Source organism: Rosa rugosa, chromosome 1 (assembly GCF_958449725.1).
Source record: "Rosa rugosa chromosome 1, drRosRugo1.1, whole genome shotgun sequence".
NCBI lineage: Eukaryota > Viridiplantae > Streptophyta > Magnoliopsida > Rosales > Rosaceae > Rosa > Rosa rugosa.
Genome location: NC_084820.1, coordinates 44,330,316 through 44,402,060, shown reverse-complemented (window position 1 = coordinate 44,402,060; position 71,745 = coordinate 44,330,316). Strand labels below are relative to the sequence as shown.

The window sequence follows — 71,745 nt, the reverse complement described above, 5'->3', positions numbered from 1 at the left end:
AAACTTAAAACAAAGTTAACGAAATTATTATTATTATTATTATTATTATTATTATTATTATTATTATTATTATTATTTTTTTTTTTTTTTTTAGGCTAAATGGGCTTAGTATTGTATAGTGTTGCCCCCCTAGTGTTGCTAGGCATAGTGAAGAAATGATTATGGGCCTCAAAAACAGGCATTCATGAATGGGCTTTACAAGTGTAGGAACACTAGAATTGTCCCCCATGTCTTATGCGAATAAACTGTCTACGACTCCTCCGAGTCCCAGACATTAGGAAAGTATTTCTTCAAGTATCTCCCATTGATAGGGTTGTGATGGACATCTCCATCCAGGTCCTTGAGATGAAAAGCTCCTTTCTCTAAGATTTTATAGATGATGTACGGGCCTTCCCATCTTGGAGTCCATTTGCCGCGACCATCTAATTTTTCGCCAAGCGGAAGAACTGCTTTCCAAACCAACTCTCCTTCGCTGTAACTCCTTCCCCGCGTCCGCTTGTCATAGGTGCGAGCGACTCGTTGCTTTTCCATGACCAAATTATCTAAAGCCTCCAAGCGCTTGTCGCTAAGGTCTTCATGTTCCTGCCACATAGCCTGAACGTAGTCTTCTCCAATGAGATGATGTTGCTCTTGAACTCGTAATGATTGGACGTTGACTTCCAACGGCAGAACCGCATCATGGCCAAACATCAAAGCATAAGGTGTTGTCGCGGTGGGATTCCGCTTAGAGGTGCGGTAGGCCCAAAGAGTTTCATAAAGTGTCTCATGCCACTGTCGTGGATTAACTTCCAACATTTTCTTCAGCAAATTGATAATGATCTTGTTGCTGGCCTCTGCTTGACCGTTAGACTGAGCATAATATGGACTGGAATGGATGAACTGTATTCCCCATTCTCTTGCCAGTTTATCAACTTCACCACCCATGAAAGCTGCCCCCCGGTCCGAAACAAAAACTTCTGGGATCCCAAATCTGCAGATGATGTTTCTGAATAGGAATTGTCGCAACGTGCCACCAGATGCTTCCTTCAAAGGTTCTGCTTCAACCCACTTTGTAAAGAAATCAGTCGCGACGATGATGAACTTGTGTTGAAGTGATGAATGTGGGTGAATCATCCCAATTAAATCCAGCGCCCATCCTCTTGCGGGCCAAGGCTGTATAATGGGCTGCATTGGAATATTAGGAACATGCTGGACCGGCCCATGAGCTTGGCAGTCCAAACAACCTTTAGCGAACGCGATACAATCCTTCAAGATACTGGGCCAAAAATATCCATGTCGTCTGAGCAACCATCGCATCTTTGGACCTGCTTGGTGGGCGCCACAAATGCCAGAATGAACTTCGCGCATGAGTTGTTTCGCTTCGTGGCCATAAACACATCTGAAATCCACGCTATCTTCTCCTCGTCTGCGAAGTTCATCACCTCTGAGGAAGTAGTTGAGGGCAAGATAGCGAATCCTTCTATCCGTGGCCTGATCAGGATGCTTGAGATAATTGATCAAAGGGATGCGCCAATCCACGTCAATGGGTTCCAAGGTCGCGACTGAGGTACGATCTGGAGGATCTCTTCTCGTCACCCATGAAGGAAGCGTGCGACGCTCGACTTTAAGGATTCTCTCCCGCACGCCATATCTCAATGTTACCCCTGTTGCCAGCTGGGCCAACTCGTTCGCTGCAAAATTTCGCTCGCGAGGAATGTGCTCAAGATGTATGTTATCAAACTGGTCCAACAGGTCTAATGCCCTGTTCCAATAAGGAACCAACGTGAAGCTATTGCATCTGAACTCGTTACACAACTGATTGATAACCAAGAGAGAATCGCCAAGTATTTGTACATCTTCGATTCCCATTTCCAGTAGTACTTCTAGGCCTATAATGAGGGCCTCATACTCTGCTTGGTTATTGGTACACTGGAACTCCAACTGGAAAGAGTAGGAAAATCGATCGCCGGCCGGGTTTTCCAAGACAACCCCTGCTCCTGCTAGCGTATCTGTTCTTGACCCGTCAAAATATAACACCCAGGGCTGGAGTGAGACTGTGTCTTGATGCAGTATAGCGTACTCTGGTACGCACGCCAAATCTGGGCGATCTAAAGTTGTGGCACCGACCTCTAAATCTCTAACCGCGGGGACATCCAGCATAGGGTGATGTGCCAGAAAGTCCGCGATGGCTTGCCCCTTTACTGCTTTCTGTGGGACATACTGTAGTGAGAATTCTGATAAGGCGAGCACCCACTTGCCAATACGGCCTCTCAAGATAGGTCGCGATAGCATATATTTGACTAGATCGGTTTGAGCAATGATGCAAGTAGTAAAGGACAACATGTAATGCCGCAACTTGCATGCTGAGAAGTATAATGTAAGACACAGCTTTTCCATTGGAGTGTACCTTGTTTCGCAATCTGTGAGTGTCCTACTGAGGTAAAAGATGGCATGTTCAACACCATTTGCATCATCCTGAGCGAGGAGGCTGCCAATAGAAGCCTCAGCTGCTGAAACATACAACTTTAATGGAAATCCCGCTCTAGGAGGAACAAGCACTGGCGGGCTCACCAGATAGGCCTTGATTTTGTCGAAAGCCTCTTGATGTTTAGGTTCCCACACAAACTCATTCTGTCCTTGCAACTTCAATAGTGGTGAAAACGGATGGATTTTGCCTGAAGAGTTAGAAATGAATCGTCGCAAAAAGTTGATCCTACCTAGTAGTCGCTGTAACTCTTTCTTCGTTCGCGGGGGAGATGCATTGATGACCGCGTTTGCTTTATCCTCAGGGACCTCAATGCCTCTGTGATGGACAATGAATCCCAGGAAATCTCCTGCCTGAACTCCAAAAACGCACTTGGCGGGATTCATCTTGAGCTTGTGTAGCTGCATGCGCTTGAAAACTTTTCTGAGATCTGTGAAGTGATCTCCACTTTTCTTAGACTTCACGACAACGTCATCAATGTAAACCTCTAAGATCTTCCCAAGTATGTCGTGGAAGATCAGGTTCATGGCTCTCTGATATGTTGCTCCCGCATTCTTCAGTCCAAAAGGCATGACCACATATTCAAAAACTCCTGTAAACCCAGGGCAGCGGAATGCGGTCTTGTGTCTATCTTCTTCCGTGACCGGAATCTGGTGATATCCCGCTGTACCATCCATGAAAGACAACAGTTCATGCCCTGCAACTGCATCTACCAACATGTCCGCAACAGGCATGGGGTAGACGTCTTTAGGTGTAGCCAAATTAAGGTCTCTGTAATCTACGCAGATCCTCATCTTGCCATTCTTCTTGCGAACAGGCACTATATTGGACAGCCACTTATTGTACTTAGCTACCCTGATAATGCCCGACTTGTACATCTTTTCGACTTCCTCTTTGACCAGAACTTGGGTCTCCGAGTTCATTCTTCGCGGCTCTTGCTTCACAGGCCTCTTATCAGGCAGTGTTGGTAGTTGGTGGCATACCAAGTCTGGTGATAGGCCTGGCATGTCCTCGTATTTTTCCGCGAAGCAGTCCTTGAATTCCAGCAATAATTCGACGAGCCTCTGTTTTTCGCTAGGCTCTAAGTAAGTGCTGATAGCCACTTCTATAGGCTCATCAGTTGTTCCCAGATTGACCTTTTCAGTAGGGTCCCTAACCTTCGGAGGTGTGTCATCCAATGCCGCTGGAGCAAGCTGAATCTCTTCTTCCTCCTCTTCTTGGTCCGTGAACTCTTCATTAACAATTTCTAAAGTCGCGACTCGATCATAGGCCTCTTTTTCCAACAAGTATGAGGATAGCCTCTCATACAAGGAATGAACGGCCTCCACCTCTTCCTCCATGAGTTCGTGATCCATTAATTAGCACTTGGAGATGGCACCGCATATCCAGGCCTTTCGAGGTCGTTTTGTGCGACCGCGAGCCCCCATTGTGCCAATTCAGAGGTCGTCACCCCTGTGGGGCGGCCCTTATCATCAATACCAACGACTTGTAAAGGAGAGATTGGTTCTAGGTAATACCTTGCGTCCAAGTAGTTGGCGGATACCGAAAAAGGTCGCGGGTCTGCTTTAACAATTTCTGCCTTGTCCGCGACTCTGTCCCATATGATCAGCTCCTGATGAAGGGTAGATGGGACACAATAACTCCTGTGGATCCAGTCGCGGCCCATAATTGCGCTATATGCCGCATAGCAATCTGTAACAAAGAAAGCGTAAACCCCTTCTGCTGGACCCACCTTGACTCGTAGGAAAATCAAACCCAATGTTTTGGTCACAGTCCCCGCGAAGTTCTTTAGCGTAAGGGAAGTGGATTGGATCTTCTCTTTCTTGATCCCTAGTAGATGCATGGTTCTGGTAGTAATGACATTCACAGCCGCGCCGGTATCAACCATTATCTTACTGACCTTAGTCCCATTCATTTCTGCTGTGATATACAAAGGTCGCATGTGTTGTACCATGGCGGGTGTGGGTCTTGTGAAGCTCATGAAGAAACCCTTGCTGTTAGCATCTTCAGTCTCAAGGAACACTGCTTCTTTCAACTGCGTTGTTGCGGCTGAAGTGATCTGCAACTGTTGTTCTCCAATCGCGTCAGCTTCTACGCATTCCTGTGCAGCAACTGGTAAGGCATACTTAGCAGGGAGCACATAAACCATATTGCAATAGGTATCCACCATTTCTGTTTCGTCCATGTCATCATCAAGATTGAGCTTGGGTTCATCTGCTGGGATTTCGGTGTTGAACAGTTTAGCTATGAAAGCATCCCATGATTCCTCTGCGGGGATTACCGCCTTGGCTTGTTCGTGCTCCTGTACTATGGGAACCTGGTTCAGCGACTCTGAAATTTGTTTCGCCGCTGGTACTTCCTTTGGGAGAGCTTGAACTTTCTTAGGCCTCCACTGCACAGTCGCGGACCGATTGTCTTTGCTCCCCAGCCTGTCAAATATTGAAGGCTCGCTATCTCTTCCTTCGAGAGATATTCTCCGCCAAACGCTAGGTTTGCGGGTTGGTGGTGATTCTCGCTTCGCGGGAGCTAGGGACTTCTCCTGACTTTCCTTCTGGCGAGCGCTGGTGTTTGAAGCTCGTTGCGACATCTTAGGAAGCCGCTGGAGAACCCGCGGGGCGATGAACCTTTTGGAGGTCAGTGCCTCCACCTGTCTCTGGTATTCTTCTGGAGATCTCAACAACTGCGATGGTTTAATCAACCCCTGATCCAGCGCTTCCAAGGTTCGCTTTGCTTCTCCAAACCTCCGCTGGAGTTTTCTCTTCCTTGAAGAGCTCATTTCCACTGCCTTGCCCTTCTTCTGGGTATACCATCTCCCTTCTTTGATAGTGGACGTCGGCACCGGAGGAATATACGGTCTGGTCATAACGTCTGACCGCTCGTTTGCTCTTTCTTCTTCCCTCCCAACCTTCAATTTCTTGAACAAATTAGAGTCCCTTGGAGAAGAAGTTCCTGACCCAGCGTGCATTCTCGGACTACCTGGTTGGAAGCTTCTAGAATGTGCTGGTAACTTTATTAGTGGTAAAGTACCAAAGCGAACGGTATGTCCTTCCTCTTCGTGCAACGCCTGGATATCACATTCCTCCTTGCACCTTGAACATAGCACGACAGGTGGAGCCGGCTTTGATCTCCGCTTCACGGACTGCTCCATCACCTTATCTAAGCCCCCAGTGGTACGATTTGGGCTCAGCCTCTGTTGATCCTTTATGTCCCAAACTACGTCAACCATGTTGATTCCAATGTCTGGGAAAGGATCCAAATCTACCAGCGCCGCAGCTGTTGCTGGCGCTTCTACCTGTAAGCTACCATTATTCAACCAGATCTGAATCTGATCTTTCAACCTGACACAGTCGGCTGTGTTGTGATTCCACAAATTGTGGAGCTTACAATATTTTTTCCCCCTTAATTGCTCCGGTTTGGGAAATGGTCCGAAGTCGGTCTTCACCATCTTCGCAGTGATCATCTCTTCTAAGATCTCATGAGCTTTATTCGCATCATAAGTGTAACTTGCGAATTCAGGTTTGGTGAAGACCACCGACTTGAGTTTCATTGGCTCTTTACACAGCTTCAGCTGCTTTAGCGTTGACGCCTTTTTCCCAGTGAGCTCAAGCGCTGCTACCTCGTCCTCTTCGGACTCTTCAGCTTCTGCCAGTCCGGATTCCTCACACCTATAGTAAGGATCAAAGGAACCTGAGTAGTGGTTCACTGCTGCCACAGTCCTCCATTTCCCCGGAATGTATGTCCCTTTGGAGGAGTTCTTCACAGCGTCCATTTCTCTAAGCAAATGCTCAAAGCTTCCTACTTCTGTGATCAGTTCCCCCATAGAATTGAACATGCTTCCATGCTGCTTCTTGCGTTGGCGAGGCTCTAAGCCTTTGATTGCCAACTTTACCAGCTCTTTCTCCGGAAGAATCACGTTCAGCTTCCCTTTTTGGATCTGGAAACGCTGAAGGTATGCAACAGCGGATTCAGTTGGCTGCTGAGCCATCTGAGTAAGTGAAGCCAGATCTACTTCCGGCTCGATAGTCCCGAAGGTTTCTTTAAACAACTTTTCCATCGCGGGCCAACTCGCGACAGATCCTGGTTGTAGCTTAGTGAACCAGGTGAAGGCAGACCTTGACAAAGAAGTGGCGAAGATATTACACTTCAGGTTGTCATCGTTCTGGTACTGGCCACACTGTACTCGAAACCTGACCAAATGGGCCGCGGCACTTTCGACTTCCTCTCCCGAGAAAGTAGAGAACGTGATGTTCTTATATCCCCTAGGATAAGGTGAGTTCATAATGTGCGGTGGGAAAGGCCCGTGATAGGCCTCCTCCAAGTTAGGCCTCTGGTTCGCGGCCCTAATCATCTCCTCTACCTCTTCTCGTCGCACATAACCTGGGCCAGGAGGAGGAGGTGCAGCCACTGTCTGATGGGCCGTTTGCACATGAGGCACCGCGTGGCTAGTAGTTGTTGTTCCATCTTCCAGGCGAACGACCCGGGGAATACTGGGCTGTTGAAGAGTAATCGCTGGTGCGGACACATCCTTGGCCAAAGCAGTGATTTTGATTGGAGTGCCCGTCTTATCAATCCCATAATAATTCCCTGGGAGCTCTTGGTAGACATTCTCTGCCCCATCACTATCATACTGAGCAAAAACAACAGGATCAGCCAGGGTACCGTCACCGAATTTTAGAGTTTTGCTCTTTTGCCCAGTCGATGGTGTTGCTTTGTCTTTGCCACCAATCAACAACGCTTTGTCCTTGGTTTTGGTAGACATTGCGGTGGCAGCTGCAGAGGGTGTGACAATACTGCTGCTAGCCTTCTCGCGGGCATTAGGCGGAATGTACTTGCCGGATGCAGAGAGTTGGCCAAGGGAACCGAGGATGGCGTTGGGATCTCCCAATGCTTTATTCAGAACCTCCTTGGCATGTCCCAATTCGGCTTGCTGCATGGCAACTTGGGTTGCGAGATTGGACCCCTCTTTGCGCACTGCCGCGATGTCAGCTGCAGTACCTTTGCTTTGTGTGTTAAAGGTGTTAACAGCACTCAGAAGCTCCTTATATGGCGTGAGATTTGTGTCAGCAATCTTATCTGCGTGAATCCTGGCTTCATTGGCAAGATTTTGTGCATGCTCCTCAGCCTTCTGGGCATTCTCGTTCATTCGTCGATCGAAATCGCGAAGCCGCTGCTCAGTCCTCGCAATCGACGTGGCCAGGTGCCTCCTATAGTTTTCGCTGTTGACCGTAAGGATGCGGAGTCGTTCATCGATGCTAGCATCCTCTGGGATGACGAGGGGGGTGAACTCATCGCTCTCAATTGTTTCGCTAACCGCAGCAACTACTGTGGTAACGGGGACATTGGCCATCTTGCTAGTAACAGGATTCTTGTCCTCAGTAGCGGGCGGCTGACTTCCTCCCTGCTCAGTTGACATGTCTGGTGATTGCAAGTTGAGAGAAAATCTTTGAGTTACTTGTTCTTCAGAAAGACCACGACAGTCTACACGAGAGTGCGGGCTGTAACTGGAGGTCTTGTGTTTCAGGCAGTTGACGTAAACCCTTTGGTAAGGGTTATCGTCTGACTTCCCAATGGTGAATATCTGGCCGTATGCTGTATCTGATGTCCCACTGGGCGTGCCAAAATGTTTGGCTCCAATTTTGTTGTAGCTGGTCAACAGTCTCTTTTCTGCGCGGGCGTGCCAGCACCGTTCGGGTGCGGTCGTTGGGGGTGTCCCTTGACCTGACTTCTTTTGAGCGACTGTAGACGAGGAGAGCACCAACCTCGTCGCAGGATTCTTTGTGCCTCGTGCTAGAGGACTTTGTCTTGTGTCACCAAGTCGATACTTAACGTTGTAGGTTAAGCAGAGCGAAATCACCGGGAAGTAGAGAGAAGTACTTGCTAAAGCATGACTTTAGCTTGGCTGGGTTGCTAGGGCGTTACCCTTGCTTGGCTAGTTCCGTAACCGTTGTGGTCACGGTACTACAGTCGGCTCCCGAGGAGACTAGGACCGAAGCACTTTGACAGAGGGTTTGGTGGCACTGATAGTCGGCTCCTGAGGAGACTAGGACTTAGAGTGTGATCACCTATAAGAGAAAGAGAAGGAAAGGAGTTGCTCTTAGAGAGGTTTGCTCTAGAGAGAACTTAGATCATCTTAGAGATGTTTTGATGTATGAATGAGTGAATTGTTCTATGTTGTAGCCTCTATTTATAGGCTACCAAGCAACACTATTTGGCATTTAAACAAATCATAATGGAGCACTTATGAGTTTATGGAGCACTTATGAGTTTATGGAATTGTTAGGTTTAAGCACTTAAACACTAATGGAATGTTAGGTTTAAGTCATTTTCTGCTCCCTTATCCCTCAATTTTTATCTCCACTAAGAACTCAGATTCAACCTTCGATTTCTTCATATGAAATGATACACCATGAATGTAGATTATTGTGGTAAAATTTCAGAATTTATTTCCATGTGGTTGGGCCAGAAATGCTGCTGGACCTCTTACAGGTCCAGTTTCCAAGTTTTGCTTCTGCAGAAAATTGGACTGTTTGTTTGAAGGTTTTCCACTCCGAACGAGCTTTGGCACTCTTCATAAGAAATGATCAATGGGATGTCTAGAATTAATCTGGAAAGTTTCAACTCATTTGGAGTTCGGATGGTTAGTCCGCCATCCCTCATTTCTTGTCTAGCTCGCATTCTCCTAGCCGAAGTAGGAAAATGTGCTAAAGTTGATTTTTCATTTCCATGTTTGGTAGGCCTTATTTAGCCTCTTAATAATATATTTTTGAACTTATCGAAAATATATATGTGAGCCACTGATATTGGCTCAATTTCTCCAAGACACGATTTGTCAAACCAAAATGCTCATTTTGGGTCCAAACAGAAAGATCGAAAAAAGTGAATTGCCAAGGACCGGTTAAGAGCATATTTGTTTTGTGTTATATTTAGGGTATTGAGTTGACCGGGTAGATCGAGGTCCAACCGAAGGCGGAAATTACTGAAATTTCTACCACTAACATATATTCATATGCAAACAACATCCAACGGTGAATTTTAAAAAATTCCATTTCGTCCCCCATTTTGCTCATGGAGGATAACAAGCCTAATAAACGAGTTATACTACATTAATAGGCATATAAGGATTATATGTGATCCAAAAATTCTGAAATGGAAATCGACCAATCTGAAAATTCTCATATGTTTATACAACATTGATAGGTATTGTGTAAAAAAATTAGGCCGATCTGCCGTGAATAAGGCGTCCAACGTAGCGGTCAACGCTTTGCACAAGCAAACTTCCCTAAGGGGAGCGGCATCATGCGCGGACAAACGTTGCGGAATTTTGACATCCGTAAGTAGACCCCCTACCCATGAGAGTGTGGGAGCTGAAAGATCGAAAAAAGTGAATTGCCAAGGACCGGTTAAGAGCATATTTGTTTATGTTCTATTTAGGGTATTGAGTTGATCGGGTAGATCGAGGTCCAAACGAAGGCGGAAATTGCTGAAATTTCTACCACTAACATATATTTATTTGCAAACAACATCCAGCGGTTCATTTTAAAAAATTCCATTTCGTCCCCATTTTGCTCATGGAGGGTAACAAGCCTAATAAACTAGTTATACTACATTACAAGGCATATAAGGATTATGTGCGATCCAAAAATTTTGAAATGAAAATCGATCAATCGGAAAATTCTTATATGTTTATACAACAGTGATAGGTATTGTGTAAAGAAATTAGGCCGATCCGCCGTGAATAAGGCACCTAACGGAGCGGTCAACACTTTGCACACGCAAACTTCCCTAAGGGGAGCGGCACCATGCGCGGACAAACGTTGCGGAATTTTTTGACATCCATAAGTAGACCCCCTACCCATGAGAGTGTGGGAGCTGAAAGATCAAAAAAAGTGAATTGCCAAGGACCGGTTAAGAGCATATTTGTTTTATGTTCTATTTAGGGTATTGAGTTGACCGGGTAGATCGAGGTCCAACCGAAGGCGGAAATTGCTGAAATTTCTACCACTAACATATATTCATATGCAAACAACATCCAACGGTGCATTTTAAAAAATTCAATTTCGTCCCCCATTTTGCTCATTAAGAAGTTAACATTACATTGGTAAAAAGGTTTCAACTCGACCACTTGATTATTTTTAGTTGTGTTGATTTATTTCAAAATTGGTATTACATGAATATATTGTCCAATTTGAAATAATAGCTTTGTAATTATTACAGTTAATTAGTTAACAGTAATTATTGGTAAATATTAAAATACCCTAGTTAACAGTAATTATTGGTAAATATTAAAATACCTATAAGATTATATTAAAACGGCGGGGTTTTTGCCAAATTAACGGTTAATTCTTAAAAAAAAAACATTATTTTTTTCTTCTCAAAATATGGCTTAATGGTATATATTGGTAATAAAAGACTCATTGTTTTTTATTGAACATATTTAATACACACATACACACTTGTAACTTATAACATTTATTAATATTAGTTAAGGTGGTTATATTCAATTAACTATCTATATAAATCTCCCAATATTAATTGTTGTGTAACAAAGAAAATAGAAATTAAAGAAAACAAAACTTATGAAATCAATTACAAAGAAAGAGTTAAATTGCATATTATAGAAAAAAGAGAAACATAATTAAAAAATAGAAAAAAAAAATAAAAATTTAGGGCTTATTCGGGCGGGCTTAAAGGGCCGGGCCGGGCTTGGCCCTAACGGGCTCAAACGGGCCGGGCCGGGCTTCATTTTCATGGCCCATACCCTACCCTATTTTAGAAAGGGTCGGGCCGGCCCGCCCTAATGTAAGGGCCGGGTAGGGCTTCGGCCCTACGGGCAGGGCGGGCTTAGGGCCGAAGGGCCAAATGATGACCCCTAATTGCGTTTACCCTTCTACTTTGTGCTCCCTTTTAAGAACCACACATCCTAGCTTCTCAAACTTTTCGGAGGCTTTAATATTCTGAAAGAGGAAGATGGAGTTCTGGAATTCATCTGAATTCAGTTTTTCTCTCACTCTCGATAATCTAAACTCTATCTCGCTCTCTCGCATTCGATCAAGCACCATCAAGAGCTTATCTGCAAATATAGAATTCATCATGTTTAGTTTGGTGACCTAGTGCAGCAATACAAAATGAAACAATTATTGACCCTAAAAAACTTTTCATAACCCTCAAAAAAATTATTGTCCAACAATTCTAAATAACCTATTCATTGAATCTGGGAAAAATTTCTTGGCTCTTAGGAAAAAAAGCTAAGGGCTCCAAATTTGTATTAACAAAAGTTTTTTGACCCTCAGAAAAAAGAACACAGAGGCTCCCAACTTGTACCAACAAAAAATTTTTAAGCATCAGGAAAAATTTCTTGATTATCAGAAAAAAATTTCTTAACCCTCTGAACAAAATTTTGACCCTCAGGTAAAAACACAAAGGTCCCAATTTGTACTAACAAAAACCAAAGTACGGATCAGAAACTTCAATGCTAAAACATATCATAAAAACAATAATTTGGCTGGTCTAAAATCAATGCAAGTCATCAGATATATGAAAGCCACCCAAGATGATTCATACGCAGCTACTATTTAAATTATTGGAACAAAATTGGTTCGTTGGACAATTGAATTACTAAAACCAGAAATCATGTGTAAACATTTATCCTTCATACAAATTAATCAGAATCGAACAGTAAACCACAAAAATACACCTAATTGAGCTAAAATTTTCATTTGAGCTCTTTGGTAAAATTTGTTTTCATCTTCTTCAAACACCATCAACAAACACAAATCACAGCTGAACCTTTATAAGTAACTTTTCACATATGAGACACAATGATTACTCACTGATTGAAGACCACATACATTCTAGCAAAACCTAAATTTTATAAGTACCCAAAAGTGTGAGATCAAATGAAAAATGAAAATTTTGATCATCAAAATCAACACTTTCTAACTAAAAAGATCAAGGTCAGCAACTTTGATCACATATTCAAATATCAGATACCATATGGCCGTTAAAGAAGAACTTACAGTTGCGGTAGAAGACAACGTGAACCATGGCTGCTCCACTTCGTCACGGCAGCGACTTTTGTGCCTCTCCGAGCAAATTATCGCCGTTGACGTCGTGAATAGTGATCACGTCGTAAAAGCCGCCGAGGTTGAGGACGAACAATCAAGGTTTGTAGCATATGACCCGAGCGAAGGTTGAATCCGGAAGCCGCACTAGTGGGGTTGCCGGAATTCAGCACGATCACCTCCGGAAATATTTCGACGTCGGTGTTTTGGCCAGATCAAGGAGTGGCGCCACGGCCTTTCTGAGAAGAACGGCGCCTTGGTTCAGTCGGAGCTCAAGTATGGTTGGAGAGAAAAGAATTCAAAGGGAAGGATTAAGGGTAAATGGTCAGAAAAATATAACAAAAAGGCTTGGGGCTCTATATATGGGAGCAAATATGGGTTTTAGCCTTTAGGGCATCTCCAACGTATAAAAAAGGAGTCAATTAATGACTCCATCGCTTATGGAATCTTAAAATTTTCTCAGCAGCCAAAGTTTTCTTATGGAGCAGCCAAAGTTTTCTTATGGAGATCATTGCATGATATTCTACCAACTGCTGCTAATCTACATCGGCGACATCTACTGCACTCCCCTATCTGCTCTAGATGTAAACCGGCTTCTGAAACAAGTCAAACAACTCTTCATGCTCTGCTCTAGATGTAAACCGGCTTCTGAAACAAGTCAAACAACTCTTCATGCTCTATGGACTTGCCCCAAAGCAAAAGCGGTTTGGGTCCTTACTTCTTATCGATTGATTGTGGGTAGTTGGCGCCAAGGGAGGTTTGTAGACTTGTTCAGAGCTGCTATCTTAGCGTTATCAAAGACGGAATTATCCTTTGCAGTGGTCTTATGTCGACGAATCTGGCAGGCTCGAAATGAAGAACTTTTTCAACAAAAATTTATCACTGCATAGTCTCAGATATCCCAGGTTCATTCTTTCTTATCTGACTTTCTTCTTGCTACTGCTGTAATCCCAATGTCTGGTGCTGCTCCAGTGCAATCTCATTGCTCCCAACCTTATCTTCCTTTCCTCAAATTAAATGTGGATGGTGCAAATGATGCTTTGACGGGAAGGAGAGGTTTAGGGGCAATTTTGAGGAATGAAAATGGTGAGCTAATGTTGGCTGTGTCTAAAGGCTTAATGGGAGGTTTTGGTGCCAAAGCAACAGAATTATATGCTGCAGCTCTTGGGCTTCAAACTATCTCTCAAGCTGGCTTCCAAAATTCACATATTATCTTGGAGATGGATGCTTTGTTGGCTGTTAATGACCTCAAAGAAGAGGAACCAAACTGGTCAATTGAAGGTGCTTTAATCGAGGAGGTGAAGGCTATGTTTCACCTCTTTCCTTTAGTAATGTGTACATATTGCCCTAGGAAATGTAATCAGGCAGCGCACACTTTTGTTTCCTGCATTTCATGTTTGGGTAGAGAATGGACCACAATGGCTATCCAATGTGCTCATTGCTGATGTAACTATCTAATTGTTTAATATATGCAATGTTTCATTTTCTCAAAAAAAAAAAAAAAAAAAAAATTAATGACTCCATCGTCAAAAGACGATCCAAAATGGTTTGGGCCTTTTAGGCCCCGCTTGTAACAAAAAACAAAAACAAAAAAACGATCCAAAATGACTACACTTCTAAGGACAAAAGCCAAATTTTTGTTGTGGGCTACGACGTGGGCCCATGCTTTTGGCTGAGAAAAAACTCATTTTACATGCGACGCGATTAGAGAGTGAAGCCCCACATTCATCAATTTTTTAATTAAAATTAAATTTTCTTCATTCAAATTTGTAGTTAAAATTAATTTTATTTCATTGGGATTGTTTCTAATGTTGCTCAAATCCAAGAACGTTTGTTCACCAATAGACACCAAGACCAATGGGTCATGTAATTGAATTGTTTCTTATTGGCTTCTAACTTATTTAATTATTTTAGTTTTGATCTTGTTTTTATTTTATTTTGTTTTGCTTAACATATTTATTCCAAAAAAATATATACGAATTCTTCTAGTTATTTCATCCATATATGTTTCAAAACTTATAATTTTTGTGTTTGTTCAATATTTTGACAAACTAGTAATATTTAATAATTTTTTTTTTGAAAAAATGTTAAAGTAATTAAAGGTTAAAAATCATAAATTTACAGAAATGACAAAAATGCTCTTAAATTTTAACAGTATTAATGATCAAGGGATCGAAATAATAACGGAAGAATTATGGAGATGTTCCACTACCCATAAATCATGAGGATGTTCTAATCCCCCGTCTGACACAACTACCTTCTTTCTATCAATATTCCAGACTCTAGCGCAAAGGAAGAAGCAAATTAGTCCTGACTGATTGTCAGTCGACCTCGAGAATATACACAAAACTACGGCAACTGACTTTAATTGCAAACATAGAACAACACTTTCAATTACCTGATTAAAAAGCCATCATCAAACAGTGACAAAATGATCAGCTCATATTCTGTAAGATTATATAACCTGATGGCAGTTGACACAAAAGATTGAAGATTGAAGAACTTAAAATCTGTTTAAAGTGTCAAACATTCATCCAAATCATTACATAAGAGCATCCATAAAGATTAAAGATTATCTAGCTACTCATCATGAATTTTTAACCCATACAACAACCATATCAATGCAGCTCCGTAGTAACCAGAGGATGTCAAAGTCTTGATGTCATCCTCCAAGAAATCATCGAAGTCTTCGTCATTGGAATGATTGTGGTTCTTGTAGTTCAACTCCAAGTAACCAAAACTTTCAAGGTTATTTTCGAGGTCGTTGATGCTTTTGACTTCACCTTCGTGACGCCCCTTGAGATGCTCAAGGAACTCAAATGAGGATGATGTTTTGTTGCGAGTTTCTTCCACAATTGCATAATAGAGGAGAGAAAAGTGGGTGAGAAGGAGGAGAGAGAGTGTAAAGAGAGAAATAAGACTAGATTTTGAAGCCATTATGGTTTAGGAAGGAATGTGTTGCAAAAGCCTCATATATGATTGCTATTTATAAAATAATTACAAAAGCGAGACCAAAAATAATAGATAATTACTAATAGGCAGAATACGTTGGGTTTTAATTTAACGTAGTTGTCACGCCCCGAATTTTGAATAACCAATTCAAATCCGAAACATGAATTACAACAACTCAACAAATATCATCCGAATTTTTTTCATAAACAACAACCACACGTCACACCACTCATTAATACATAACTGAATCCTCAAAGAGTTTATCATTACAACACACTCTCTCCAAATTTAAATGTAAGCTCAAATGAGCATAACACACCTCACAGAAGAAAATCAGATTAACATAAATGCAGCTATGCAACTCGATCACCTTCCTGATTCTCCTGACCTGTAGGATTACCCGCTACACCGTTTGAATAGTGTACCGGGATTGCAACAACACAAAACCCGGTAAGCTTTTTGCAAAGCTCGTATGAGTAAATAAGAATGAACGGTTGATTTATTAAATCATATTTCTTTTAACACAAGTCAACACCCAACAATTTCAACATCCACAAAGAACACCACAATCTCAATAATCGATCACCAAAATCATCAACTCCAAATCATTTGAAATCTCAACAAAAATCAAATGAATCACTCATCTCTCCTCTTAACAAGATGCATTCATCCCCACAATACATAATAATATTTCTCAACTTTCTACGAGTCTCACCCATCACTGCACTCCCCAATTAAACTAAATAAAAACATTAATCATGCATAGAAAATTAATTCAGGAAATAACCAAAATGCATACAATCAGAAATCATAGTAATCCCTGCATATAATTTAGTTCAGGAGATTACATTAAAATCAAACAATAAAAATTATAGTAATCCCTGCATATAGCTTAGTTCAGGAGATTACTTAAAAATCAACAATAGAAGTGAAAAAAAAAGAAAAGAAATAAAGAAACCAAACAATAGAAATGAAAAAGGAAATTAATTAAGGAAATCAACATCTCAAGCCAATGAACCCTTCCAAAACTCAACACCTTTTACCAAAAGGACAATTACAAGTCACCCCGTGACAAAATCATAAGAAATGTTAACCTAACAAATCAATATGAAATCCGGTCCAACCTAAACCGTTGGCAGACAGACTAGAGCTCTAACTGATCGTAACCACACACCTGGCCAAAGGCGTGATTCCCGATATATTGCCTGAGGTCACAACCTGCGACCCCTGATCCTTAGGTCAACCTGACCCTTAGATCAAAACATTTAAACGAGTCTCACTGGACCCAAAACGTTATTCAAATCACCAAAAGGACAAATCACAACCTGTGACTCCCACATCTTCAAACACTTTTCAAAACAATAGAAATACCATTTCCCACAACATATTGTTGGTCACAACCTGCGACCCCAGATCCTTAGGTCAACCTAACCCTTAGATCAAAACATTTGAAACGAGTCTCACTGGACCCAAAATGTTACTCAAATCATCAAAAGGAGAAATCACAACCTGTGACTCCCAAATCTTAGACACTTTTCAAAACAATAGAAATATCATTTCCCACGACATATTGTTTCCCGAAAAGTCATACCCAAAAACAATATATGAACTCACTCACAAATATTGTTTGCATCACAACAATTCTACCAATACATATATGTTTCCGACATATGTAAATGTTCAATTCAATAATCCACATACCACAATGCCACACCATCCAGATATATATTCCACATATATATATATATATATATATATATATATATATATATATATATATATACATAGTCGTCCTCTCAGGAATGATTACTAATACCAACTATAGTCCACACATAGTGAAAATCGAGAAATTCATTTTTATAGTTTAAATACATTTTACTTACCTATGGACCGTAGAAGATCAAGCCCATATATTTTAAAATAAATATTCATTTCCGTAAAACATTTTCAATCAATTACAATATAAGTAAAGTAATTTCGGTTCGTAATATGAACTATGTGAGATTTACTCACCTCGATATTCCTGCTGCGTCTCAATTTAACACAATTCACAACCGAACTTGCTCACCCAAGTAAGACCGTCAATCACCTAATCAAACACGACCTTAACTTAGCCAATAACTCAAAAACATACTTAAATGACAATCCAACGGTCGGATTCTAAGTTATACGAAAATCCGACGGATGGATTCTCACTAATCGCCTCCCAAATCACTGTTTTGCAATTATACGAAGATCCAACGGTCGGATCTTCGCCCATGACCACACAAAGCCACTGGGACAGTCATATGATCAACATATCCAAACTACAAGTCCATCGGACGGTCCTAACTTCACAGATCACAATCGAACTATCGAAATCGATCGAAACGTAAAAATTCATAACTAAATCATACGATAACCAAAAATTAAGTGTTGCATGTCGAAATAATCGTATCGACACGTAGAACACAAAAATGGGCAGAAACTGCCCTTGGGGTGGCCGGAGGTCGTCGGAAACCACCATCACAATGGCAGCGTCACCGCCCATCCAAAGTCAAACTTTGACAAAACTTCCAACACGAAAGTTCTTCAATTCGACTCTAATTTCAATTTTTATAACTACACCGAAGTTAGATTATAAGCCAAAAGATTGAATTTTACCTTGGAAGTCGACGGATCCGATGAACCCTAGTTTCGAAAACTTCAAAATTCGATCTCCACAGATCGAATCATTGCAAGAAGTTTTGAGGAGAGTATCTACGTCCTTTGGGCTAGAAAAGCCTCCAAGAATCACGAGCTAAGGTGGCCGGAGGAGTGAGAACGGAGTGGGCGACGGGGGGCGATTCGGGCTTCATCTCGGCCTCTTCTCGGCCTTGCAACTCGAGCTACGGCTCGATCCGAGCTCGGTTGCTTCCACATACCTCTAGACAAGAGCAAGGTGACCAAAATCCCTAAAGAAACTCGTCAAATGGTGGCCAGAAGGTGAAGAAATCGGCCGGCAAAGGTGGTGGCTGCGTGGGGGCTCGGGGAGGAAGAGAGAGAACTGAGGGTTTCGATTTTGGTTTTCCAAATTTTCTGTCCTTCCTTGCAATTTCAGAAAATAGAAATATATTTATACCAAAATGGAAATATCTTCAAAAAGTCATAACTAAATCATATGAACTCCGATTTTTGCGCTTCACATATACCCGAGTTCGTATTGACGAGCTCTATGACTTTCATGAAGGAGGTTTTCCCAATTTCTAAACGTATAAAAAGTCAATTTGTTGAGATCCCCTAAATAATGTTCGTTTTCGAAAATAAAATCGTTTGAACTAATTCCACAACCCCTCCAAGCTTCGCACTCGTGCCCACGACTACGAAATCATTTCTAAAAGTCAACGGAAAATAATTTGAATTTTTCGGGGTATTACAGTAGTAGTCATTCTAAGGGACTATTAATGTAGGAAGGCTAGTCTTGCATATGCGTATAGTTTGGGTGGCTAACTGCGTGAATGAGTTAATGAAGCCATTAAGGAGATTTAGATGTTGAAAGTTGTCAAAGTTTCTGTGTCCTACAGTGAAGACATGAAGAGTCATCAAATTTGGTTACTTTAGCTTTTTTATGTTGGGTCCATTTGCATTCCGATTTACTTTGTGTTAGTAAACGCATGGAAAGTAATGTATTAAGATCATTTATCTTATTCTTGTACCGTGCAACGGAGCTCTTCATGAACGGTAGCTACTTATTGGGAGCCTAACACTGATTAACTGGTCAAAGGATGAACTGGTAATTGGTTTCATTTTTACAACAGGAGAAAGGATTATCAAAATTGATTTGTATAATTTCAGTTTCTGTTTTTCTTGTTCAATTCAGAGTTCAAGACTACTCTCTCAAAATGCTCTGAAAGAAGCACATAGATACACCCCTATGTTCGTCTTCTATCAGTTAAGGAATGATATGAAAACCAAAAAATAAGAAGAAAAAAAGTGGTTAAAGCAGAATAAGAGAAATTTCACCTATTGGGTTAGGGTCACACTACTAAAAAAAACTTCAATTGCGACGGTAGTTTGCGATGGCAAATAGTAATTTTGCCATAGCAAATACTTTTCGCGACGGCAAATTGAGTATTTGCGACGGAAATGTTAGCGTTGCAATAGGTGGCGTCACAAGATCCAATTGCGACGGTAAATTTCCGTTGCAAAAGGTATTTGCGACGGAAACTACTGCCGTCGCAACTAAATGTTGCAAAGGCTAATTTAGTTGCGACGGGTACTTTGCCGTCGCAAAAAGATATTTCATTTTAAAAAAAAATAAAAAAAATTCTGATGTGAATTTCACACCAAAGCTAGTATTGTACTGCAAAAATTTTATTGAAAAATGTTTAAGATACCATATGAACTCATTTCAATTACAAACCAACAATCACAATTGTAACACCAACCAAAGGTTTCGCAAAATTACAAGCATCAAAATACCTAAAACTACTAATCTTCTTGTTGAACTTAAGAGTTACACACAAAGCTAGTGACCAAAACTTATGAACCATATGTATGGTAATAACTAACATCCTCCTTGCTTGTAACATTCCTCACAAAAAGACATGTTGAAAGACCTGCACATACAAAGACAAAACTCAATAGCTTTTCTGTATCCAGCAGTAAATATTTGCAGAAAAGGTGGAACAGCTAGCCTTGTTAACTCTGTATATGTTTCTCTTTCCGTCAAAGCCAGAGAGTACGTAAGAAAGAGTAATGAATTGTGTGCTATTTATATGGCATGGGCCTATTTCAGACCATAATGCAAATTAATAAGTAGCTCAAGGCAATAAAGCAGTGGGTAAATGTATATGATGCCAAAAGATTAATAATTAGTTATACCTCCATTGAGTCAAATGACCAGAGGCTTAGACAATGGATATTTAACAGCAGCCTCAGTCAGCCAGTAAAAGAGGGCTCTTCCAACCCTGTAATTTACAGTAACAACCTACATAACTTATTTTTTTCTATGAACTTTTGAAACAAGATGGTCGATAACCAACTTAGTGATGAAAGAACATGCAGCAAAATTTTTGTAATAATCATATGGTGATGATAGTATGCAGCAACATATTCTTTCTACCAAGTCTAATGGGAAAAGGTTAATAAATGCCTCATACCTCTTTCAAACGCCTCATGATCGTTTGTACAAGCCTTTCGTTGTGTTAATGTCTAAAAGTTCGGCGGTAGCTGAACCTTTGTTAACGCTGATCCGGTGGGCGGATCGATACTGGTGATGCTCTCAAAGCTTCCGCTACCTGTCAAGTAAAATACAAAGGGCGTCAAAGGGAGACCGCGCTGGGCGGTCTTCAACTCTCCGATGACTAAGTTAGTCAATGTATTTATGTTGACAAAGTAACAGTAGATAAGTATTGAATGCGTCCTTAATGAGGAGAGAGGAGAGAACCTTTTATAGGTGAGGAAGAGGAGGTTCTTCTCTTTGTTTTCGATGTGGGACTGAAGTGTTTCAGTTCCCAGCTCTGGGAGCTACTGATGTCATTTTGGCACGGCGCGTGGCGGCGCGTCGGCGGTGATCTGGGGGTGATCCGAGGCTGAGCTTGTAGCCCGCCTGGCGGTGTACCTGTATGTCATTCCTTTGGTTGGAATTAGTACCTTTAGCGGTACAATAAGCGTGGCCCATTATAGCTAATTATGCTTGCAAATGTACATGTATGTACAAGTCCCCCAAGTCCCCAGTCAAGGAGGGCAATCTTGGTTGGGGAGTTGTTCGGCGGTTTGAAGCGTTTTCTTCCGCTAGACTTGCAAGAGCATAATTAGCGTCAGTACGTTGTCAACCATGGATTTTAGTGAGCAAACGCTTTATACCCTTTCGGGTGGGCCCCTGCTAGGCCCCCCAGGGAGTCCCCCACTCCCCGGCCAAGGTAGACCTCCGGATGATCGGCGAATTGTTTGTTGAGGGGGAGCTGCACGGAGCAGAGGGTGTTGGGTAGAGAACCCAATCTTAGTACCCGAGTGACGGGGGTCAACGTGCCTGATCAGGGCCGTCGTAGACTGTTGACAAGTCCCCATGTCCCGTAGGGACCGTCTGACCGTAACGCCGCGTGGCAGTCGTTGTCAGAGTGAGGCGTGGCCTCGGGATCCGCCGCTGGCGGATATCCCCCCACTGACTGTAGCAGGAAGCAGTGTCCAGTAGACGTGCTTAGCGATATGTTATTGAGCGGTATTGCTCTGAACAATCGTATGTTGTTTGCAAGATGACCCGAAGGTTTCGCTAGAGGTTTTGTAGCGAAAGGTTCCCCGCTAGAAAGATGGCGAGGGAGAAGTTCCGCTGGCGGGGTTTCGCTCAGCGGAGACTTCGTCACTTGGAAGATGACAAGGGAGAAGTTCCGCTGGCGGGGTTTCGCTCAGCGGAGACTTCGTCACTTGGAAGATGACAAGGGAGAAGTTCCGCTGGCGGGGTTTCGCTCAGCGGAAACTTCGCCACTTGGCAGGTGACAAGGGAGAAGTTCCGCTGGCGGGGTTTCGCTCAGCGGAGACTTCGTCGCTTGGAAGATAACAAGGGAGAAGTTCCGCTGGCGGGGTTTCGCTCAGCGGAGACTTCGTCGCTTGGAAGATGACAAGGGAGAAGTTCCGCTGGCGGGGTTTCGCTCAACGGAGACTTCGTCACTTGGAAGATGACAAGGGAGAAGTTCCGCTGGCGAAGTTTCGCTCAGCGGAGACTTCGTCACTTGGAAGATGACAAGGGAGAAGTTCCGCTGGCGGGGTTTCGCTCAGCGGAGACTTCGTCACTTGGAATATGACAAGGGAGAAGTTCGGCTGGCGGGGTTTCGCTCAGCGGAGACTTCGTCACTTGGAAGATGACAAGGGAGAAGTTCCGCTGGCGGGGTTTCGCTCAGCGAAAACTTCGCCACTTGGCAGGTGACAAGGGAGAAGTTCCGCTGGCGGGGTTTCGCTCAGCGGAAACTTCGTTACTTGGAAGATGACAAGGGAGAAGTTCCGCTGGCGGGGTTTCGCTCAGCGGAGACTTCGTCACTTGGAAGATGACAAGGGAGAAGTTCCGCTGGCGGGGTTTCGCTCAGCGGAGACTTTGGACGATTGGTGAATTCATCCCAAGTGGTTACTTCCACTAGACGCTTTGTCTGGTGGTGGGTGATACGTGTCCAACCCGTAGAGGGTTAGCGTGCGGAGGCCTGTCTCCTCGCCATTAATGCTAGTAATTATGGGCTTCGTAACCGAGGCGACGCCTCGGTTAATCCGGAGAGCAAGTGGAGACTTGTGACACGTGTACGGCTGGTGTGTGATGTCGTTTTTGAGCGGACGGCTTAGAACACGTTGATGTTGAAATAAAAGGGCGGGAACTTTAGCGAGTTTTAACACTTTGTGAAAACTTCAAACCTGAGTCGTCGTCTTCAAGCTCTGTGCGATTTACGAAGAGAGTTCCGGGGGACGAAATCTGTTGTGTTATCGGATCTTGAGGACGAGGCCTCTACCGGTGAAGACAAGCGCCTTCAATCACACCAAAGATTTCACCTTTGAGGTTGGTCCCCTGAATCTCATCCCTGCTCCACTGAATTTCTGTGTGCTTGCTTCTGTCAGTTTTTTGGGTTTCTTGATTTTGGGGTGCTCTGTTCTTTTTTGGTGTGCTCTGAGTGTGTAAAGTGGGTTTTGGTGTTTTTGACACAGCTGGGATTTCGGGATTTACTAGATGGTCGAATCTGGGTTAAGTGTTTGGGGGTTGTTTGTTCTTGTTTTGGTGTTTTCTGGGTAAACTGTTGCTGATGTTCTTAGCTACAACTGATGTAAGAACAGGCTAGATTTGTGTTTGTGCTAACTGGTGTGGGTTTTAGGGTTTGGGATGGCTAACGTCATAGAGATTTCGAGCAGTGAGGATTCCGGGTCTGACGTGTCGTTCAGCGCGGCGGACAAAATATTTATTGACTCGTTGCGTCCGTCTGCCCATGCAGGAACCTCACTGCCAGAACCGCTAGAGGTTGAGCCGCTATAGACCATACCTTGGGAAGTAGCTATGGGTCGTGCTCCACGTCCAGAGAGCTCTAGGGCGGGTGAGGCCGCTGCTGCCAAAACTAGGCGCGACGAGCGGTTGGCAAGCAACAGTACTGCCAGCGGCTCCGCTGGGGGAGAAGAGACGGCGGGGGAGGACGCTGAGTCAGCGTGGTTCCTCGAGGATGGCACCGCCGTTGACGAGGCAGGAGGGAGGATGAATGTCGCCGCCGTCAATCGGATGAAGCGGATGTTCCGGTTGCCCGGTTCAGTGAAGCTGCGTCCGCCGCTTGCGGACGAGAAGGCATCCGTTCTTCCGGAGGGGTTTGCTGCGGTGCACGAGGCTATATTCCGCCAGGGAGTGACACTTCCGTTGGTGCCGAACCTTCAAATCCTGGTGTGCGAATTTGGGCTTGCCTTTGGTCAAATTTGCCCCAACATGTGGCGGTTGATGCTGGCGCTAAACTCTCTGTGGCGGTTGTCCGGATGTGGCGGAGGTACTTCACTTCTACGAGCTGGTCTATGTGAAGCGCCGGGGTTGCAGAGGGCAAGTGAACCTGAGCCGCCGCCAGGGAGCGCCCAAGCTGATCGAGAATCTAAGGGATTCTATGTCCTACTGGCGGGGGACCTTCTGCGTCGCCACGGAGGGTTGGGAGTATCAGGCTGGGTCGAACGAGGGAGGGCCGACGTTTAGGATTAAGTCGGAGTTCCAACATATCCGAGGTTGTTAACCGGTTTCCGCTAAACGTAGTTGGCGGCTTCTTGTATTTGCAGACTTGTATTTTTACTAACGACTATTGTGTTTGTGCAGCGGGACTGCGGTATAACCTAACGCGCGAAGAAGAGTGTCGCGTAGCACGGATCAGAGGTTGCTGGCGGAATCGCAACCTGCTGGACTTTCGACTTCTGACCGGTTGGGAGTTATTGGTCGACCAGCGGCTAACTCGCTCCGTTGGTAAGAAATCTCTGCTATACCGTTTTTTTTTTTTGTAATAAGTAACCCAGGCTGACTGGTTTTTTTTTTTTTAGAACATCCGCCGGGTAACAAAGCGAGTCGCGACGCTTTTGAAAAAGCAATGGACCGTGCGGAGGTGGACAACTTCCTGGAGACAATGTACGCCGAGGGGCTGGCGGCTCAGAAGACTGTAGTGAACCCCGAGACACTGGCGCTGAGCCAGTCCGAGGTTCCGGTGGTGCTGCCGATGTCGCACCAATCCCATCTTGGTGACTACGGCCTGCCTGTCGTTCAGGCGGGGGATTCCGTGACAGGCGGGAAAAAGGGGGCCGCAACGGCGGCTTCACACAAGGAGAGGGTACCCGCCAACAGGCGTGGTCCCCATAAAGAAAGAACGGTGCAGCCGGGGGAGACTGTCACCGCGCCAAGGGAGGAGCCGCCGGCGAAGGGAACGAGGGCCGCTGCCGGGAACCCAAGGGTGCTTGAGAGAAGGCGCCGGCAGATTGACTCCCCCGGCGAGGAAGAGGGGGAGGATGTGGAGACAATCGGGGCCCGCCAGCAGAAGAAGGCCCGTCAAGCTCCCCCGAAGGCTGCCGTGGTGGAGGAAGAAGCGCCAGCCACCAGTGACTTGGACTCGTTTGCCGCGTATGCGGAGTTTATGACGGATGGTGAGCGGGAGTTCCTCTTCCATCTCTGTGAACGGCTGGGGTTTGGCGGCCTAGCAGGGATCTCGCGCCCAACGGCTATTGACCAGTCGCCCTACAGCTCGGCGTTTGGTCAAATATCCGCCGGGCTGAACGACATGTTCCAGGCGGCATCAAAGCAGCGTCTGGTCGAAGGGGAGCTCATGGGGGAAATCTAAAGTCTCCAGAGGGAGCTGGCGGAGGCAAGGGAGAAGCTGGCGGGGGCGGAACGGTGTTTGGCAAAGGCAGATTGTGACGCCGCGGACGCCCGCGGCAAGCTGACGGTGGCCATCCAGCGGGACTTGGAGAGGAATGAACGCATCTCCAAGTTGGAGCAGGACATCGCCCTGCTGCAGGAGCGGGTAGCCGCTAAGGATAAAAAGATCACTATCCTGCAGCGGGAGTCAGCCGCGAGACTGAAGGAGGTGAAGCGGCTGGAGGGTCAGGTTGCCCGCCTGAGGGTTGATGAGAATAACGCCGCGGCCGCTACTGTTGAGGCATTCAAACAGTCGGCGGAGTATAAGAAGGCCCTGACTGAGTCGGCGAAGGCCGGGGCCTTAGCGAACGTAGAACTGCTGAAGCGGAAGGGCGCCATTGACTTCGCAAAAGCGTCCCAGCCCGATGTGCCAGCGGCTAAGAGTGCCCCGCCGGAGAAGGATGTCGTACCTGCCCCAGCGGAAGGTGCCCGCTCAGACAGTGGAGAAAGTGGCGCACGCCCGGCGGAAGGGTCTCAGCAGACTCCTCCTCCTACCCAGTCGGAGGTGTCACGTGCTGGCTTCCTGGTGGCGCACACCCGGGCGGACGGCACAATAGAGACCCCAAATCCCACAGCCCGAGGGTCTGATCAAACGAGCCGCGCAATCCTGCCGCCGCATGCTGAAGCAGAAGATGCCGAGGGCAACCTCTGAAGCTGGAACCTTTACTATGTTTTCTTTCTTTTTCTTTTGTAGCCGCTGAGGCATAACAACTTGTAACAAATATTTTGAAATGGAATGAAGTTTTGAATTTGTGTTTGTTATGATGTGTTTGCACCGCTAGTACTTTGACTTAGAGTTTTCTTTTGTAAATCAATGGAACATTAAAGGAATTAAGATTGGTCCAAGTGCACCACGTAGCGGACGTGGTCCGCTGACGATTGCTGGCGTTGCCAGTTGCCCTCGGTGCTAGACTTGGTAACAATGGTTTGAATAATTCCTCGTTTCATTGATAGCTGATTGATCAGCGTGTACAAAAGTGGGGTAGTACTCGTTGGGTAGCTTCCCTTAGCTAAATATTGAACAAAAATTTAGCTAAGTCAAGATGCTCCTGGGTAGCGGCATGACTATTTGTAGTAATACCGAAGGTGTTCGGTATTCCAAGGGTGGGTCGTTGTGACGCCATCCTTGCCCATTAAGTAGAAGGTGCCTGGGCTAACGACTTCCACAATTTTATATGGACCTTCCCAAGTTGGGCGGAGTTTTGTTGGCGGTGGGATGACTTCCTTCATTACCCAGTCCCCCAGTTGGAGGTTCCGAGCCTTGACTCTGGCGTTGTAGAAACGCGATACCCGCTGCTTGTTTTGTAAGTTGTGCAAGTGGGCCTTTTGTCGTTTTTCTTCTAGGAGGTCCCTGTCCAGGTTGACGCCGTCGCTGTTGGTCTCTGGGCAGTAGCCTTCGACCCTAGCGGTAGGCTGAGTGGCCTCAATAGGCAGGACAGCCTCTGATCCGAACATCATGCAGAAAGGCATTTCACCGGTGGCGGAAGTGGGGGTTGTCCGGATGGCCCATAGAACTTCTGGAAGCTTCTCCGCCCACAAACCCTTGGCGTCGTCGAGCTTCTTTTTTAGCAGTTTCTTGATTATCTTGTTTGCTGCTTCGACCTGGCCGTTGGTTTGGGGATGGGCGACAGACGCAAAACTCAATTTGGTGCCAAGGTTGGCGGTAAAAGAGATGAGTTATTTGTTGTTGAACTGCGTGCCATTGTCTGTAATGATTGTGTGTGGGACACCATAGCGGCAATAGATGTTCTTCCAGAGGAAGTGAATTACCTTGGCGGTGGTTATTGCCGTTAGTGGCTCTGCCTCTATCCACTTGCTGTTGTAGTCGATAGCAACAATGATGTACTTGAACTGGCCCTTGGCGGTTTGGAACTTTCCCATCAAATCGAGGCCCCACGTGGAGTGAATCCATGGGCCGATGATGATTGACAGCGGTTCTGCCGGTGCATGTGGGAGATCTGCAAACTGTTGGCATTTGTGGCAAGACCTCGAAATCTGCCGGGCGTCATTACCAAGTGTGGGCCAGAAGTAGCCCTGTCGCATTGTGCGGTTGGCCAAGGATCTGGCGCCCGAGTGGTTTCCACATTCGCCGCCGTGGATTTCCGCTAGCACGGCCTTTCCCTCCTCTGGGGTTAGGCAGCGGAGGTTGGGGTGGGTGAATCCCTGGCGGTAAAGCTTGCCATTCTGGATGTTGTAGCGGGTTGCTCTCCGCTTGAGTTGTCGTGCCTGTACCTTGTCCTCCGGCAACGTCCCGCTGCGCTTGTATGCGATAATCTCGTCCATCCAGCTGGGATTGACCTCAATGTTGAAGATTTCCGCCAGGGTCTTTGTGATACTTGGCCTGTCAAGGCGCTCCGCTCTTGTGTCCGCTGGACTCTGATGTGGCTGGGCGGTTGCCAGTCTTGCCAGTGAATCAGCCTTGGCATTTTTCTCCCTGGGGATTTGGGTGATGGTGTGAAATTTGAATTTTTTGAGCAGCGTCTTGACGTACCCCAAATATGCCGCTAACTGTTGGTCCTTGGCTTGGAAGCTGTCGTTGACCTGGTTAACGACTAATTGGGAGTCGCTGAATATGTTGACGCTGTCAGCACCTGAGTCGATGGCAAGGAGTAAGCCGGCGATGAGTGCCTCGTACTCCGCCATATTGTTTGAAGCTTTGAAGTTGAATTTCAACGCGTACTCTGCGTTCAGTCCCCCGGGTCCTGTCAAGATGACCCCGGCGCCGCTGGCCTTAGCGCTAGCGGAGCTGTCCACATGTAGGTTCCAATCTGAGTGTGGGGGAGCTGCTTCCTTAGCGGTGACCATTTCTGTTCCGGGCTCTGTCTCGGTACCGGGTTCTGGCTGACGCTCCGTGAGTTCAGCGATGAAGTCCGCCACCGCCTGGCCTTTCATGGCGGTTCTTGGCTTGTAATCTATGTCGAACTCGCTGAGCTCAATGGCCCACTTGCTGAGGCGTCCCGAATGTTCAGGGTTCTGCATTACTTGCCTCAGCGGTTGATTGGTTAATACATGGATTGTGTGAGCCTGAAAGTACTGGCGGAGGCGTCTGGCGGCAACGATGAGTGCGAGAGCTAGTTGCTCCAATGGAGGATACCTTGTTTCTGCTCCGTTCATGCCTCTGCCGGCGCAGAACACTGGGAGCTCCTCCTGGCCCTCCCGCCGGACAATGGCGCAGCTTACCGCTGATACTGAAACCGCTAGGTATATAAACAGTGTCTCTCCTTGCACAGGGATAGAGAGGAGTGGGACTGCCGCTAAGTACTCCTTCAGGCCCTGGAATGCCGCCTGACACTCTAGGTTCCAGTTGATGACTTTCTTGTGAGTCGTTTTGAGGAGCTTGAAAAATGGGGCACACTTATCGGTGAGTCTGGAGATGAACCGAGAAAGGGCGGTTAACTTGCCCTGGAGGCACTGGACGTGCACCTTATACTCAGGATCCGCCAGGTCGAGGATGGCTTGTACCTTGTCCGGGTTAGCCTCGATGCCCCGCTCACTGACGATATAACCCAGAAACTTGCTGGCGGTGACGCCAAAGAAGCACTTTTCTGGGTTGAGGCGCATACCATAGGCCAGGAGAATGGTTATTATGATCCTGAGATTTGCCACGTGTCCGCTGGCTTTTAAGCTTTTGACCAACATGTCGTCCACGTAGACCTCGATGATTTTTCCCAGATGCTCAGCGAACATGGCGTTCATCAACCGCTGATAAGTTGCACCGGCGTTCTTCAGACCGAAAGGCATGACATTGTAGCAGTAGAGGCCTTTGTCGGTGGTGAAGGTGGTGCATTCCTGGTCGCCGGGGTGCATCTTGATCTGATTATATCCGGAGAAAGCGTCCATCATGCTGAGGAGCTCGTGTCCGGCGGTTGCGTCAACCAGTTGATCAATGCGAGGTAGTGGGAAACTATCTTTTGGGCATGTCTTGTTGAGATTTTTGAAGTCGACACACATCCTCCACTTTCCGCTGGGCTTCTTGACCATGACCAAGTTAGAAATCCACTGGGGGTAGATGACTTGGCGGATGAACCCAATGCCCTGGAGCTTGGCAACCTCCTCTCCAATTGCCCGGTATTTTTCCTCATCAAAGGCCCTCCGCTTCTGTTTGATGGGATAAAAAAATGGTTTGATGGTCAACTTGTGTGTGATGATATCAGGAGAGATACCTGGCATGTCCGCGTATGACCACGCAAAGACGGCAGCATTGTCACGCAGGAATTGAGTGAGCTCCGCCGATACCTCTGGGTCTAGCTGGGCGCCTATGCGGACCGTCCGCTCAGGGTGCTCGTCCGAGATGCAGACAACTTTCAACGACGTCTCCGGGTTGACCGGCTCCTTCTTTACATACTTCTTCTCCTCATCTCGAGGATCCTCAAAGATGTTTGGTGGCGGTGCCTGATTACCCACCGTCAGGATTTCATGGCGGCGTGTTGACCGCGCTATAGACGTTGAATAGCATTCTCGTGCCAATTGCTGACTTCCCGTCACACAGCCCGTGCCGTTGGGCGTGGGGAACTTCATAAGAAGCATGTACCCGGCGATGATGCACTTGAGCTTGTTGAGTGTCGGCCGCCCAATGATGGCGTTATACGAACTGAAGCAATCGACAATTATGAATTCCGTATGCACCTCCGCCATACACGGACTAGTGCCAATAACTAGCCGCATGTAATCTGACCCCAACGGTTGCGTGACGTCCCCAGAGAAGATGAGCAGTGGTTCGTGATCCTGAAGTAGTTTCTTGTTCCGCTTGAGATGGTCGTAGCACCCGCTGAAGATGACGTTGACAGCGGACCCGCTGCCCACCAAGATTCTCCCCACTGAGAATTTACCAAGAATGGCGTCGACCAAGAATGGGTCGTCGTGGGGTAAATGCACTCCGCGCTCCTCCTCCTCTGAGAAGGTAATAGGTTCCCAACCTGATCTTGGGAGTTTTGCGGATATTTCGTAGCGGATGTTGCAGACTTATTTTGGGTGATTAGCGCGTGCATAGCTCTTCCTTGCCCTGTGAGACATGCTAGTGATTGGAGCACCGCCGTCGATGGTGTTGATGCGGCCCAAGGTCTCAATGTTGGCGATCACAGGTGGCGGTTGGCGCACCTTGAACTGCTCCATCTTGCCGTCACTGTACAAGGTCTCAATGGCCGTTTTGAGAGCATTGCAGCTGTTGGTATTATGACCGCTGTCCTCGTGGTATTTACACCACTTGCCGGTGTTTCTTGGTTTTCCCATTTTTGGGTATCTTGGTGGGGGTGGCGGTGGGATCTGATCCTTGCACTGATTGTATATTTCCTCATACGAGGCTGTGAGGACTGTAAACACTGCATACCGCTGAGAGGACTCATTTTGTTTGTTGCGGTTATCCCCATAGGATGGGCGGTTGCCCTTGTTGTAGTGTTGGTCCCTCTGCCGCTTGTTTTGGTGGTGGCCCTGCTGCCACTCCCTTTTCTTGCCAGTTGGCGGCGCTGAAGGGGTCTTGTTAGCGGTTTCCTGATGACTGGAGGATGGTTGTGTTGACTTTGTTGGTGTTGCTGGTGGCGGTGGGGTTTCTTCATATGTGATGAATTCCGCTTGGGCATGAATGACCGCCTCACTCATGACGTGGTCATATGCCGCATTTGGATGATTGTAGTTGAGGTGATAGAGGAATGGCCCCTTGAGGAGTCCCTGCTTGAAGGCCGCCGATGCCATTGTTTTGTCTAGGTCGCGGCACTGAGACGCTGCCGCCCGCCATCTTGTGACGAATGCCTTCAGTGATTCGTCCTCCCCCTATTTGACGCTGAACAGCTGACTTGTGTTGTGATGTCCGGCGGACAATAAGATGAACCGAGAGAAGAAGGCATGTGATAGTGCATGGAATGAGCTGATGGACCCCGGCGGACATTCGAAGAACCAGTTCATTGCCTCGCCATCCAGCGTTTCGCTGAATAAGTGGCACAAAGTGGCGTCGTCGAATCCCTTGTTGTTGGTGACCTTCTTGAAGGTGTCCATATGGACGAAGGGGTCAGACATGCCGCTATAGTGTGACATCTTCGGGGTCTTTGCATACGCTGGTCTGATAGCCTGCAGAATTGCAGCGCTGAAGGGCCCAGGTCTGGAAGAGAAAAGTGGATTCTGAGTTGGCGCTGGGGCGCCCGATTCCGCCCGGATCAATCTTTGCTCCAGTTGTTGCATCCTTTCCAATATCTGGGTGGTTGCATCGCCGGCGGAACCAGCCTGGATAATCCGCCGGTCCTGGATTGCCTTCAGTCCTCGCCCTAGCTTCCGAGCGGTTGGTGCGCGGCAGTGATTCCGCCTCCTGCTCTAACATTAGTTGGGGGATGGGCGGTGGTCCCATCCCCAATAACTCAGGTGGGTCCAGCGGTACCTGCATCTGTATGACTGGTCCCGGTACCAATGTGCCAGTGCCGGGTCGACTACGCCTGGTGCTACGTGACTGTTCGCTTTGCGCTGGATTGGCGGTGGCTTCCAGCGTCCTCTTCAATTCATCAAAACGTGACATTAGCGTAGCCAACTGTCTTTGGGCCTCAGCCTTCTCCTTGCGCTCCTCCTCACGTTCTCTGTTTGCCTTATGAAGATCCGCCAGTGCTAGCTCGTACATAGTGATGAGATCTTGGCCCGGCGGGCGGCTGCTGCTTGGATTTGCCTCAACGCCGGGGTTGGCCGGGGTTGTGAATAGTGCGCGGTTAACGCCTACCGCTGGGTCGGAGGGTTGGGGAATGGCGGAATGGTCTGCCTGCTCTTCAGCGTTTCCCCCGCTACCGTTAATCATGGTAATTGTGGTGGGATGACCTTTTGTTCAAGGGTTCCCACAGACGGCGCCAATGTTAATGTCTAAAAGTTCGGTGGTAGCTGAACCTTTGTTAACGCTGATCCGGTGGGCGGATCGATACTTGTGATGCTCTCAAAGCTTCCGCTACCTGTCAAGTAAAATACAAAGGGCGTCAGAGGGAGACCGCGCTGGGCGGTCTTCAACTCTCCGATGCCTAAGTTAGTCAATGTATTTATGTTGACAAAGTAACAGTAGGTAAGTATTGAATGCGTCCTTAATGAGGAGAGAGGAGAGAACCTTTTATAGGTGAGGAAGAGGAGGTTCTTCTCTTTGTTTTTGATGTGGGACTGAAGTGTTTCAGTTCCCAGCTCTGGGAGCTACTGATGTCATTTTGGCACGGGGCGTGGCGGCGCGTCGGCGGTGATCTGGGGGTGATCCGAGGCTGAGGTTGTAGCCCTCCTGGCGGTGTACCTGTATGTCATTCCTTTGGTTGGAATTAGTACCTTTAGCGGTACAATGAGCGTGGCCCATTATAGCTAATTATGCTTGCAAATGTACATGTATGTACACGTTGTAAGACTCCTCAATGTGCCCCGAAATTCAACATAGGCTGGAATTACATTGGATGCAGTCCCTCCTCAAACATAAGTGACAAACAGAACCTTCATCAGAAAACTAGCTATTAGGACCTTATTGTAGTGGAGCTTCTTATGTTTTCGTTACTGTTATATGTGCATACTCAACCAGCAGAAAATTTTATAACTAATGATACATAGGGGGTTTAGTTCCTCCATTGACTGTCAGTACAAATAAAATTTGCAATAACTCTTTGCCCTACAATGGAGCAATTGGTAGAAGAAGGCATAAATTGAGATTATGTAGAGCCATAATATCAGTGCTTTCAAACATTTCAAGCAATAGTTCTATATCTTCACTTCCCCAATTGACAAACAATTTCATCGATATTAAAGCTATTACATGAAAACTGCATGGTACATTATCTTTTGGAAAGAAAGGGACTCACTTGACTTTAGAGGGGATTAGTTTCTCTTGAGATGAGCTGCTGCAATGCTGAAATTGCTGATACTTTCAGTATATGCAGGTATCATTCTTGCTAAACTAACAAAACTAAGACTAACATTGTGCAATTATCAACCTCTGGATAGCTTCTTATCCCTCCACTGGAAAACATCAGCCGCTGCGTCATACGGTTCATATCATTAGACAACAAAATTCAAATTATTTGCAATCCAATAGATGATGAAAAATAAACCAAAGTAAATAAATACATTCATCAACTGTAAATAACTAGAAAAAAAAAATACAAGACATGTTCATAAAGATTGTGTACAATAATTAGCTTCAAACCCTTGGTTTATCAAAGAAACTGAAAAAGCTAAAGAGTGAACCCTTTTCTAGTACCAAATCAAAGCTTGAACATATACAGAACAGAAGAAAAAAAGAAATCAAAACAAAGTATAGCCACTGTCATACATGACCCATAGTAATCTACTTAAAGATCTAACATATATATTAGACAATGTATGGGAGTATCACATTTGAAGGAGGGTTATGTAATTCAACTGTAAAACTCACCTTGTAAGAACCATGACTGTACGTATAAGATTGGCTATATTGTTCATACCTTTCAAGGCACACTTCATCCAGCCTCTTCTTCCTAAACATGTCATTAGCTAAATACAATAGTGAATATGTATAAATAGGGTTCTAGGACAAACACTAAACACTAGTCGAAAATGGGTAAATCAATTGGTTCTGAGGGGCATAAAAGCTCACTTCTTTGGTGCTTGATCCTTTGATAACTTCACAGCATCAAAGCTTCTTCAGGGACTATGCATTGGCACTCCGACCCATCTTGCTGAACATAGCACAACATTTAAAAGAATATTGCTTTGAACTATTAGAACCAAAACAAAGGTTTCCCAGTTAAATTCAAATTTAAACAACCACTTATTCCCTTGAATTCCACACCCTCGCAAACTCAAGCACACCATTCTGCATCAAAAGGTAAAAGTAAAAAAATCACTAAAAATCAGGTAAAACACAAACAAACAAATATAATAGGGACGAGTATAAACCTGTCGTTGTGTTCTTGGACAGCAAAGAGAGCGATACTTTCCACGTCCATCAACCAATTTACTTCTCATTGTACAAAGGCTCTAGGTACTGGTAAACATCAGTATCGCTACCTGTAATACACAAGTAAATGCACCAAGCACCCGGACATATCTGAAATCTAAGTAAGAGCCTAATTAAAACTTTCCTAAACTAAAATCACACCAATTCCTCTTTTTAATGCATAAGAAGCTACATTAGTAAGAAAGACCAGTACTTTTGTACTCCACTATATCCAAACATTTCCAATCCTCTCATTTCAACTTGTTTTTGTAGTGCTCTACTTAAATCACTAAGCTTTATCCATACAAGATACTAACCTCTAGACCACACTATTATCAGCAAAACCATATAATCCCAAATTTCCAATCCTTTTCCTCAACTCAATTTCTACCCAACAAATTGGCAAACCATATAAGCAAGTAAATACACAAATTACAATGGTTAACCAATAAATTAGACATAAAAACTCACTCGTAGTCATCGTTCTTAACGAACTCAATGACGATTTCCTTCTTCGGTTGCATCTGAAGCATCTTCATAAATGAACGGTGTGGGTTTTCGATTACCTCCAAGGGTCCCACTGATGTGGTCGAGCTCCATGGCCTTGTCCACCAAAGGCTCCGCCCCGCAAACCAAAGCACTGCTCCTTTCAATAGGTGCTGTTGTATATCCTCGTCCATGTGATCTTCTCGATCAGGTTTGTTGGGCATCTGGGGTTGGGTTGGGTGTGAAAGAGCTGTTGTTACAGTTTGGTGAAGGACGAGCTGTCGGTCTCGGCGGTAAGGAGGAGCTGTCGATCTTGGCGGTAGGTTCTGGTACAGACCTCGTCGATGTCGGAGGTAGGTTCCGGTTCCAGTTCCGGATCCGGTTCGAGGCGCTGCAGAGCTTGGGCGAGAGAGAGAGAGAGAGAGAGAGAGAGAGAGAGAGAGAGAGAGAGAGAGAGAGAGAGAGAGAGAGAAAATTGGGGCTGTAGATTAGGGCTGCAGATCGATGTTAGTGGGAAATAAGGCACAGAAACCAAAAGAAAAAATCGAGGGAAAAGAATTCTTACTACGGCAAGACGAGATTGAGTCGCAATTGATAAAAAACTTACTACGATAAATATTTGCCGTTGCCAATGATAAGGCTTAATCGCGACGAAACATTTTCCGTAGCAATAGGGTGTCAATTGCTACGGCAATTGATGCCGAAGTAAAAAGGCGAAGCAATTGAGGTTTTTTTTAGTAGTGTCACAAAATAATAAGTTACTTTTTGGTGATCGTTTCCACTTATTGAGTTATTGTCAACTAAAGTCATAAAAAATGAATCTTTTTGTTTTTCAATCATTTATTTTTTGTTGTTTGTTTAAAAGATATTAAGCATGATAATTTACAAAATCAGAAAACAATTTATAGTAATTTGTTGGTGAAAATCTATAGTATATAACTGTATATATGTAGTGTTTAAGTCGAAAGAAGTGAAAATAAGAGATAAGGTTCTACTGTCAGCATGATACAGAATTCAAACACTCCACAACCAAGTGTAATTACTATTTAGACTCACCACTTGGTCTTTGAGGGCGAGGTTTGACTCTACCATGACTGTTAAGCCGTTTGGGAGAATGGTGACACGTGTCTCCGAGGTGGTGAGCATGTGTGAGTGATCTATCAAGCTCGGGAAGCGCTCCCGTACTTGAGGAACCTCAGGTTCGGGTCGCACGTGGCGAAGAGGGATTGGGTGGTGTCTCTAGCGGGTGAGGACGTAATGGATTGGATTGTGGTTGAGGTGATGGTAGCGGCGGTGGTTGGTGGAGGGAGGGTGTCGTAGGTGGCTTTGGAATTAGACGACATTAGAGAAGGGAAATGAAAGATTGGAGCTTGGAAAACAAAATTCTTTTGGGGAATAAAATTGGAAACGTTATAGATTTATTGGGAAAGTTCTATTTTAGTACAACTTAATTAAGAGAAAAAGTGGTGGTAGAATTAGATTTCTGAGGCATCACTCTTATTTCTAATAACTATAGAGGATTAGGCAATATCAACCCCTCTTACCAAACTTCGTGCGAGGCACCTACGTACCCTGCCAGTAAATGAGAGAAGACCACTGCACCTAGAAACTCATCGACCATCCCTCCATTCGTTTTATTATTTAAGTAAATGAAAATACAAGATGAGGAGAAGTGTACAAAAACCAAAATCTCTCTAAAATAACGAATGCAACGACACAATTTTTGATATTCATAAACCATTGAGAAGGTCCTATCTCGAAATAAAACTCACTTGAAAAGTATCAAGGATACCCAAAATGAAAAAACCCAAGAGCAATGGACCTTGTCAAGCCAAAACCATAGCAGCAAAGAATAATGCAGCAACAACACCCTGTCATCTTGCAGCAATCATACCAGGGACTTGTCTTGGTCATTCTCTTCCAAGCGGTTCATTAGATATCCGAAAATTTTTTGTGAATAGAAATTCTTCTCTACTCTAACGTACTAGTTGTGAATTTAATATTATTTTTGTGCTTGAGAGGGGAAGAAATTAGTGTACTTGAATGAATAATTTCAAGTCTAGCAAATATAATCCTCTCTACGTTTAGAATAAACTGAAAACTAACGTAAAGAATATCATTTGAAGAGGTTGGTAGTGTCCAAGGAGATGATAGAGCTAGATGTTGAAGTTGATAAATATATGCTGGTGTTGTCAAATCGAAAATTGACATCAAATGAGTAAAGTAGATCGAAGTGGTGAAATCATTTAATATAGAACCAACTGATAGTTCCTTCTCATTTGTTCAACCTTGGGGATATATGAGCCTGTAGTAGAAAAGAATACGTTGATTTAGGGTTTTCAATAATAATTCTATTCATCCACAAAGGGGTATATATACAAGGACAAGAGGAGTCGTCTAACTCTAATAGGAAACAGATATTCCTATAATTACATGATAACCTACCTAAATAGGAATCATAATTACATAAGATTTACAGAGATTCTACACTCCCCCTCAAGTTGGTGCATAGATATCTATCATGCCCAACTTGTCAACCGAGCTGTCGAATATCTTCCTGGACACTCCTTTAGTAAGAACATCAGCTAACTGCTCTTCTGAGTTTACAAATGGAAACCGAATAACCTTTCTGTCAAGATTTTCTTTGATAAAGTGACGGTCAACCTCCACATGCTTTGTTCTATCATGCTGAACTGGGTTATGTGCAATCTCAATTGCAGCTTTATTATCACAATGCAAATCCATAGGTTGTTTAAGCTTGTAACCTAGATCTTTCAGGACATTACGAATCCATAACATTTCACAGACTCCATGTGCCATACCTCGAAATTCAGCTTCTGCACTTGATCTGGCAACAACTTTCTGTTTCTTGCTACGCCAAGTGACAAGGTTCCCTCCTACAAGCGTGAAGTACCCAGATGTAGACCGCCTGTCAGTTTTATCACCAGCCCAATCTGCATCTGTGTATCCCACAACTTCCAATTCATCTTTTTTCTCGAACAGTAATCCTTTACCTGGCGCCATCTTCAAATACCTCAAAATCCGAAAAACTGCATCCATATGTTCTTCACTAGGACAATGCATAAACTGACTGACAACACTCACAGCATAAGCAATATCAGGTCTAGTATGTGAAAGATAAATCAACCTTCCTACAAGACGTTGATACCTTCCCTTATCAGTTGGAACTTGATCAGGACAAATGGCAAGTCTGTGATTCATCTCAATGGGTGTCTCAATTGGACTGCAGTCCAGCATCCCCGTTTCAGCCAGTAAGTCAAGAACATACTTCCTCTGTGACAGAGAAATTCCCTTCTTAGACCTCGCAACTTCAATACCCAGAAAATACTTCAGTTGTCCCAGATCCTTCATTTCAAACTCCTTTGACAGATACTTTTGCAACTCATTCATCTCTTTCGGATCATCCCCTGTAACAATCATGTCATCCACATACACAATAAGAGCTGTAATCTTGCCATTCTTCCGCTTGATAAGCAAGGTATGGTCAGAATTGCTCTGTTTGTATCCAAAAGCTCTCATGGACTTTGAAAATCTTCCAAACCATGCTCTTGGAGATTGCTTCAGGCCATACAACGATTTCCTCAATTTACACACCTTGCCAGCTTCACTTGGATAATTCTTAACACCAGGAGGCACATCCATGTACACTTCTTCCTCTAAATTCCCATTAAGAAACGCATTCTTCACATCAAACTGGTGCAAGGGCCAATCTTTGTTTGCTGCAAGTGAGATTAGGATCCGAACAGTATTGATTTTTTCCACAGGTGCAAAAGTCTCCTCATAATCAATTCCATAACGTTGTGTGTATCCCTTGGCAACCAACCTAACCTTGTATCTATCAATAGTTCCATCAGCATTGAGCTTCACAGTAAACACCCAACGACATCCTACAGTCTTCTTTCCAACCGGCATAGGTACTAACTCCCATGTTGCATTCTTCTGAAGAGCCTCCAATTCTTCATTCATCGCCCTTGTCCATTTCGGATCCTTCAATGCATCCTGCACGTTACTAGGAATAGATACAGTAGATAATTGATCAACAACAAGTGCATGTGACCCGGAAATCCTATGGTTAGATATAAAGTTAGCTATGGGGTATTTAGCTTTGGCTTTGATATCTGGTTCATATTGTTTTTTTGGGATTCCCTTGGTAACCCTTTGTGATTTCCTAGACTCAACACTTTCTAACCCAGAAGACTCATTAAAGTTTAGGGGTACCTGAGGTGGATCATTCTGAGCGGAATCTTCAGTTGGTGATGTAGAAGGGGAAATATCTTGTGTGTGAGCTTCAGATACGTCTGGATTTTGATTCAAATTCTCCAAACCGGTCATATCAGGAAACGATCGATCGTTAGCCTCAAACGATTGATCGTTTGTGGTGTCTGCTTCTGCCTCAGTCCCTGTTTGTTGCAACGATCGATCGTTCTCTCCAAACGATCGATCGTTTGTGTCGTCAGCGTCTGTCCCTGGAAACGATCGATCGTTTGTCTCTGGCGATCGATCGTTTTGTCCACTGGAAGTTTCTGTCTCTGGAAACGATCGATCGTTTGTCCCTGGCGATCGATCGTTTTTGGCTGTGGCAGAATTTCGTCCTTCAAATCGCTCCTCCAAATTTTCCAAGTCTTCAAAGACATCAAAATCACAAATAGGATTCCCTTCACAACCTTTCTCCCCCTGAAGGGAAGACCGAGAAGTTCCCCATGGGTAATATGGCTCAGATTCACGGAAGGAGACATCAAGAGAGAGGTGTACTGTGTTAGTGAGCGGGTCATAACATCTGTAGCCCTTCTGAAACTCGGCATAACCTACAAACATACACTTCTTCGCACGGGGATCAAGTTTGCTTCGGTGTGGCTTTGGTATATGAACATAAGCAGTGCAACCAAACACTCGGGGTTCCAAATTAGGCAGAGAGGGGATGGTCAAGAGTGTATGAAGCTTTTGATGAGGATTCTGAAACTCAATTACCCGGGAAGGAGTACGATTGATGAGGTATGCTGCAGACTTCACCGCTTCTCCCCAATAAGACCGAGGTACATTCATGCCAAACAATGAAGCCCGAACAACTTCCATCAACTGTCTGTTCTTCCGTTCTGCCAAACCATTCTGTTGAGGAGTATAAGAGTTGGAGGTTTGATGACGAATCCCCTGTGACCGGCAAAATTCAAACATAGGGCCATTCACAAACTCTCCACCATTGTCAGATTGAAACACTCTAATAGATTGTTGATACTGAGTAGTCACCATTTTGTGAAAATCAGTAAACAACCCAAATACTTCACTCTTATTCTTCAGTAATGACACCCACGTCATGCGAGTACAATCATCAATAAATGTGACATAATATCGAGCTCCAGAAAGAGAGGGAATCTTTGCAGGACCCCAGACATCAGAGTGGATTTTCATAAAAGGAACGGGACTTTTATTAAGACTTGGTGAATATGAAATACGGTGGCTCTTGGCCAGTTCACAAATGTCACAATGGAAATCTAAATCACTGACAACCAAAAACAAATGAGGCTGCAGTTTCTTAAGATAACTAAAAGATAGATGACCTAAACGGCGATGCCATAACCATACAGCTTCCTTTGCATGCTCTACCCCATTAATCTGATTAGCTTGCCCCAAAAGATGCTTCTGTTTTTCTCCAGACTCTGTCAGATCCAGGTAGTATAATTTTCCCCTTCTAACACCATAACCAAGAATCCGCCGAGTCAGAATGTCCTGAAACACACAGAAAGATGGATAGAAGGTCACAATACATGTAAGTGCTAAAATAATTTGACCAACAGATAGGAGATTATAGGCTAGTGAGGGAACAACTAGGACAGATTCCAGGGTTAGGGTATCAGATATAACAATAGAGCCTTCGCCAGTAACCGGAGTAGGAGTACCATCAGCAGTAGAGACAATATTTTGAGGGGAACGTCTAAGGTTTTTCACAAGACTAGGGTCATTGGTCATATGATCAGATGCACCTGTATCAATTATCCATGTATTATTCAAAGTAACCTTACCCTTCATACCTGACTGTGCTACATTAGCGGAGGCATTGTCTAGATGCTCTTCCTCTGTAGTAGCAATAGCCGCCTTGCCCGGATTCTTTCGCGGTTTCCTGGTGAAGTCCCACCAATCAGGGTAGCCAATCACTTCATAGCACCGCTCCTTGGTATGACCTAATTCCCCACAGACAACACATTTTTTGTTTGCGTATGGGTTTGGTTTGTCGTGAGGACGGCGTGGAGAAGGACCTGAGAAGCCTGGAGGAGGACCGGGTCGGCGTTGAACAGCCATCACAGAAGATTCAGTTTGCACAGAACGCCCCATAGCTTGTTTCTCTGATTGCACCTTGCGAATGTAAGCATAGCTCTGCTCCAAGGAGAATTTAGGCTCCTTGCGCAGGATTTCTCCACGCACCTGATCATACTCTTGGTCAAGTCCACTCAAAAACATGTGAACACGCATCCGGGACATTGCTGAAGTTTCTTGAACGACAGCTGCAACATTATCATGTTGAGAGGCCGCCCTTTGATCAATCTCCTGGAACATTGCCACTAACTCATTGCAGTAGGTCGGGATTGGCCTTCCATTCTGTTTTGCTTCAAAACACTTTTTGTTCAACTCAAAGATTCGGGTTTCATCAGAATCATCATAAAAGGTTTTCTCTACAGCTTCCCAAATATCTTTTGCAGTAGGAAGACGAATATACCGGTTCATAAGAGAGGATTCCATGGAGTCAATCAGCCAACTTTTCACCTTTTCATTGTCCGTGGCCCAAGCTTCATACTCTGCAGAATTCATGGCGGGTTCAGCCTTTACTCCGGTCAGATAGCCAACCTTTCCTCGTGCTCCAATGCGCATTCGCATAAGAGGAGCCCATATGGTGTAGTTGGATTCATTCAAGACAACACTTGTGGGGAAAGCAGAATTGTCTTGTTGGGTAGTGTAGTGGTGGTGGATGATCGGTGAGGATGACACCATTGTCTTCTCGGGATTTGACTGTGCGCCTTCAATTTCAGGTCCGGCCATTGAGGAGTTTGATTTCAATGGTGGTGGTACGCAGCGGTTTGTGGTGTGCTTTGGGATTCAGAATTCAGGATTCAGGATTCAGGATTCAAAGGATGCAGGCAAGTTCAAAGGATTGAACCTGCTCTGATACCAAGTAGAAAAGAATACGTTGATTTAGGGTTTTCAATAATAATTCTATTCATCCACAAAGGGGTATATATACAAGGACAAGAGGAGTCGTCTAACTCTAATAGGAAACAGATATTCCTATAATTACATGATAACCTACCTAAATAGGAATCATAATTACATAAGATTTACAGCGATTCTACACCTGTAGTGGGTTCTTCATTTCCCAGGTGGCCTCTTGTCTCTCAGTCAAATCAACACCAACTCCATCCACAGCTTCCCACTCGTACTTCCAAACCAGATTTGCCACCAAATACTCCAAAAGAAGAATTGACAAACCCAATCCCGGACAAATCCTCCTACCCGCCCCAAACGGTATCATCATAATCTCCTTGCTCCCTGTTATATCACATTGTACGTTACCTCCATCTTTCATAAACCTTTCACGTTTAAACTCCATGGGCTCGTCCCACACACTCGAGTCTCGACCAATTTCGGCCACCATAAAATTCACAGTACAGTTCTTTGGCAGCGTATAACGTCCAGCCAGAACAATGTCCTCTGTAACCGTGAGTGGCACCACATAGTGGCCTGGTGGGTGAAGCCTTAGAGCCTCCATCACCACCGCTTTTAGGTAGTGCATCTTCAGAAGATCCTCATCTTTCAGCTCTATTTTTTCAACACCCACAACCTTTTTAATATCTTCAACAAGCCTCTTCTGAACACGTGGGTATTTCACTACATTCGCCATCGTCCACTGCAATGTTATGGACATGGTGTCCGTGCCGGAGTTCAAAATCTCCGAGCATTGATGCATTAGTTCTTCTTCATTGAAGGCTCTCTTCTCGTGGGGGTCTTCTAAATCCATTAATGTATCAACATATGCTATCGTGAACTCATCGCTGTTCTTATCTACCATTTTTTGTTTCACCTGTAAAGAAAGAATGGATAGTCGACTTTGAGTCAAATACGTCCTCATAGGATGCCTTTGGGTAGTGTAGCTAGTTATACATTCATGTACGCAAAACTTGCTATCCGACTGAAGTCCTTAATTGCATGCATATTATTCTTATTATCACTAGTATGCACTTCAAATCACAATTTCTATTGATAAATCTTCTATAAAAATTTGACATGAATAGGAAACATGATATGAAAAGGCGTAGAATATGTAAGGTATAGCGTTGAAGTAGAGAAATTATATACAAAATTTTAAGGACACCACTTCATAGTGATCAACAATTCGTGTTTTACGTTTTAAAGTTTGAAAAATTTTTTTATTTATTTTTTTTTAGAATAAGGGCGGGTGTGATTGCCTTCAAACCTTAATTAATGAAACTACTGAATATAATTGGGGGGACATAAAACCTAAACCCCATATTACAATAAACAACGAGAGAGCATCCCAAATAATAACAAGAGACTCCACTAATCCTATGTATTCAAACCTGCACCAATTAGTAAGGGCTGTCATACCAATAAGATGTTTTATGTTTTTAAAGTTTGAACCCTACTTCCTATTATCTATAGTTAAATACGGTATTTTTATTATAGTTTATAAAGTATAATTAAAAAAAAATTAATAATGGAAGTAAGAGTTAAAAACTTCTAAAAATATAGTTGTCTATAATTTTTAGCAGTGACTTTTTCTCTCTTCTATTAGAGCAAAACTAGCATTTCTCCACACATGCTCTGCATGTGCAAGTATTTTTTTATTTTATTTTATTTTTTTTTGCAGAAAATAATAAAGAAAACGGTTATTGCAGACATAAGATCATGAGAGGTCTACTTAGCTTTTCAAGTATTCTAAAAAGTAAATTAGAGGTGTACTAAGTATGGGAGGTCCAAATAACAAATTTGGAGGTCCAACTAGAACCACCCAACAACTTATATGAAAGTTGTTGGAGATGAAATAAGAGTCTATTCATAATCTCTCACCCTATAGTGATTATTCAAATTCACCTTACTTATTAAAAAAAGCTCTTCAACTATATTCAAAACCGAAAATCATTGTTTAATTACCAAAAAATCAATCAAGTCTAAGATATCCAGGTAGTTATGCGCCTGTAATAAGTAAAAAATGACAATGATTTTTATTTTGATTAATAAATAATCTGTAAAAGTAATTAAACAAAAAAAATTAAAGGGAGGTTCTAGTTGGACCTCTAAATTTGCTATTTAGACCTCACATACTTAGTACACCTCTAATTAACTTTTTAGAATACTAGAAAAGCTAAATAGACCTCCTTATTTTTACCAAAATATCCTTGAACATAATATAGTATCTTCGCGTTTAGCGAAGGATTTTCAGGGTTTGGGTTGGGAGATGGAGGACGGCAAGACGGCCCCTAAGGAGAGACCTTGTGGTGAAGACGGTGGCGCTAGGATTTCAAGGTAGCGAGTTGTTGCAGTGCTTGATTTCGTTCTCGGTTATGGCCGCTAATAAAACTCAGGGCTGGAGTGGCGACTCCTTTGATCGCTACAAGGAGTACAGGTTTCCATTTGTCTCTCAATTTTGAATTTCGAATTAGAATTTCAAATTTTGGCAAACAATTTCAATTAAATTTGGATTCTTTTGAATACATGTTCTGGGTATCTTGAGTATGCAATGAACTTTATCATGGTGTTACAATAAATATCCCGAGTTAGAATCTCTGCATTTCAGTCTCTCAATGGTGAGCTAAGCACATCCTAATTCCTACAAAATTAAGCTTTTCGAGCCATATATGAGAAAACCAACAAATTTTATCATGTTGCAAGTAAGGCCTAGCTAGTGCGTCAGGAACCAGAGGTTGGGTATGAGTATTGATATTATTTTGTGTAATTTCTAAAATGAGAGCTGCATTAGATACACAATGTTACAGCAAGATGAGTTTTCCAGTGTATGTTGGAATGCAATATGTTTTGTCAGGTGCAATTGATTGGTTATTCTGTTGAGGGTTGTCTTTTCCTAGTCTATGAATATATTGATAATGGCAACTTTGTTAGAATATGTGGACTTAACATCATCTGATTTACATTAAGATAAAACCAATTGATTTAATCCTATGGAAATAACAAGAAGTACATAACTACAACTCTAATTCTGGTTATCTATTGAGGTGTATATCTCTCAATAGAAGTAGGAAACTCATTAGTAATCAACCTGTATTACATCAAGTATTTGTGATAAATTCTAAGTCTCCTATCTCGATAAACATGAAGCAGTGTTGGACTCCTTATGGGATGAGTCTAACTCGTGGTTTTGGCCAATATAAATAGGGAGCAAAGTCCCTGTATTCATCACCAGTCTTTGCATATTGTTCAGCCCCATTCTGAAGCCTTTTGGTGTTGACATACAGAAGACTTTCTTCTCGAGTTCTGCTACTGCTATTCATCCTTTTCCAGTTGCTCAAGATGTCTAACCTTGGTCAAGTTGTTTCTGCAGGGATCCAGAGCGTCAATGATCCAGGTGGAGTCCTAGTTCCACTAGGAAAGCTATTCTGCAGTTTCTGTGTGGATGTTGTGCAGCTGGTCTAATTGATATTGTATATGTGTTGTATGATATGATCTTGTGTTTGATGTGTTGGTTGTTGCATCATGTAGATTTATCAATTGGTATCAGAGCTTAGGAACTTCATAAAACACATATCATGCGTTTTTTATTTTGATTCAGAAAATCATATTGTGAAAATTATTTCTGAAAGATAAAATATATTTTCTATTTATTGTAAAGCAGGCCTCAAGTGTTTTTAACCCGGTTTTAATACTAATCCAATTCATTAAATAAGCCCAAACCCGAGTACAGAATTTATATTATTTAAAGAATGTTACCGTTAGAATATAACGGTCACTTATGCTTTAGGGATCGGATTGAGTAGGGCTTACTGAGATTGAATTCTCAGTTATGGGATTCAAGACCCCTCTTTAGAATTGATTGGATCATATGGAAGGGTTGAAATTGCTGCTTGTTTTCTTTTTGCTTCCGCTATAAAATAATTGTTGCAGCGCTGTAGCAGAGGCCAAGGTATGTTCATTGGGAATCCCAGAACTTGTATTTCAATTTCTGCATATGGAAAGGGTTGTCATATGGATTACTGTTTAGCATATGGAAAGGGTTGTCATAATCATATTTCACTATGTCAAAAAATGCTTCATACCATACCCCTCAGACGACAGAAGACGTTTTTTCTGTTGTCTGATAATTCAGACAACAGTTTTAACTATTTATGTCGTCTAAATGGTATCAAAATCAACACCGATTCAACTTTTTCAAGTTTGTTATAGTTTAGAAAATTCAGACAACAGAATCTGTTGTCTGAGTAAATGGAAAAATTATTTACCCTTATGTGGACAAAAATAGTTTTTTGGCTGAACTAAAACTTAATGTGAACTAGATGCCTATACCTCGAGTTTTCTCAACACTTGGTCAAAAAAACAGAAACCTTCTTTCCCTCTCCCTGAGCTAGACCCCGAGCAACTGCAGCTCCCCGGCCATTTTGGTTCTTCTGCCCCGATCAGAGACATTCTTTCCCTTTCCCAATTATGGTTATTCTCTCCCTGATCTAGGTTTTCTACACAGAAGAGTATCATCAACCTCTCCCCGATCTAGGTCAAGAAGACACTGTTGGTGGAGTTCTTCGATTGCACAAACGATTTCACGATAAGTCTTATTCTTCGTCTTAGGGTTTCGACCTTGATTTGTGTTGGGTTTTAGGGCTTCCTAGGGATATCGATTTGGGGTTTTAGGGTTTCTTTGGGATATCGAATTGGGAGTTTCCTTTGAAATTAGATTTGGGATAACGATTTAGAGATGGGGTGATTGAAATAGAATTGGGTTTTATTCTGGTTTATGGATTTGGGGATGGTTTATGGTTCATTTCGATTTGGGATGGTTTATGGTTATTCAGAATCTAAGGCTCTGACTCCTCTCTAATAGTGCTCCTCCCTCTCAATCTTCAGCCTCCATGACTCTATATCTGATGCCTGAGATTCAGTTCCTCGTTTTTTCTGTTGGGTTTTCTGAAATTTTCACTTCTTATTGATTGGGACATTGGGTATATGAAATCTATGTTTGAGTATATGAAATCCATGTTTGGGTTTATTGATTGGATGGTTGCTGGCTTGCTGCAATTGCTTATTGTTTGGAATTGATGCTTTGTTAATGGAGTGATGGTTGTTTGACGTTTATTTAAACAATTGCTGATTGTTTGATTGTTTGGATTATACATGTGAGTCTGTGAGCTTGTTTATTCAGTTTGATTGTCTGGGATTATACCTGCGAGTTTGGTTTATATGAATCTCATTTTGTTTAGCTTTGTATGTTTAGTCGTAGCTGGTGGGACAATTGCTTAGACTCCTTGCTTCTCAATTGCAATTTGAGGTTATGCTTGTCCCCACATTAATTTTTCATTCTATTAACTTTGTTAGCTGGACATTATTACCTGCAGTTGATTTTCATGAATGGATTATTACGTCTTTCTTAATTTCTTAGATTCTAGGCTCATAGTGCTGGGAGATGGTTCTGCACCTTTGTTCATGGCAAGAGAACATGTCATTGTCTGAACCTTGCAACTGACTTCACTATGCAAAGCCGGGTGAGGATTTTGATTATCTTTCGTTACTCCTTCGTTGGATTTGTGAACAAAAGAAATCAAATTTTGAAATTTTGTCTTGCTTGTCAGAGACTTTGGGATTTTGAAATTGCTTCATGGTATTGGATTCTAGTCGAGGCAAATCTGAACAAGGCAGAGTGCAGTTGCTGTCTTGGTTGCTGACGAATTGGGAACCTGTTTTGAGTCGCTGTCCCTCATTCTTTTATTTGTAGAATAGCAACGTGATGCCCACCAACTGTTCGATGAAAGGCCAAAGACAATCTCTGCAGAATTTGATTGAGGTAGTCTTGGTGAGCTTTGTCTTATTGACTTTTGCTTCTTCCCTTTCTTTGACTTTTATTCTTCCTTTGATAAGCCTTTGCATTCATCCTTGTTAATTAATCCACTGCCTCATGACAAGAGTCCAGCAGATTTTGACAAGAATGCATTATATTTGGCTCATGCATGATTCCATTGTCTGCTAACGCCACCATTCATTTTTTCTTCTTTTGCTTTTGCTTTGCACTTTGTCATCTTCTGCAATCATCTGGAGCACTTTGTTAATCAAGCTTTTCGTCTTATTCATAGCTTAATTAAACTAGCCCCTTTGGTCTGCAACACCACCAGAACTTTAATTTTTGTTTTTATATATGTTGCTTTGTGCTTTGGTGTGTTGGAGAAAACTTGATCATGTGATTATGCTCCATTAAGTGACTTTCCAAGAGGTGGCTCTGTCATCTTCACTGATGGAGAACGATAGGCCACACATCCCTTTTTCTTTTATTTATTTTTTATGAACTGCACTCTTGTAGCTCATTTGGTTTTCTTCTTTGACACTTTTTTGAGAGAAACCACCGAGCTCATTTTGATTTGAAGAGCAGCAGAGACAAAGTTTCAAAGACTCTTTGCTCGGATTTTTTTTGTTTGGATGCAATATGATAACAGCAAGCTGTTTTGACAAGAAAGCTTTATGCTTTTCTTTTTGTTTCCTCCTTGCTGTCGGTGAGGATTGACAGAGATGGGTGCTTTTGAACTCGGTTTGCTTGACATTCCTTGCAGGTTTGTTGCAGGTTTTGGTCAAGGCGACTTTGAGCAGAGCAGAGCAGAGCAGTTTTAGAGTTTTATTATCTATCAAACTTGTCCGTCCTTTTTCTTAATTAGAGGCTTTTAAACTTATTTAAATAAAGCACTCATATTTCTTCCAATGAACAAAATTCATTGCAATTGGGTCTGTTTTTTTTTTCATTTCAACAATGGGTTATGATGTGATGAATCAAAATAAAATAGGTCTTATGTATCCTAGGACTTGCGCATTTTTAGAAATCACATTAAACACTAGATCCCATTAAATTTTACTGTAAAGTTACTAGGTAAACAATGTCCAACAGTGTGTCATGACTTGTGATTGTGAAAACTGAGCTAGTTCTAATAATTGATGCAAGGGCTTCAGAGAGTCTGTTGATGTTTGGCTGAGTAGTGGGTAAATGTTAACGCTTCCTACGATTCTTTCTTTTTGTTCTGGTACATGGATCTAATTAAATGGTTTGGTTATCATTGCATTCAATCAAAGAAGATTAATTAGATACTGAAACCAGTTATCCATTGTTGAGATTGATTGGAATATTACCTGACTAATATAAATGTTCCATTATCCTCTGATATTTGGCTGACGTTTGAATCAATGCGTTTATGCCTTCACGTTTCCAACTTGGTTATGGTTGGAGGCCCCAGACTATGTATTACCTTTTCTTATTAATTCTAATGGAATCCTTTTCGAATTCCATGGTTCTTCATTAATTTCTGTTTTGCTTTTTTCCTGCTGATGTGACCTATCTTCTGTAGATTTATGATTCTTACTCCTGAGTGCTTGCTGATGGATGCAGAACCTCTTTGCATATCTAATGTTTCAGTCATTTGTTAGTTTTATAATATCCATGATTAATTTTCCAAGTCATACATCTCTGATTGAGTTTACTTTTTTTTTCTTTTCTTTTTTCCTGTGCATGATTGCAAGGATATGGATTTAGTTGCTAGTCTGTTTAGAAAAAAAAAAAAAATGCTTCGTTGCATTGCCAAGTATCAAGAAAACATTTTGCATTAGATGGTGGCATTATAGTTCCATACTCAGATCAACAGCCAACTTGAAGCATTTCAAGTTTTCTGATCCTTTTTGTTCTCTTTATTAAGACTGGAGTTCTTTGTAGATTATAGATAGTATAGTACTTGCACTCATTGCTGACCCTGCAATTTTATTAGCATGTTATAAAACATTCTTTTAGTATAGGCCAGAATTAAGATTTTATTGTTTTCTTGGGTCACATTTGTAGTTTCATCTAATGCAAATGTCAATGTCTGGTCCAGGAAACTCTACCTAGATTATCTCCTCGTCTTGGAGTGGAAATGGTTCAGAAGAAAATAGCTGCAGCCTTGAAACATTAGTGGGTTCTGGCTTTCCTTGTAATCAAAGTTAAGTATTCTTCTCTGTAATGTAGGTCTTCAATTGTAAGAAATTATATTTTGGAATATTCAGATCAACTTTTGTAGCCAATACTTTAATTGAATGGTCAGACAAATTGTTTTGAAAAAAAAAAAAAAAAAAAAAAGAGATGATCAATCTTCAGTAATAGTCAAATTGTATTACCTGCAATTCGGAAGTGCAAGACTTGGTGTTTGGTAAGCATTTTTAGGTTTAACTCTACAACTGAAGTTTGGTTTGTATTTTTGAGACTTAACTAGTAATATATGTATATATATTACATGATTTCGCAGGATATAGGGGAAGGAGTTCTTGCTTCATGTGGGTCTTATTTTAAGGTGCTTTTGATGCTTGTTTAATATATGCATATATCTACTTTTACGTTACTATGCACTAGACTGGAGTCTTTTAATCATGGTCAAAGGTCTATGTCTAAAATTTCTAGTTCGCTCTCCCTTTCATACGGATAGCCAAATAGAAATATATCTTTCCCTTAAGCTATTCTGTTACATCCATCATTTTTTGTTCTGTTCTATTTGTGCAATCTGAACTTGTTGTATGCTACAATGTGCTGATCATATTTTTTTTTTGCTGTTGGTGCTGTGTAGTGAAAGCTTGGAGTTAGGCTCATTAGGCTAGCATTGGAAGCGGATGATTGGCTTACACACATAAGGATATTGATGTGGTTTGAGCTGAATGGGCAAATCATGTTATGCAGTTCTAACTTTGGTTCTGTTTAAGGTAGATGAGTAGCACTTGGAACTGCTTTTGTGCATTTATATATAACTGATGGAAAGTGTTGATGAACTTAAATTATGCATGCATTTGCTCTGTCTAGCTACTCTTTCTTTACCTTATAGGTTTTTGACTTTGTGCACTAGGTAAATGATCGAGATAAGATGGTTTTTTGGTTCTCTTGATCATAATGTAACTGTTGGCTAGGTTTAGAGTTGGAACTATGCATTGTATTTTGGATGATGTTGATGCAATTAATGAAACGTAGCCATCATTTTCAATGCTGATTTTAGTCCAATTTTATGGTTAATTTTGATGATTGTAAATGACTGATGTTAAAATGGTTGAAAGGCAACAGATATATGCAGGTTTATGTTGTATCAAGAAAATACAGCACAATTTATGTTGTATCAAGAAAATAGAAACAACAGAAACAAATGATCATATGTTGTTTCTACCAAGTTCAAACAACAGAAAAGTAGAGTTCAAAGAGCTCTCAGACAACAGAATTAGGTGATTGATATGTTGTTTCTACCACGTTCAAACAACAGAAAAGTAGAGTTCAAATAGCTCTCAGTCAATAGAAGTAGGTGTTGATATGTTGTTTCTACCACGTTCAAACAACAGAAAAGTAGAGTTCAAAGAGCTCTCAGACAACAGAAGTAGGTGGTTGATATGTTGTTTCTACCAACTTCAAACAACAGAATTATGTTGTTGCATAGGAAATCAGTCAACATATAACTGTCATTGTTCTTCAAATCAGACGACAGAAGCAACAACTAAGCTTAATATTGGTTCAATCAAACGACAGAAACAACAAAAACGCCGTCATCTTACATTAACTACATCGACAGTTATTTTTTGAATCCGTTGATGAAGTGAATTTCCAACAACATTAATATGTAGTGGTATGGTGTTTCAGACGACAGATAGACTCCGATTCTTCAATATTAGGTACTTCAGATGACAGAACTTAAACTGAATCTGTCGTCTAAGTAGCTTATAAATGACGGAGAATATCTGTCGTCTGAATGGCTGAGAGACGGCAGCCACTTAGACAACAGATTTTTACTTCATCAGACGACAGATATGGTCTGTCGTCTGAAGCATTTTTTGGCATAGTGTTTGGAATGTTTGATCATGCATATAGAAGAAATTCTGCATATATGGTTGAATGCCTCACTGTGATCGTGTGATGAAAACTGTTGAACTAAGAATGATATGATTACTGTGATGGTATTATATGATGATTTTGATTGAGTATTGTTTGTTTTAAGTGTGCTATGGTTTTTGGTTAACAATTAGAAATATGTCTCCCATTTGTAAGATCTGCAGTATTGTTATTTTCATGGCATAGATTAATAAGTTCATACAGAAACTGAACATATGGTTATTAATTCTAGTTTTGATATTCTTGAAAGATTGTATTGGTCATTTTGCACAAAGCAAGTTTTCATTATCACTCTTCAAGGATTTTAAGTTTTAACAAAACTGGAACTTGTGTTTATGCATTTAAAATTGCACTTATATTTTGTCTTCCAAAGAAGTTGTTCACTGTGTAATTTTAAATACAGAACAGCATCATATGTAATCACAACTATGTATTTAGATACCTTGAAGCTTTTCTTGTCCAAAGATTTTGACTGGTTCAAGGAATGACTGATTTTTGTTAAATGCAGTATGGTGATTTAGAACTTTAGAATGTTGAGTTTTATGCCACAAAGGTATTACTTGATATTATTTCAGTTATGGGGTTTTATGGAAAACTAATCATGTACCTGCTAAAATTTTAAAGCTCATGACTACTTTTGAATTTTATGTCTTTTGCTTTATTTTGGTTGTGTTATTCAAATACATGATCTTGTTTTAAAGATTGACACACAAATAAACGTTTTACTGCAGAAATCTTATTTTCTTTATTTTTCTGTGTTTTTAGGTCTAAATGTGGTCACTATAGGCCAAATTCAGTTGCTTAATGGATGGAATTATAAGAAGTGGAGAAACCAAGTTGAATTTTATCTGTCTATGCATCAAAATATGGATCTTTGCTTGATTGAGGAACAGCCATTAGAGCTAGACACTGAGAGCACAGAAGAAGATAGAAAATACTATAAGGAGTGGTATAGCTCCAACAGGAAAGCCAAAAATGTGATAAGAACCTCTATGTCTGACACAGTTAGGGGCTCGATCATTGAGCCAGAGCTTGCCATGGATTTCCTAGAAGCCATAGGAGATAAATATCAGGAGAGTGACAAAGCTGAGGCTGCTAGGCTATCCAAAAGATTTAATGAGCTGGAGTTTTCAGGAAAAGGAAGTGTGAGGGAACACATTATGGAGCTGATTGACCTCAACTCGAGGCTGAGGGATTTAGACATGGGAGTTAAAGACTCTCAGGTAGTGCATGTGGCACTTCAGTCATTGCCTAACACCTACAGTAACCTGAGAACCTCCTACCATGCCCAAGAGTCTAACTGGGACTTGAACAAGTTAATTTCTATCTGTGTAGTAGAGGAAGAGAGAATCAGGAAGGAAGGCAGACCAACTACTGCAGTCAACCTAGTTGAGAAGCCTAAGTGGAAGAAACAGAACAAACTTAAGGCCAAGAAGACTACCACCACTAAAGTACCTGGCAAACCTGCAGAACACAAAGCTGAGAGACCTTTTAAGTTTAAGTGCTATTTTTGCAAGAAAATAGGGCACATGAAGAGAGACTGCAGTGGTTTCAAGGCTTGGATGATAAAGAAGGGTGAGTCTTTTCCAAATTCTGTCTTTTCTCTAGAAGTTAATTTTGTTAATATAGCATCTCATTCTTACTGGTTAGACTCAGGCTCACCCATACACATTACGAATTCCTTGCAGGGTTTAACAAACAGGAGGACACCAAAGAAAAGTGAGGTCCAAGTTTGTGTGGGAAATGGTTCGAGAGTAGCAGTTAAGGCCATTGGGACTCTGAAGATTGATTTAGGCTTAGGAAATTTTCTTTTTCTAGATAGTGTTTATTATATTCCTTCCTTGAAAAGGAATTTGATTTCAGTAGGTCTTTTAGTTAAGATTGGTTGCAAACTCATTATTGATTTCAGTGGAATAAAGTTATTTCAGGGTTCAAATTATCTTGGCTGTGGTGTGTTTATGCATGATTATTTGAAATTAGATTGTTCTGTTGCTCAACAGGAGATTATGTTGATTGAAAATAATCAAAACACTATAAAGAATAACACTGTCACAGGTACAAAGAGAACATTGTTCAATAATAAGTCTGCAAATATATGGCATAGAAGATTAGGCCATATATCCAAAGAAAGACTAAAAACACTCGAGAAAAATAAAATTTTACCTGCATTGAGTGTTTTAAAGGGAAATTGACAAACTACAGAAAGAAAAAGGCCTTAAGAAGTCAAAACCTATTAGAACTAATACATACAGACATATGTGGTCCGTTTAAACATAAAACTATCTGTGGAAATTTTTACTTCATCACATTCATAGACGATTTTTCCAGGTACTGCTATATCTATTTACTGTCAGAAAAATCACAAGCTCTAGATGCATTCAAAATTTATAAAACTGAAGTTGAATTGCAACTAGAGAAGAAAATTAAGCTAGTGAGATCTGATAGGGGAGGGGAGTTCTATGGGAAACACACTGAAGCAGGCCAGCAAAAGGGTCCTTTTGCACTATATTTACAGGAAAATGGCATTAAGGCTCAGTACACAACTCCCTATAATCCTACACAAAATGGAGTAGCAGAGAGGAAAAATAGGACATTATTAAACATGGTGAGAAGTATGATGTGCACTACAGGTCTACCTATATTTTTATGGGGTGAAGCTCTTAAGACTGCAAATTATATTTGCAATAGATCACCTAGTAAATCAGTAGACAAAACACCTTTTGAGTTATGGTGTGGAAGGCAACCTAGCTTGCATCACTGCCATGTGTGGGGATGCAAGGCTGAGGCAAAGTTGCCAAATGCACAGACACAGAAGCTTGAATCCAAAACAGTCAGTTGCCATTTTATTGGCTACTGTGAGAAATCTAAAGGCTATAGGTTCTATGCAGCTCAAAATTTTACCAGAACTTTTGAAACTCATCAAGCAAAATTTCTGGATGAAGGATTTAGTAATACTAACTTTGAAGACTTGTCCTTAGAGTTAGAAGAAATTACTGAAAATCAAAATTTACAGAATATTTTACCTTTAATTCAGTCAAACAATGCAGATAATGCAGATACAGAAACTCCAAGCCAAAATCAAGCTTTAGAAGAACCAATAGGCTTAGAATCTCATATAGATGAACCTATAAATGATGTCCATTTAGAAAATAACCCTGCAGAAGAAGAAATTCCACCTCAGCCTAGGAGATCCCAGAGAGAGAGAAGACCAGTATATGGGGAAGATAGTGATTTTGTAGTGTACCTGCAAGAAACTGATATCCTAGGAGAAGATAATGATCCTTCAAGTTTCAAGCAAGCTATTGAGAGCCATGAAGTTGAAGAATGGCAGAAGGCCATGAAGGCTGAGATCGAGTCAATGAAGCAAAATTCAGTATGGGAACTAGTCAAACCAAATCCAAACCAAAAACCAATAGGCTGCAAGTGGGTGTTTAAGACAAAGAGAGATGCAAATGGTAATATAGAAAGGCATAAAGCCAGGCTAGTAGCTAAGGGTTTCACACAAAAAGAAGGCATAGACTATACAGAAACATTCTCTCCAGTTTCAACTAAAGACTCATTTAGGATTATAATGGCTCTCGTAGCTCATTATAATATGGAGCTGCATCAAATGGATGTGAAAACAGCCTTTTTGAATGGAGAGTTAGATGAGGTCATATATATGAAACAACCTGAAGGTTTTGTGAAAACAGGAAAAGAAGATCATGTATGCAAACTGAAAAGATCAATTTATGGACTTAAGCAGGCTTCTAGACAATGGTATAAGAAGTTTGATTCAGTGATTTCATCTTTTGGCTTTTCAAAAAATATTGTAGATGAATGTGTATACATTAAGACAGTTGGGAAAAAATTTATTTTTCTTATACTGTATGTGGATGATATTCTTTTAGCTAGCACTGACATTAAATTGATTAAAGATACTAAAGCTTTTCTGTCTAAAAATTTCGACATGAAAGATTTGGGTGAGGCATCCTATGTATTAGGAATTGAGATTAAGAGAGACAGGGCACAAGGCTTATTAGGCTTATCTCAACACAATTACATCACAAAAGTGTTAAAGAGATTTGGAATGGAGTCTTGTGCATCAGGTGATGCTCCTATGACCAAAGGTGACAAACTGTCTAAAAACAAAAATTCTAAAAATGGGGGGAAGATGTCTGATATGGAAAGCAAGCCTTATGCTAGGTTAATTGGTAGCCTAATGTATGCACAGGTCTGCACTAGACCTGATTTATCATTTGCAGTTGGAATTTTATCTAGGTTTCAGTCTAATCCTAGTCATGAACACTGGGTTGCAGGAAAGAAAGTACTTAGATATTTGCAGAAAACTAAATCTCACATGTTGGTTTACAGACAAGTTAAAAAGCTTGAACTAGTTGGCTATACTGATTTAGATTTTGCAGGCCATTATCCGGATTCTAAAAAGTCCACATCTGGTTATGTCTTCATGCTTGCAGGAGGGGCTGTTGCATGGAAAACCATGAAACAGTCATTGATTTCAACCTCCACTATGCAGGCTGAGTTCATAGCCATTTATGAAGGAGTCTGTGAAGGCTTGTGGATCAAAAATTTCTTAATGCATACTAAAGTATTAAATTCAATTGTTTCAGATGCATTGAAAATATTTTGTGATAATGAGGCTGCAGTATTTTTTGGTAAAAACAGTAAAATGTCCAACAACTCTAAACACATAGACTTAAAATTCTATAGTGTTAGAGAAAGAGTGAAACATGGTGAGATAAGTGTTTTGAATGTTGACACTGAATCACAACTTGCAGATCCTTTTACTAAAGCATTATCAGTTACAAGTTTTCAGAAGCATACCAAGAACATGGGAATTCTATCTGATTTGGAGGCTTGAGTTCAGTGGGAGCCATCTTTTAATTTTTAGAATTTATTTTGTATAATAGGATTCTTGTTTCAATCATTGTCGTTTTTGTTTTTGCTTGTAATTTTGATACTGCAGTTTATGAATAAAATGAGGTATTTCATTATATGTGTTCTTTTTGTTTTTAGCATTACTTTAATTTCTGCAGTCTTGCAAATTACAGTTTTTGAATTTTAAAATATCACTGTGTGTTATCAAGTGAACTTTTCTGCATTGAGGAATTTTGCAGCTTCAGTTTCAGTTTTCAGTTAAGCAAATACCAGTTCACTAGTGTTTCAGTTTTTGCTGTTAAGATTTTGAGTTGTCAAAATCATTCTGTTGGACTATGAGCATTGGATTTTGCAGGTAGATATACTTGTCCAAATTTTGCTCTTGTTATCACCTTAAGCTTATGTGATTGCAGTATTTGATGTTAGTGATCTTTAATCAATCTGGTTATTTAATCAAAATTGGTTTGAGGTTCTGCATTACTTTCTGCAAATTGACCAAGCTGAATGAGCTATGAGTTTTTGTGTATTTCAGTGCACACTTCAGTTTGTTGTCTTTATAGGGTTATTGGTTCAGTTGTGTTGTATGCAGACAATGTTAGTCCAAGTGGGAGAATGTTAGAATATGTGGACTTAACATCATCTGATTTACATTAAGATAAAACCAATTGATTTAATCCTATGGAAATAACAAGAAGTACATAACTACAACTCTAATTCTGGTTATCTATTGAGGTGTATATCTCTCAATAGAAGTAGGAAACTCATTAGTAATCAACCTGTATTACATCAAGTATTTGTGATAAATTCTAAGTCTCCTATCTCGATAAACATGAAGCAGTGTTGGACTCCTTATGGGATGAATCTAACTCGTGGTTTTGGCCAATATAAATAGGGAGCAAAGTCCCTGTATTCATCACCAGTCTTTGCATATTGTTCAGCCCCATTCTGAAGCCTTTTGGTGTTGACATACAGAAGACTTTCTTCTCGAGTTCTGCTACTGCTATTCATCCTTTTCCAGTTGCTCAAGATGTCTAACCTTGGTCAAGTTGTTTCTGCAGGGATCCAGAGCGTCAATGATCCAGGTGGAGTCCTAGTTCCACTAGGAAAGCTATTCTGCAGTTTCTGTGTGGATGTTGTGCAGCTGGTCTAATTGATATTGTATATGTGTTGTATGATATGATCTTGTGTTTGATGTGTTGGTTGTTGCATCATGTAGATTTATGATACGCTAAAATTAAGCGCTCAACTTAACCCTGCAAAATGTAGTCGTTAGCAATATAGAGTAAGCAAGGATCGTTCAAGCCGGGGATTGAGGGTAACAAATTAATCACACAAAATAAAAACAAACTAACTAAAACACAAATCAAACAAACAAAGAGACTAACTAAAAGAAAAACGCAGAATAGGGGAAAGAAGAGAAGAAGCAATCGAAAATACAAGAAGAAAAGAAAAATAAATGTTTTGGGGATTTTTAGATTTTACGAAAATAAAAGGAAAACAAAACAAAGAAAGCAATTTCGATTTTTATGTTTGAGAAAAATAAGATGGAGAAAACGTTAGAGACTCGGAAATCCACCACCAATTATTTTCGAACAATGTTAAGTTAACCTAGTTTCAATTACTAAGGTGTGAACAGAAATCAACCAAGAAACAAGTCGGAGCAGATCATGTCCCTTATTAATGTTTCCCTAATTACTTAGTCTACGTGAACGCACAATAACTAAGCCTATCAAACATGCAATCAAGGTATAGAACGCTATCCTATCAACAACACATATAGTGTCAACATATTTGAAGCATTAAGATCTCATGGAAACGATTGATTATAGAGTTGCAGTCTAGTGTGGAACGCCTACCTAGCATGCTCTTCTAGTTGTTTAAAACATCAACTTTTGTTCAAAGCCTTGCATACTTGTGGATTAGAAAACAAGACGATTAGGTGAATTATTTTCTAAATCCTAGCTCCAATTACATGCATAAATCCTATGTTGGCCACCATAAAACAAACACATGCAAAAGTTTTCAATCAATCAGAGATAAACAACCAATCCACACCAAAGATTCAGAAACTAAATTTAAACAAACATATGTTCTACATAATTGGGGCTTCAAACCTCGCCCCTAACAAAAGTAACTAGCCACACATCGTCTTAAATTCAACAATTAAAAGCATAAGTATTAGATTACAAGACAATAAAAACCAGAAAAGGGAGAATATGAGAGCCACGAATTCACTTTTAGGCAGCCTTAGATGCAAGCACTCCTTCAAGATGGGTCACGGCAGAAGCTTGATGGAGATGGATGATGGATTGCCCGGTTTTCCTTCTTGAAGACTTGGGAATTTTAGACTTTGTGTGCTAGGGTTTGGGAGCAGAATATGGCGCTGTAGGATGGTGTTTTTCAACGTGTTCTGCTGCTCTATATATATGTGGAGCACCCCCAAGTTTCCTTTTCCAATTCTGCTTTGAAAGCCTCCCCTAGTTGCTTGAGGATTACTCTGATTGGTGCACAATTAAATGATTTTCAAGGCTTAATAATCCTCCCAAATTCTTGATGAATCATTCTAGGACTCTCCTTGTAATTTTCAGCATCAATAAACTTCCAAAAATGCACCCAAAATTCGTCCATAGAAGATTTCTGCCAAACAGTCCAGTTTTGACTAGGATTCGGTTTCTGATTCTGAAGCTTCCTTCTTGGACAAGAAACGACTTCGTCTTGACAAGTTTCTGGATGGTTCTTGACTCCCACGTGTTCTATGACATCATATCTTCTAGATAGATCAACAACCTTCTGGAAAAACTCCAATTAAATCGCCGGAAAAAATCTCCCAAAAAGCTTCGTGAAAAGCTGACAGTTTCTGCCTTATCGGGAAGCCTTCTTTGAGATTGATTTCCTACTTCCTCGTTGATGATTCTGGCCAGTTCTTTAGCTCTTGTTAAATTATAACATCATGTCTTGAAGGATCGCTGGCCCTTTCTGCAAAGGTGCAGCTGGAAGAATGCAAGAATCTATCCTCAAAATCGTTCCCAGAAAGCTGATTCTGAAACTGCAGTTTTCTGCTTTGCAGCAACTGTTTTGCACAATGATTTCCGTGGACTTCCCTTGTAATTTCTAGCCAAATGGTTGATCAAAATTAGTCCTCTGCATCAGTACTTCATGTTCCATGGCTTCGTTGCTCCCTTTAAGCTCTTATTTCTCTTGAATCACTCCACGAACTACCTAAAAAGAAAACAAAGTTAAAACTGACTTTTTAAAGGAAATAGCTAAGAAAAGTGTAAAGTATTGCACATTATATTCGTCGCATTTATGCTCCTATCAAATTCCCCCACACTTATCTTTTGCTAGTCCCTTAGCAAAATCAAAACTAAGAAAATAAAACAAGGACTCAAAAGACTCAAAACAAACTATGCCTTCAACATTGTTGTCTCAGAAACCTCTTACTTTCATAGCATCAAGATTAGCACGCAACCAAGAGTCAATCATGAGTAATTCGAGAGTTAATTAAAACATATATTCCACATATAAGCATGTAAGACACGGGGGTGACAATGGTGATGGGTGGAGCTCAGCACGTATCAAACAAGTATGATTCAACCTCACAGGATTCACCACTCTTTCTTCTCTCCGATCAAGGCTAATGCTTAAAAGCTTTTTCACTCAAATATATGTGAGAGATGATAATATTTTCGACAAACAAAAAGCTCACATATATAAAGAAAGAAAAGGCTATGTCGAAATATATGCATTTTTTTTTTTTTTTTTTACGATCTCATGAAGGGTACCAACTACTTGCCGAACGGACCAACCATATGCTCAACTCTTGTAACCAATCTCCACAGATCAAAGGCTGCCCATCTTAAGGATCAAAGAGGTCTTACTTCAAGGTTGTAATGGGGCCAAGGTTTAGGGGTTTAAAGAAACGAAAGGGTAAGGAAAAATCACAAAGTGTTCTAAAAACCTAGTGGAGCTTTCATTGAAGCATTGAGACGTCATCCCTTAGTCACCAAGGCATCTTGCAACGTTGAACTTCTTGTGTGTCTTTATTAAGGGCCGAATGTCATTGTGTTGGGCCCTTGCTTCATTCTAACCTCTTCTTGTAGTCACAACTAGAGATCCAAGTGCATACATCAATCCATCTCATGCCTTAGCCATATTTTCACTTCTTTTTTCTTTCTTTCTTTGCCGCTCAATCTTTTTTTTTTTTTTTTTTTTTTTCTGTTTTTTTTTTTTTTGGCAAGGCTTTTACACTTTTTCAACTCAAGATGTATGACTTGATTCCCCCACACTTGCTTCCTTCCATCATCCTCCTTGTAGTGCCTTTAAAATCTTGTATGTCTCGTGAATTAGCTCCACTAAATCCTTAGAACAAGGGTACGGGTATAACTATACTAAGGTTCAAGAGTTAGGATTTTCAGGGTGATGAAAGAAAAAGGTTTAAATGTAGGCTCAAAGGGGTTGAACTAAGGGGTGTACATCTTGTGTGCACAAATGGGGACACAGGCTATTTTTGGCTTTGGTGGAAGTTCCTAGGTGCCTTTATCCCTTCCAGAATCAGGAACATGTATTGATAAAAGTTTCGACCGGTACAAGAGCAAGTTCTAGTAATCTCTAGAGTCCGTTAAACTTAATCTGTGTCAAGCAGTCAATCAAAGAGAAAGATAATGAGATCACTAAGCATCGCCAAGAAAATAAGAATATATATTTTTTTTTCCATAAACACTCACAAAGAATGGCAAATAGGCTCAAATTCTCACAAGGGATATTATGAATCAAAACTCATCATCAACATGCTCATAATTCTGTACCAAGGTCAACAAAAACCACATCTACTACACAATCATATGCTTTCTATATATCGTAATTAACCAAGGAATTCTTTTAACATCATCTCAATATTGTGATCCTCTTTTATCCATAATTTCAGAGATTAAGTTCATCCTAGACAGTTGAAAGCAACCTAAGACTCGAAAAACAAAACAAAAACTGAAAACAAGAACTAAAGACTCAAAAAGAAAGAAAAATGACTAACAAATTTTTTTTTTTTTTTTATAAGACTCAAATTCCCTTCCCCCACACTTGAATCATACATTGCCCTCAATGTATGGCAAATTAAATCAAACAATGCATAATATAAGCATAAAGAAAAGAAATCAAAAGATGAAAAGAAGAAAGGTGAGAAGGTTGATAGAAAAGCTCCCCCTTGTAGACCTCCCAATGCTCACGACCTTTGGAGATGACAACAAAAGACCCCAACCTCAAGACCATAAGGTCTTGACTTCCTAACATAAGCTCCATCCGAAGTCTTGTTGCATCTTTGGAAACCATAAGTTTGTGTCGGCAGCCCATGTTCCAGGTCCCATAACTTCTCTATGCAGCTTCAGATGACTATGATACCACTTGGAGGTGAAAGTGGACATTGCGAGCTCTCTGTGCATATGTGGAACACCTTCTAACTCCAAGCGGTTTGAAAGTTATAGCCCTGCAAAGTTAGAGAAAAAACAGAATTTTGAACAGAAAACCGGGCAAAGTGACCTTTACCCACCCAAACCGTTATTCCGGGAGCATCACTGGTTCAATGGATGAGATTTTTGGCCTGAAGGTAGTATACATATATAGCTTTGAGTCCATGTAAAGAACTCCTCATTTTATCCACGGAAATATGCCCAGTTTTTCTTTTTCTGTGACACAACTGCACAGTTTTCTGTTTTCCTGAGCTGACCTTGCTGCATTCAAACTGGAACTGGGAACGCATATGAACTCCGAATCCAGTTCTGTATAAGTCCACAGAAACTAGACTCAAAGATCTTTCCATTCATGTATCGTACATCTTCTGGTTCCATCTGAGCGAAAAACGGCAGCCGTCTAAAGTAGACTGACTGTATGGTCAGCACTCTGTTTTGACAGAAGTAACACGTTTCACACTTCTCTATAACCTTACGACCTGCACATGAACTAAACACATAAAAAAAGAAACTAAATAGAAAACGAAGAAAGAAAGAAAGAAACATTTGGGTTGCCTCCCAAAAAGCGCTTGATTTAACGTCTTTCAGCCAGACGTAGTGAATGCTTTTAATCCGTGGGAGGTGGTGTGTCATGAAGGTCCTCTTCCTCCACGTTGCTCTCCTTAAAGGCTTCGTAATATGGCTTCAAGCGATGGCCATTCACCTTGAACTCATTGCCCGTTTGCTCACTTCGAATCTGCACAGCTCCGTGGGGAAAAACATAAGTAACAACAAAAGGACCAACCCAACGCGAGCGAAGCTTACCTGGAAAGAGTTTGAGACGAGAGTGAAACAATAAAACTTTTTGGCCTGCTATGAATGTTTTTCCACGAATCATCTTGTCATGAAAGGCCTTAGTTTTCTCTTTATAAATCCTTGAGCTCTCGTATGCATCATTACGTATTTCTTCCAACTCATTCACTTGAAGCTTTCTATGAATCCCAGCTTCGTCTAAGTCCATGTTGAAGCTCTTCACAGCCCACCAAGCTCGATGTTCCAATTCCACAGGTAGATGGCAGGCTTTCCCGTACACCAACCTAAAGGGACTCATCCCTATTGGCGTCTTATACGCTGTCCGATATGCCCACAAGGCGTCATCTAGCCTTTGACTCCAATCCTTGCGACTTGGGCTAACCGTTTTCTCCAAAATCTTCTTGATCTCACGATTGGACACCTCAGCTTGTCCACTAGTTTGTGGGTGATATGGCGTTGACACCTTGTGAGTCACATTGTACCTTCTAAGCAAGGCTTCAATCGATCTGTTGCAGAAGTGTGATCCTCCATCACTTATGATTGCTCGAGGCATGCCAAACCTAGAAAAAATATTAGATCGAAGAAAATCTGCAACCACTTTGGAATCATTAGTCCGGGTGGCTTTTGCTTCCACCCATTTTGAGACATAATCCACAGCAAGAAGAATATAAAGAAAACCTTGAGATGAAGGAAAAGGTCCCATAAAATCTATACCCCAAACATCAAAAATTTCAACAACCAAAACATTAGTTAAAGGCATTTGATTTTTAGGTCCTATGTTTCCGGTTCTTTGGCATCTATCACATGTCATACAAAAAGTATAAGCATCTTTAAATAAACTAGGCCAATAAAAACCCGATTCCAACACCTTAAGAGCAGTTTTCTTAGAACCAAAATGACCCCCACAATTTTCAGAATGGCAAAACGTCAAGATATGATTAAACTCACAGTCAGGCACACAACGTCGAATTATACCATCCGCACAAAATTTCCAAAGATAAGGATCATCCCAAACATATTGCCTAGCAGTCTTTTTAAGTTTTGCATGCATAGAACTTGACAATGTGTTTGGTATTTTTTTAGTTACTAAGAAATTTACTATGTCAGCATACCAAGGTTCACTTACCTCAATTCCGAAGAGTTGCTCATCCGGAAAAGTTTCCACAAGAGGTATGACGTCCTCACCATGTACAAGGCGGCTCAAATGGTCTGCAACAACATTTTCACTCCCCTTTTTGTCCTTAATTTCGACATCAAATTCTTGTAAAAGAAGAATCCATCGAATTAGCCTCGGTTTTGCTTCCTTCTTCGAGAGTAAATACTTCAAAGCTGCATGATCAGTATAAATAACAACTTTAGTTTGAAGTAAATAAGATCTAAATTTATCCAAAGCAAAAACAACAGCTAATAATTCTTTTTCTGTAGTCGAATAATTCAATTGAGCGTCATTCAAAGTTCGAGAGGCGTAGTAGATGGCATAAGGCTTTTTCTCTTTTCTTTGGCCAAGCACTGCGCCTACTGCATAATCCGAAGCATCACACATGAGCTCAAAGGGTAAGGACCAATCCGGAGGAAGCATAATAGGAGCAGAGGTCAAAAGTTCCTTTAATTTCTCAAACGCAACTTGGCATTCATCATTCCATTCAAACGTCACCTCCTTTTGCAAAAGTCGACATAGGGGTCTTGCAATTTTAGAGAAGTCCTTGATAAAGCGTCTGTAAAATCCTGCATGTCCAAGAAACGAACGAACCTCTCTCACAGAAGTGGGAGAGGGTAAGTAGCGAACAAGATCAACTTTAGCTTTATCTACTTCTATTCCCCTAGAAGAAACAATATGCCCTAGAACAATACCTTGAGTAACCATGAAGTGGCATTTTTCCCAATTTAAAACAAGGTTAGTTTCAATGCAACGTTTCAAGATTAATTCTAGGTTTCCTAAGCAATTTTCGAAGCTATCACCAAAAACACTAAAATCATCCATGAAAACTTCAATTATTTTCTCAATATAATCAGAAAAAATACTGAGCATGCATCTTTGAAACGTACCTGGGGCATTGCAAAGTCCAAATGGCATTCGACGGTAAGCAAAAGTGCCAAAAGGACAAGTGAAAGTTGTTTTCTCTTGATCCTCTTGAGCTATGCATATTTGATTATAACCAGAATAACCATCAAGGAAACAATAAAAAGAATGACCAGCTAACCTTTCAAGCATTTGATCGATGAAGGGTAGAGGAAAGTGGTCTTTCCTGGTGGTGGCGTTAAGCTTCCTATAATCGATGCAGACTCTATGGCCAGTCACGGTTCTTTGGGGCACAAGTTCATTCTCTTCATTCTTCACAACCGTTATTCCGGACTTCTTTGGCACAACTTGAACTGGTGAGACCCATTTACTGTCCGAAATAGGGTATATGACGCCACAGTCTAGCAATTTGATGACTTCCTTTTTCACAACTTCCATCATTGGAGGGTTTAGACGACGTTGAGCCTCTCTAGTTGGTTTTGCCCCCTCCTCAAGAAGAATTCGATGCACACAAGTAGTGGGGCTTATTCCCTTGATGTCAGCTAATGTCCATCCAATGGCAGTCTTGTGTTTCTGTAGCACTTTCACAAGTTCTTCTTCTTGAGATGGCGTCAACTTGGATGATACTATGACAGGCAAGGTTTTGTCATCTCCTAAATAAACATACTTCAAATGATCCGGTAATGGTTTGAGCTCAAGAGTAGGGGCCTGAATCACTGAAGGAAGAGGTTTATTAGTAGATAACTGAATTGACAAAGAAGGAGGATTTTTACCTTCATAACGCAGATGAGTTTCAATGGAGGAAACGTCCTCCAATGTTGGAGGGTCCAACGTTTTCTTAAGGGTCTTCATGGGAACCTTGACGCCATCATGAGTGTAGCCAACGCCTTGCTCAATGGTCGTGACCAACGTCTCCTCTCTTAATGCTTCCAAAACTTTCTGTGCAAGAGTATCAAGTATGTCAATAGAAAAGCATGAATCAAATTCAATTGGATACCTCATAGCCTCAAAGATGTTGAAGCCTATCACATCTCCATCAAATTCCATAGTTAGAGAGCCAGCATAGACGTCAATTTTTGTCCTGGCAGTCCGCATGAAAGGTCTACCCAACAAAAGTGGCGTTGGGTTTATGGTGGATTCCTCCATGTCCAAAACATAAAAATCCGCGGGAAAGATCAAGTGATTAACCTGCACAAGCACATCTTCCAACAATCCTTTCGGAAAGGCCTTAGATCTATCCGCCAATTGAATAATTACATTATCAGTTTTAAGTTCACCTAGACCTAAAGATGCATAAACAGAATAAGGCATGACATTTATAGATGCACCTAGATCTAACATGGCATTCTCAAATCTAGTGTTACCAATAACGCAAGGAATGGTGAAGCTTCCTGGATCTTTGCATTTTGGGGGAAGTTTCCTTTGAATAACAGCTGAGACATTCTCATTCACCTTCACAACCTCCTTTTCTCGAATTCTCCTTCTTGTTGTACAAAGCTCTTTCAAAAACTTTGCATATTTGGGCACTTGTTTTATAGCTTCAAGAAGGGGAATGTTGACCTGCACTTTTTTAAAAGTATCCAAAACAGCCATGTCGCTTTCTTCTTGTTTGGATTTAGCAAATCTGCGAGGAAAAGGCATAGGAGAAAGGAAAGCATTAGTAATAACCGGAACTGAAGAGTTAGACAATTTACCTTTGGTTTCTGGTTTCGTTGGGGATTGCAATGAGCTTTCAATCCTGGGCGTAGCAGATTCTGGGATTGCAAGGTCAGTTTCAATCCTGGACGTAGCAGATTCTGGGATTGCAAGGTTAGTTTCAATCCTGGACGTAGCAGACCCACTTTTATCCTTTCCTTTTGAAGTTGGCGTCATGCTCTCCTTTTTCTGCGTTGCAGGATCTTCTTCCTTGTCATTCTTCTGGACAATGACGTCCTCCTCATCCTCTTGGACAACCTGGTTCTTCTTTGACGCCATAGGGGGGTCTATGGTGGTCCTTCCACTCCTTGTTGTTATGGCTTTTGCTTGCTCAAAGTGAGGATTAGGAATGGTGCCACTTGGGAGCTTACCTTGCTCATGAAATTTTCCCATGAACTCCACTACTTGGCTCATTTGCTTCTTCATCTCTGCCATGTCAGTACTAATGGTGTTGATCTGTCTCTCATGAGTATTTTGACCTGCAAGTAAAGCTTGAGTAGACTTTGCTAATGCTTTAATCAATTCATCATTAGAAGAAGAGACATTTGAATTAGAATTTGAAGTATTGAAAGTAGTAGAGTTTAGAGGAGCCTGAGGCTTTGGGAAGAAGCCTGGAGGACGTTGATTGAAGCTTTGAGAAGCCTGTTGGGCGTTTTCATTGTCCCTCCAACGAAAATTGGGGTGATCCCTCCAGCCAGGGTTATAGGTGTTAGAATATGGGTCATTCCTTGGACGTTGGTACCCTTGTTGGAACCCTAGGGCGTTGACACCTTCAAAGTTTCCTCCTTCCATGAGTTGAGGGCATTGGTCAGACATATGCCCTTGCATTGAGCACACTCCACACACCATGACTTGTCCATGTGATCCCTGAGATACAATAGAAGTAAGTTTGTTAATTTTCTCTTCCAATTGAGCTAAAGTACTTACCTCATGGACTTTTTCACGAATGGTGGTGACTTTGGGCCTAGAGCTTCCATATTGTTGTTGATTCAAGGCCCTATTCTCTATAAGGATCATTCCAGCCGCAGGCTCCTTGTCAACAAATGATCCACCAGAAGCTGCATCTAGCATGTCCCTTTCCAAAGGTATGAGACCATCATAAAAACAAGTGAGCAAGGTCTCTTCCTTCATGCCATGTTGAGGGCATTGAGTGGTGAGAGACTTGAACCTCTCATAGTACTCTGCGTAGGACTCCTCTTGCCCTTGCTGGATTCCACTTATCTTCTTCCTCAACATGATGATGCGAGATGTAGGAAAGTACTTCTCCAGAAACGCCTTCATCATGTCTCCCCAAGATGTAATTCGTCCACTAGGCAACTCATAAAGCCATTGCTTTGCCTTGTCAGCTAACGAAAATGGGAAGGCTTTTAACTTTAGAATATGCTCATCAGCTCCTTGAGGCTTCATGCTAGTGCATATGAACTGAAATTCCTGCAAGTGGTTGTTGGGATCTTCCATAGGGAGTCCATGGAATGTAGGAAGACGATGAAGCAACCCAGACTTCAACTCAAAATCAGCTGTTAATCCCTCAGCTGCAGCAGGGTAGGTTATGCAGGTTGGCACTCCACCAGGTGGAATCACAGAGGTTGAAAGTTGCCTAATGGTGAGAGCCATTGGTTGAGGTGTTGGCGTTGAAGGTTGCTCTTGGAAGAGTGATAAGATGTCGTACACCTCTTCCTCTGCTTTTGGTGAAGACGAGCTTGCTTCCTTAAGCTTTTTGTTGATGCGAATTGTTTTCAGAAGTTCAGGATCGAAAGGAACAAGCTCGCCTTTTGGATTTTTCCTTGTATGCATAAACGATTTGAAGAACCTGAGGGGCAAACAAGAATGGCGTTAGAAACCTAAGAAGAAAAACGAAAAACAAAGGGAATTAAATATAGGGGACGAAATTATGAAAGACTAACACAAAACAAATTTTATTTCAACTAGAAATCGTAAATCAAGTTAGAAAAGAAATAGAATTCCAATCGTTAACAAAAACTTTCTCTCTACGTCGTTCGGTAACTCCTTTCCAACACGACCAGGTAGGTAAGGAACGATTTTGGTGGAGACAAAGCTCACTTGAGAACACTTCTCGTATCCAGACCAATCCTAGACATCGTGTTGTAATAAGATGCGCCTAGAGGAAGTAGAGATAGAGTCAACGTTAAAAACAAGAATTCCAAAACTATTCAAGTATGATTTACAACCTCTAACCGAAACTTAAATGAAACTAAAAATTAAAATTGTGAAAAATAGGTATTTTTCAATCCCCGGCAACGGCGCCAAAAATTGATACGCTAAAATTAAGCGCTCAACTTAACCCTGCAAAATGTAGTCGTTAGCAATATAGAGTAAGCAAGGATCGTTCAAGCCGGGGATTGAGGGTAACAAATTAATCACACAAAATAAAAACAAACTAACTAAAACACAAATCAAACAAACAAAGAGACTAACTAAAAGAAAAACGCAGAATAGGGGAAAGAAGAGAAGAAGCAATCGAAAATACAAGAAGAAAAGAAAAATAAATGTTTTGGGGATTTTTAGATTTTACGAAAATAAAAGGAAAACAAAACAAAGAAAGCAATTTCGATTTTTATGTTTGAGAAAAATAAGATGGAGAAAACGTTAGAGACTCGGAAATCCACCACCAATTATTTTCGAACAATGTTAAGTTAACCTAGTTTCAATTACTAAGGTGTGAACAGAAATCAACCAAGAAACAAGTCGGAGCAGATCATGTCCCTTATTAATGTTTCCCTAATTACTTAGTCTACGTGAACGCACAATAACTAAGCCTATCAAACATGCAATCAAGGTATAGAACGCTATCCTATCAACAACACATATAGTGTCAACATATTTGAAGCATTAAGATCTCATGGAAACGATTGATTATAGAGTTGCAGTCTAGTGTGGAACGCCTACCTAGCATGCTCTTCTAGTTGTTTAAAACATCAACTTTTGTTCAAAGCCTTGCATACTTGTGGATTAGAAAACAAGACGATTAGGTGAATTATTTTCTAAATCCTAGCTCCAATTACATGCATAAATCCTATGTTGGCCACCATAAAACAAACACATGCAAAAGTTTTCAATCAATCAGAGATAAACAACCAATCCACACCAAAGATTCAGAAACTAAATTTAAACAAACATATGTTCTACATAATTGGGGCTTCAAACCTCGCCCCTAACAAAAGTAACTAGCCACACATCGTCTTAAATTCAACAATTAAAAGCATAAGTATTAGATTACAAGACAATAAAAACCAGAAAAGGGAGAATATGAGAGCCACGAATTCACTTTTAGGCAGCCTTAGATGCAAGCACTCCTTCAAGATGGGTCACGGCAGAAGCTTGATGGAGATGGATGATGGATTGCCCGGTTTTCCTTCTTGAAGACTTGGGAATTTTAGACTTTGTGTGCTAGGGTTTGGGAGCAGAATATGGCGCTGTAGGATGGTGTTTTTCAACGTGTTCTGCTGCTCTATATATATGTGGAGCACCCCCAAGTTTCCTTTTCCAATTCTGCTTTGAAAGCCTCCCCTAGTTGCTTGAGGATTACTCTGATTGGTGCACAATTAAATGATTTTCAAGGCTTAATAATCCTCCCAAATTCTTGATGAATCATTCTAGGACTCTCCTTGTAATTTTCAGCATCAATAAACTTCCAAAAATGCACCCAAAATTCGTCCATAGAAGATTTCTGCCAAACAGTCCAGTTTTGACTAGGATTCGGTTTCTGATTCTGAAGCTTCCTTCTTGGACAAGAAACGACTTCGTCTTGACAAGTTTCTGGATGGTTCTTGACTCCCACGTGTTCTATGACATCATATCTTCTAGATAGATCAACAACCTTCTGGAAAAACTCCAATTAAATCGCCGGAAAAAATCTCCCAAAAAGCTTCGTGAAAAGCTGACAGTTTCTGCCTTATCGGGAAGCCTTCTTTGAGATTGATTTCCTACTTCCTCGTTGATGATTCTGGCCAGTTCTTTAGCTCTTGTTAAATTATAACATCATGTCTTGAAGGATCGCTGGCCCTTTCTGCAAAGGTGCAGCTGGAAGAATGCAAGAATCTATCCTCAAAATCGTTCCCAGAAAGCTGATTCTGAAACTGCAGTTTTCTGCTTTGCAGCAACTGTTTTGCACAATGATTTCCGTGGACTTCCCTTGTAATTTCTAGCCAAATGGTTGATCAAAATTAGTCCTCTGCATCAGTACTTCATGTTCCATGGCTTCGTTGCTCCCTTTAAGCTCTTATTTCTCTTGAATCACTCCACGAACTACCTAAAAAGAAAACAAAGTTAAAACTGACTTTTTAAAGGAAATAGCTAAGAAAAGTGTAAAGTATTGCACATTATATTCGTCGCATTTATGCTCCTATCAATTTATCAATTGGTATCAGAGCTTAGGAACTTCATAAAACACATATCATGCGTTTTTTGTTTTGATTCAGAAAATCATATTGTGAAAATTATTTCTGAAAGATAAAATATATTTTCTATTTATTGTAAAGCAGGCCTTAAGTGTTTTTAACCCGGTTTTAATACTAATCCAATTCATTAAATAAGCCCAAACCCGAGTACAGAATTTATATTATTTAAAGAATGTTACCGTTAGAATATAACGGTCACTTATGCTTTAGGGATCGGATTGAGTAGGGCTTACTGAGATTGAATTCTCAGTTATGGGATTCAAGACCCCTCTTTAGAATTGATTGGATCATATGGAAGGGTTGAAATTGCTGCTTGTTTTCTTTTTGCTTCCGCTATAAAATAATTGTTGCAGCGCTGTAGCAGAGGCCAAGGTATGTTCATTGGGAATCCCAGAACTTGTATTTCAATTTCTGCATATGGAAAGGGTTGTCATATGGGAGTTGAAACCAATTTGATTACTCTACTTTTGGGAGTTCAAATGGTTGGATTAGCGAAATGTTTCATTCTATTCATAAAATGTTGTAGTTTGAAGTAGAGGACCGACTTTGTTATATAAGCCCAAAACCATGGCTTCTATACTATAATTCTCACGTGTACGGTACTAAATCCTTGACAGAATAATGGCATCAGCCATGTTTC

At 41.6% G+C, this 71,745-nt stretch overlaps 2 protein-coding genes and 3 long non-coding RNA genes across 11 annotated transcripts; 1 reads left to right on the top strand and 4 right to left on the bottom strand.

Moving 5' to 3' along the window:
• Positions 1-19,804: 19,804 nt before the first annotated feature.
• Positions 19,805-20,641, bottom strand: LOC133725037 (uncharacterized). The gene is made up of 3 exons (XR_009854244.1): positions 20,598-20,641; positions 20,320-20,405; positions 19,805-20,054 (listed from the first exon to the last, which is right to left on the bottom strand). It is a non-coding gene; the product is annotated as an uncharacterized LOC133725037 (long non-coding RNA).
• A 12,030-nt stretch (positions 20,642-32,671) lies between these two features.
• LOC133738391 (uncharacterized) lies at positions 32,672-35,135 on the bottom strand. The gene is made up of 3 exons (XR_009860106.1): positions 34,713-35,135; positions 33,127-34,352; positions 32,672-32,764 (listed from the first exon to the last, which is right to left on the bottom strand). It is a non-coding gene; the product is annotated as an uncharacterized LOC133738391 (long non-coding RNA).
• A 5,180-nt stretch (positions 35,136-40,315) lies between these two features.
• Positions 40,316-41,230, bottom strand: LOC133707740 (uncharacterized). Its single transcript, XM_062133229.1, has 2 exons — positions 40,775-41,230; positions 40,316-40,472 (listed from the first exon to the last, which is right to left on the bottom strand). The coding sequence occupies exons 1-2, from the start codon at positions 41,220-41,222 to the stop codon at positions 40,435-40,437; spliced, it is 486 nt and encodes a 161-aa protein (XP_061989213.1). The 5' UTR covers positions 41,223-41,230; the 3' UTR covers positions 40,316-40,434.
• Positions 41,231-46,301: 5,071 nt separating this feature from the next.
• On the top strand, positions 46,302-50,927 carry LOC133725036 (uncharacterized). 7 transcript variants are annotated; one of them, XR_009854243.1, is made up of 6 exons: positions 46,302-47,095; positions 47,194-47,247; positions 47,366-47,461; positions 47,549-47,760; positions 49,820-50,272; positions 50,543-50,927. It is a non-coding gene; the product is annotated as an uncharacterized LOC133725036 (long non-coding RNA). The 7 variants fall into 7 exon arrangements; XR_009854242.1 differs by having other exon boundaries at positions 47,359-47,461; XR_009854239.1 differs by having other exon boundaries at positions 47,194-47,461.
• An 11,860-nt stretch (positions 50,928-62,787) lies between these two features.
• LOC133726415 (uncharacterized) lies at positions 62,788-68,481 on the bottom strand. The gene is made up of 5 exons (XM_062153960.1): positions 67,856-68,481; positions 67,615-67,762; positions 66,433-67,554; positions 63,909-65,481; positions 62,788-63,413 (listed from the first exon to the last, which is right to left on the bottom strand). The coding sequence occupies exons 1-5, from the start codon at positions 68,479-68,481 to the stop codon at positions 62,788-62,790; spliced, it is 4,095 nt and encodes a 1,364-aa protein (XP_062009944.1).
• Positions 68,482-71,745: the final 3,264 nt, after the last annotated feature.

What these genes read in the sequence shown, in the direction of transcription:
- LOC133726415 (XM_062153960.1), bottom strand. Translation starts at nt 68,481, where the DNA reads ATGCATACAAGGAAAAATCCAAAAGGCGAGCTTGTTCCTTTCGATCCT. An exon ending in TTCGTGAAAAAGTCCATGAG is followed by an intron (nt 67,555 to 67,614) that starts GTAAGTACTTTA and finishes ATTGTATCTCAG; the next exon opens with GGATCACATGGACAAGTCAT. An exon ending in TTGTGAAGGTGAATGAGAAT is followed by an intron (nt 65,482 to 66,432) that starts GTCTCAGCTGTT and finishes ATTCTTCTTGAG; the next exon opens with GAGGGGGCAAAACCAACTAG.
- LOC133707740 (XM_062133229.1), bottom strand. Translation starts at nt 41,222, where the DNA reads ATGTCCCGGATGCGTGTTCACATGTTTTTGAGTGGACTTGACCAAGAG. An exon ending in CGCTAATGTAGCACAGTCAG is followed by an intron (nt 40,473 to 40,774) that starts GTATGAAGGGTA and finishes TGTGTGTTTCAG; the next exon opens with GACATTCTGACTCGGCGGAT.